This window comes from Cercospora beticola, chromosome 10 (genome assembly GCF_033473495.1).
Source record: "Cercospora beticola chromosome 10, complete sequence".
In the NCBI taxonomy this organism is placed as follows: Eukaryota; Fungi; Ascomycota; class Dothideomycetes; order Mycosphaerellales; family Mycosphaerellaceae; genus Cercospora; species Cercospora beticola.
Window position 1 is genome coordinate 1 of NC_088944.1, and position 72,089 is coordinate 72,089.

The 72,089-nt window shown below is 40.6% G+C and overlaps 8 protein-coding genes across 8 annotated transcripts; 2 read left to right on the top strand and 6 right to left on the bottom strand.

The window, feature by feature from the left end:
• Positions 1 to 11,753: 11,753 nt before the first annotated feature.
• RHO25_013141 (uncharacterized protein) lies at positions 11,754 to 12,345 on the bottom strand (the record flags this gene model as incomplete). The annotated part of the gene is made up of 2 exons (XM_065603654.1): positions 11,754 to 12,008; positions 12,067 to 12,345. The coding sequence occupies 2 exons, from the start codon at positions 12,343 to 12,345 to the stop codon at positions 11,754 to 11,756; spliced, it is 534 nt and encodes a 177-aa protein (XP_065459726.1).
• Positions 12,346 to 12,389: 44 nt separating this feature from the next.
• Positions 12,390 to 13,310, bottom strand: RHO25_013142 (uncharacterized protein; the record flags this gene model as incomplete). Its single annotated transcript, XM_065603655.1, has 2 exons — positions 12,390 to 12,898; positions 13,007 to 13,310. The coding sequence occupies 2 exons, from the start codon at positions 13,308 to 13,310 to the stop codon at positions 12,390 to 12,392; spliced, it is 813 nt and encodes a 270-aa protein (XP_065459727.1).
• Positions 13,311 to 14,583: 1,273 nt separating this feature from the next.
• On the bottom strand, positions 14,584 to 15,027 carry RHO25_013143 (uncharacterized protein; the record flags this gene model as incomplete). The annotated part of the gene is made up of 1 exon (XM_065603656.1): positions 14,584 to 15,027. One exon carries the CDS (start codon positions 15,025 to 15,027, stop codon positions 14,584 to 14,586), a length of 444 nt encoding a protein of 147 aa, XP_065459728.1.
• Positions 15,028 to 15,126: 99 nt separating this feature from the next.
• Positions 15,127 to 15,459, bottom strand: RHO25_013144 (uncharacterized protein; the record flags this gene model as incomplete). Its single annotated transcript, XM_065603657.1, has 1 exon — positions 15,127 to 15,459. The coding sequence occupies one exon, from the start codon at positions 15,457 to 15,459 to the stop codon at positions 15,127 to 15,129; it is 333 nt and encodes a 110-aa protein (XP_065459729.1).
• Positions 15,460 to 18,677: 3,218 nt separating this feature from the next.
• RHO25_013145 (uncharacterized protein) lies at positions 18,678 to 20,222 on the top strand (the record flags this gene model as incomplete). Its single annotated transcript, XM_065603658.1, has 1 exon — positions 18,678 to 20,222. One exon carries the CDS (start codon positions 18,678 to 18,680, stop codon positions 20,220 to 20,222), a length of 1,545 nt encoding a protein of 514 aa, XP_065459730.1.
• Positions 20,223 to 21,418: 1,196 nt separating this feature from the next.
• On the bottom strand, positions 21,419 to 23,516 carry RHO25_013146 (uncharacterized protein; the record flags this gene model as incomplete). The annotated part of the gene is made up of 2 exons (XM_023605072.2): positions 21,419 to 23,345; positions 23,404 to 23,516. 2 exons carry the CDS (start codon positions 23,514 to 23,516, stop codon positions 21,419 to 21,421), a joined length of 2,040 nt encoding a protein of 679 aa, XP_023448558.2.
• A 1,487-nt stretch (positions 23,517 to 25,003) lies between these two features.
• On the bottom strand, positions 25,004 to 26,068 carry RHO25_013147 (uncharacterized protein; the record flags this gene model as incomplete). The annotated part of the gene is made up of 1 exon (XM_023605073.2): positions 25,004 to 26,068. One exon carries the CDS (start codon positions 26,066 to 26,068, stop codon positions 25,004 to 25,006), a length of 1,065 nt encoding a protein of 354 aa, XP_023448560.2.
• Positions 26,069 to 26,737: 669 nt separating this feature from the next.
• On the top strand, positions 26,738 to 27,718 carry RHO25_013148 (uncharacterized protein; the record flags this gene model as incomplete). The annotated part of the gene is made up of 1 exon (XM_023605074.2): positions 26,738 to 27,718. One exon carries the CDS (start codon positions 26,738 to 26,740, stop codon positions 27,716 to 27,718), a length of 981 nt encoding a protein of 326 aa, XP_023448561.1.
• Between the last annotated feature and the right edge of the window lie 44,371 nt (positions 27,719 to 72,089).

Genomic DNA, 72,089 nt, shown 5'->3' on the forward strand with positions numbered 1-72,089 from the left:
ACCCTAACCCTAACCCTAACCCTAACCCTAACCCTAACCCTAACCCTAACCCTAACCCTAACCCTAACCCTAACCCTAACCCTAACCCTAACCCTAACCCTAACCCTAACCCTAACCCTAACCCTAACCCTAACCCTAACCCTAACCCTAACCCTAACCCTAAACCCTAACCCTAAAACGTTTTCCTAGCTTTATATAAGTCTATATCTACGCTTCTAATTATAGATTCTATTTAGTATATACTTTATAATACCTTCTAGTAATATATAGATTAAAAGCTACTTATTCCTAGCTATATTTATAATTATATTTAAAAGATTATATATTTAAATAATAATATATACTTTATTATAAATAAATATAGCTATATATATACGAAGGTAACTACTAGTAGAATTAGAAGATATATTATATATAAAATTAGAAATAGAAGCGAGAGCTAGACTTTAACTTCGAGCGAAATAGTATATATAGTTAATAAGAATAAGTATAACGAGCGCCTAGTTAATATTATCTAAATATAATTCGAAAACCTATATACTTCTCTTATATACTTTTTAATATAAGTCTCTATTTAATAAAGAAATAGTATAACTCTAGCTAAATAGAATAGCTAAATAGTCTATAATAGCCTAATATTTTAAATAGCTAGGAAAGATACTAGAAGACTACTTTCTATATTATAGACTCTATAGAGCTTATAGAAGTCTAAATAAAAGTTAGGTAGTAGAACTAGCTAGTAATATATTCTTTAATAAATAGATAATTCTTATATACTAGTTTACTTCTTTTAACTAGAGTAAGTAGTATATTCTATATTTTTCGTAGATAGAAAAGCTCTTATACTAGTTATAAGGAGTAGAATATAGTAATATATTAAGCGCTTCTAGACTCTCTATCTAGAGATATTAAGAATAATTCTTACCTCGTTAGTTTATATACGTTCTATATACTCTTATTCTACGCTAAGTATAAGCGGTACTAGCTATTATACTTTAAAGTCTAATAAGCTACGCCTCTCGAGCTATATACCTCTAGCTCTTATAACTATCTCCTCTCTCTAATAGAGCTATCTTAGCTCGTAGAGAAGACTATATAATTCTATCGTCTTAGTATAGTATATAGTATATTCGTACTACTTCTTATATATATAAATATTAAGTCGAGCCTTAGTTTATAGCTAGTTACTATATAGTAACTCTCCGTAGTAACGGGCTTATTAATAGTATATACTATCGGCGCTTACGCTATAAGGCGCCGGCGTACTATAAATTCGTCGTATACTCTTTACGTATTTTCTCTATTAACTATCTATATTTAGTAAGCTTTCTATATCCGACTTATACTATATACTTAACTATCTAGTACTATCCTTATATACGACTTATAAGTAATATACCTCTAAGAAGAGCTGCTATCGCTCCTACTACTCTAGCTACTAACTATCTCTTTTATATAATAGAAGACCTATCGAAAGTAGAGAATAATAACTACTAGCGCTACCTCCTATACCTTATAGACTATAAGTCGCGCGGTTCGTATATATATCGTATACTTCGAGTCTACTAACTTCTTATACCTAGCTATCGAGCCGCGCTATAATAGTAATATAAAGCTTAGCTAGTAGCTAAACTATATTTACTATAATAGGTCTAACTATAAGTATATCTATATTACCTATCTCGACCTTATAAAGTAGGCGTAGCGCGCGCGCTACTACTACTACCTACTATATATAAGTACGCGCGCTATACGCTACTAGTAGCTCTGCCGACGTCTCGATAACGTAAGTAAGGCTACTCTACTACTCTTAAGTATCTATAGAGTAACTCGGGCAAGTCTGCCGGTATCTTCTCTATACTAAAGAAGGCTAGCGAGGCGCTAGCTACTAGTATACCCTTCGCTAACGAGCTCGCGGCGATAAGTATAGGCCTCGCTATCTAGCGTAGTATATTCGAGCTAGAGTATAAGATATATCTTATATCTTACTAGTCGCTTACTTATACTATATAGTACTAATTCGTATAATAGAAGCTCTATCTACTTAGCGTCTCTAGCGAGGCTCTAGACCTTACTATTACCTCTACCTATCTCGGCTAGTCTACTTAGGACGAGAGAGAGCTCTCTAAGCTCGAGGTAGATAATAAGAAGGAAAGTAAGAAGAAGAATAATAATATAGACTTAGGCGTAGATAGCGAGTAGCCTATAGGCCTCGCGCTCCTCTTCTACTAGGCTCTCGTAGTACTCTTATATCTCGCTAGCTCTAGGCTATATACTTCTATTACGCGTAGTATACGCTATATCTATAAGTACTATAAATAAATACCTTCTCTTCTTTTATAACGTTTTAGTTTTCTAAATTCTCGTATCTTAGTAATACTTATATCTTAGTAAGGCTTAGCGTTTAGAATTCTTAGAATTCTTTACTATTCTACTAACTACTAGTATTACTATTTCTTCCGTAGTTTCGCCTTATATATAAGCTACTTAGTTTCGTATTACGCCTCGAATATATTAAGTACCTCGTAATCTCCGATATATTCTACTAGCTTCTAGATATTATATTCCTCTAGCTACTTACGCTATCGAACTAGGTACTTCCTTATACTTTTCTCTATATAGCTTTCTAGTATTCTCTCGACTTCCTATTCGTCTTACTTATCTATAAGTAGTAGGCTAGTATCCTATATATTGCCGCCTTACTAGAGTTCTAAGAGAAATATATAGAAGATATTATAAATCTACGAGCTAGTTAGTAGAGCTAGGTAGTACGCCTACTTTCCGACTATATTAATAACTTTAAATAGTCTAGCGAATTTATCTACTAGCTTCTTCGATAGTACTTTTAACTAGAGGTTCTTTATAGATAATAGGACTAAGTCGCTAACTTTAAATTCTATTAGCTAGTACTTCTAATTAAAGTACTTAGCTTAAGATTCGCTTGCTTATTACTAGCGCTTAGTTAGCTCTTTATAGTTCTACTTTAACCTCTCTATAGTATCCTTTACTACTAGTACTTCTCTCCGAAGAAGCGCGTCCTAAGCTTTGCCTATATCCCTCTTATATATTTCTATAGAAAGGTCTAGATTAAACTCGTATACTACTCGAAATAGTAATATCTTAAGTATAGTATTCGCGCTATTATTATATACGAATTCTACTAATAATAGGATAGATATCTAGTCGTCCTATCGCTTACTATAATAGATACGTAGGTACTACTTAAGCGTCTAGTTTACGCGCTCGGTTTAACTATTAGTCTATAGGTAGAATATAGTACTTAGCCTACGTTTAATATACGTCTCGTAGTAGAAGTCTAACTAGAACTAGCTAGTAAAGACTAAGCCTCTATTACTTACGATACTAGCTAGTACGCTACGTAGTCGTATTACTTTATTAAGTAGGATATCTATAAGCTCTATACTAGTATAGTACTTTATCGTTCGGACGAAAGTTACTATCTTTAAGTAACGATCTATAATTATAAGGATCGTATCGAAGATATAGCTATTCTACTTACTAGATAGAAGATCTATAATAAAGTCTATAGATAAATCCTTCTAAGAATAGTTAGGTAATAAAAGTATAGCTATCTCGCTATAAAGATAATAGCGCCTCGCTTTTATCTTCTAATAGCTACTATACTACTCGATATACTACCTTATATCGTTACTAACCTCTAGCTACTAGTACTTCTGCTTAACTAACTCTACTATCTTATCCTTACTAAAATAGCCTACTAGGATATTATCGTAGTATATATAGATTACCTATATCTATAATACTAGGTCGTTCGGTAGATATAGAGCCTTTCTCTAGTATATATAGCTATCCTTAATAGTATATTTCTCGCTCGCTATACCTTCGCGTTCGGCCTACTCGTATAGTACTTTTACTTTCGGATCGAGCTATACTAATATAGTAGTATATCTAATAATTATATTCGAGATATTAGTATATAGCTACTCTTATATAGTAATAGCGCTAGCGACTCGTAAGAGTAGAGCAAAGCTAAATAGACGAACCGAATAGTTAGCCGCTACTATAATATATCTACTATTAGGTAACGCTACTCCGCTGCTCTTAGCCGCCGCTATAACTACCTTTAGAGTATCTAACTAAGCCTAGTAAGTAGCTTTTATATAGGTAATAACTAGGCCGCTTACGAGTATAGTACTCTATACCTAGAGTTTCTACTATAGTAATAGTAGGAGGTTACTTATCTCCTTCGCCTCTCGTACGTAGTCGCTACGTCTAGATAGTATATCGGCTAGGTTAAGCTTACTAGCTCGATAGCTAATAGTAAAATTAAAAAGAGCGAGGAATATCGTCTATCTTACTTATCTATCTATTAGCTACTTAACGCCTATAAACCTCTTAAAGTTAGTATAATTAATAAGTACCTTAACTTTATATATAGTGCCTTCGAAGTATAGTCGCTATACCTTAAATACTTTAACTACTATAAGTAGTTCCTTATTATAAACCTTATAGTTATATTTAGCGTTAATTATCTTCTATAAGAAGAAGGTAATTAGATACTATTCCGCTTCGAATAGTTAGCTTAGAATACTAGCTACTACGAAGTCGGAAGTATTAGTTTCGACTTATAGGTATAGCGTAGAGTTAAAGTATCTTAGTAGTAGTATAGTCTAAAATCGATTCTTTAGCTTATAGAACGTCTACTTCTTAGCTACTTCCTACTTAATTAGCTCTAGCTTCTTTCTATCCTTTATACTCTTTAATAGTACTATTAAAGGTACTATAACTCTCGAATATCCGAAGATAAATCGATAATAGAAGTTCGTAAATCTAAGGAAAGATTAAACTTCTATTAGCGTAGTTAGAGTTAGCTATAAGGCGATTACGGCTACTCTACTTAGGTCTATTACTACGCTACTAGTAGTTACTATAAATCTAAGGAAGTCGACCTTTTTCTAGAAGAACTTATACTTAGAACGCTATATATAGAGTCTAAACTTATAGAGTCTTTTAAGTATAGTATATATATCTTATATATATTCCTTACGTATCCTACTATAGATTAGGATATCGTCTAGATATACTATATAGCTTATATCGACTAGCTCTACTAGTATATAGTTAATATATACTTAGAATATTACTAGTATATTCGTTAAGCTAAAGAGTATTACCTTATACTAGAAATAGCTATAGCGTATATAGAACGTAGTCTTCTAGTAGTTACTTAGCTTAATCCGAATATAGTAGTATATATTAGCTAAGTCTAAGGATATAAACTATACGGCTCCTATAAGCCTATCTAGCGTCTTACTAATTAGAGGTAGTAGATACTAGTTCTTAATAGTAATCTCGTTTAGCCTATAGTAGTCGATATATAACTATAGCTTACTATTCTTCTTTAGTACGAATAGAATAGATATACTTATCTTACTATTAGAATACTCGATCTAATTATACTCGAGTCCTATTTTTAGATACTCCTTAAGCTCGTCTAATTCTCGCTCCGACTAGTAATATAGTAGGCGGAATAGTAGTATAGTTCTAGGCTATAGGTTAATCGTATACTCTATACTATTAACTAGCTTACTTCTTATTTCCTCTATCGGATTAAGAATATCGTTAAAACGATAGAACTCCTTAGAGATAGGCTTAACTTTATTACCTATCTTACTTAGACTTACTATAAATACTACTAGTACCTTCTAAAGATCCTTAAAGAACTTATAGGCTTCTCGGACTTCGAACTTACTAAAACGATCGTTACTATATAGCTATTTATCTATAGCGCTACTAGCTAGTATACGCTAAGTACGTCGCTATAGATAGCCTAAGATTACGTTAGAAGTTAGTATATTATATATATAGAAGATACTACCTATAGATCGCTCCTTACTACTAGAGTCTACGATCTATATATATATATAGTATATACTATAATAGTACTCTAATTTACCTATAAAGGTAGTAACCGGCGGCAAAGCCGTATTCGGCCTTATTAGTAGGTTATACTATAGTATAAAGGCTCTTAATATTATATTAATATCTATAGTATTATCGAGAAGGAAAGTAGCTAGCTTACTACCTAACTATATTTCGACTTCTTCTTCTATATATATTACTAGTATACTCTAAACCGGTAGAGAGTTATTACTATCTAGTTTAGCGCTAGTAACTCGTATATTATCTCTAGCGCCTTAGCTTTTTTCGCTCTAAACTACTCCTTTACTATAGTTACTCTATAAATAGCTAGCTTATTACTATCTTTCCTAGAGTTCGAGTAGTTAGAACTAATATAGCTAACCTCGTTATATATAAAGTATATAGGTTACTAACTCTTACTCTTACCTTTACTTCTATATTTACTCTTCGGCTTACTACTATAAGTATCGTATTAGCCGCTAGTCGAACTAGAAGCTTCTTTATAAGAAGTATTACTATTAGTACGCTTACGCTTAGCCTACTTATTCTTAGTATTACTATAATATAGCTTATAAGGTATAGCTTTCTTAGCTTACTCGAGGCGCCTTACTAGAGTAATAAGGTCGGTATACTTATTAGAGACAATATAGTTCTTAATAATATCCTTATATAGTAATAGCTTTAGTTTTATAAGGAACTAGCGTACTAGCTACGCCTTAGTATAGTTACCTAACTAAGACTCTAGGTTACTAAGGTCTATTATAAACTATCGTATACTCTAGCTCTTACTCTAGCGTATATTCTCGTATTCTATAGTTACGAGAAGTATATAGTTCGCTTAATCTCCGATAATATTATATAGGAATTAATAGAACCGAGACTAGATATATCCTATAGATAGAACGCCTAGATATTTATTATACTATACCTCTTACGCTTCGCCTACGAGGTATATAATACCTATAATTACCTTCTAGTAATCTATTAGAAACCTCTTCGATATAGCTATAAAGTTTATTTTAAGAGTATAGATAAATTCGTATACTTTCTTTATAGTCTTACTCTTAAAGAGCTTAGACGTATATAGCTTAATAGACTCGTATAAGCTATACTCGTCGCTTTCGGAACGTATACTACTTATATAACTTACGGATATATCGCTTTGCTAAGATATTAGCTATCTAAGATCTAGCGCTATCGCGCTTAGCTATACTAGTAATTTAATTATCTATACTTCTCTTAGTAAGTATTCGTTCTTAGCTTTAAGAGTACGGATCTCTAGCTATTCGTATAACGCGTTATTTTTAGCTTAGAGGCGCCTACGTATTATATATATATTACTAGTATCGTTAGTATTATCTATATTCTTATTCTATTTCTCTTTAGCTTATACTATTCTAGATTCTAATATCTCTTCGATATAGTCTAATAGCTATCTATCGTTTAGTATATCGTCGTTACGATTAGTCTACTAGATAGATATATTTTATATAAGTATAATAGGCCTTAATAGATTACTACTCTCGATAAGGTAGAAGAATTATAATTATAAGAAATAGAATATAGTAATATATTAAGCGCCTCTAGACTCTTCGTCTAGAAATATTAAGAATAATTCTTGCCTCGTTAGTTTATATACGTTCTACGTACTCTTATCCTATACTAAGTATAAGTAGTACTAGCTATTATACTTTAAAGCTTAATAAGCTATACCTCTCGAGCTATATACCTCTAGCTCTTATACTAGTACTCTAGTAGAAAAACTCTTTTATATCTTTATATTTTATAGTAAGCTCTATATAGTCTACTACTTCTATAGTTTCTAGTTCTTAGAATAATTTATATTATCTTAATAGTTTAGATTCTTTATAGTAGTTCTTTTTAGTTATTTCTTATATTCTTAGTACTTAGAAGCTCTATTCTCTTATCTACTAGCTTAGAGACTTAAGTCTATATATATAATTCTAGTTCCTTTACTAGTATCTATATTAAACTTTTATTTAACTTTTTCTTACTAGTTTTTAAAGTAGGTATCTCTCTATATAAATTCTACTTAGATTTTAACTTTCCTTAGTATCTAATTATATAACTTATATTTAGAGAAATTCTAGTTTTTATAGAATATTTAGAATAGTAGATATCTTTATAGATAGCTCTAAGTATAGTATAGAGTTAGATAGCTTATATTAGATACTCTATTTTTAGACTTAAAGTTTCTAGAGAGCTTTAAAGTAGAGAGACTAGTCTACTTTAGAGTCTTCTATATTAGATAAAAGGCTCCTAGTAGCTAGTTATTCTAGTATCTATAGAGATACTACTACTTCTTTCTTCTATTTCTACTATCCTTACTTTTTCTTATTAAAGTTTTCTTTTAAGTATACTTAGTTCCTTCTTTTTAGCCTATTTAGAGTCTAGGTTACTACTCTAGCCTCTAGGTCTATAGTAGTATTTACTACTTAGAAGAGCTATCTTATAGTCGAGTATTAGAATCTTATAGTAGTTATACTATACTAGCGTTATCTTTATATTCTTAGAAGCTTTCTAATTTTTCTAGATCGAAATTCTAGACTTTTTTATTATCTTCTTTCTACTTCTATAAATACCTAGCTACTCTATACTTTACTAGTATAGCCGAAGCTATCTATTTCTATCTATAACTATATAGAGGTATATAATAGAACTTTATAGACTATATTCTTTAATATTAAATATTCCTATAGACTAGTTTAAATTCCTAGCTATCTAGCTATTCTATAGTATAACTAAACTTTATAAAACTCGAACTATAAAGTAGTATAAAAAAAAGCCTTTCGATAATACTCTTCTAGAGTATATTAATAGAGTCTATACTAATTATATATAAGAATCTACTACTTTCTTCTTATTTTAAATAAGAGTCCGAAGCTTATATTAGAATATTTTACTAACGAGATATTTAATATATCTTAAAATATCTATTAGATTCTTATAGCTACTAATTATATCTTTATAAGATAGAACTAAGCTAAATAAAAACGATTTATAGTAAATATCTAGCGTAGGAATTATATATATATAGTAGACTAAATAGAGTAATAGCTTTAATTAGATAAATAAATAGAGTAGATTCTCGATAGTTACTATACTAGTACTTATCTACTCGGCTTATCTAGTACTCTTATAACCTTTAATACTATAACTTCCTTTCTAGCTATATTATTAGCTACTCTAAGTTCTACTATTATATAGATATCTAATTTTACTAAGTAGATCGATTATTATACTTATCTAGAACGTAATAGTAATCTAGTTAGACTCTTCTATAAAACTTAAGAGAACTATATATATATACTAAATAGATAACTTATAAATAAATATAAATATTAAGAAAGTTAAGAACCTTTTCTCTATTAGTATAAAGAATAATATTAAATATATACTTCTTATATAGTATAACTATACTTTAATTAACTACTAAATAGATAGTATATATAAAGTAGTAGTTACTTACTATAATAGAATATATCTTAATAGTAATATTCTACTCTATCGAGTAAAAAGACTATAGTCTAATAAGAACTATATATTCGAGTAATAGATAAAATAGAACTTAATTTCTAATTAATCGAAGCTATACTCTAAAACTAACTTAGTCGAAGATTATAACTTAGATTATTCTATTTTATTAAATAAGAAATATCTTTTAAGTAGTATTACTAAAACGTAATATTTTATTCTAAAAGCTTTTAATATAGAAGATATTCGAAAAAGCTTCTAGACTAGTATTTAGATAATATAGTTATATATATAATAGAAGCTCTATAATATATTTATATTATTAAAAGTAGTTTATTTTATTTTCTTAGTTAATAAAAGTAGTAACTACTCCGAATATACTCTTATACTTTCCTCTCTAGTTATAGTATAACTAACTAGATAGTATATATTTAATAGTAGTCTTTTTATAGAACTCTAAATTATACCTACTTCTAAGATATATAGAATACCTACTAGAAAAATTACTATTAACTTAGCTCTAGAAGTTATATTTTAGAAAGCTATATAAGCTTAAGCTAGAATTATAGATAGTATTAAAACTCTACGACTTTTTATAATTTAGTAGATAATAATCTCGCCTATACTATTTAGGAATATTCGGTATCTTTATAACCTATAGAATTAAAATAAGAAAGTTTAGATAGTAAAAGATAGAATAGAATTAGAAAGTACTATTAGAGAACGACTCCTTTATATACTATATAATATATAGGTTTAGAAATCTATAGAGTTAAAATAAGGAAATTTAGGTAGTAAGAGGTAGAATTAAACTAAGAATACTATTAGCGAATAACTCCTTCCTATATTATATAGAGTAATAGACGACTTTTTACTATAGATAGATACTTCGGAGTAGTATTATAAGCGCTTTCTACTTATATAGAAATATATTAGAATAACTTAGTTATAGAGATTATAACTTCTCTAAGTCGATACTATAGTCTCTAAGATAGTCGTTACTTACTAGTACTTATTTCCTATACTATAGATTCTTATACCTTCTCTATATTTTATTTCTTAATTTATATTATAGTTACTATATCTCGTATATCTAAAAGATAGGATAAATTAGGATTAAGAGATAATATATATATTTATATTAATACGCTAAGATAAGTATAATCGCTTCTAGATCGTATCTAGAGTATTATACTCGTTATACGATCGATCTCGTACGATATTATAAGAACCTATATATAACGAGAGATAAATAAGTCTTAAAGTATACTTATCTTCTTAAATATTTTAGAAGCCGATATAAGAAGAGCTTATTCTATTATTATATCCTCTACTCTACTAGTTATTAGTAGGTAAAGTAACGAGCTATTATATCGAAGAGAGTAGAGATATAGTATATAGCTCTATTACTCTAGCTTTAGGAGCCGCCGGACGCGAGATGCCTCTTCTTATATCTAATTATACTCGCGACTTTACTCCTTAGTCTAATCTACTCGATATAGGGAGCGTATCGTATTAACGTTATAAATATATCCTCTTAGATCTATTAATCTATATACTATAGTTTCGAAGACGATAGTTATTTCTAGCGACGCTTAATTAACCTTAATTAGCTTAGTAATATCTATAGAGATATTCTAATATACGAAGAGGCGTCGATATTATTTTAGCCTCTATAATCTAATATTCCTAGTTGTTCTAAGGAGCGAATTAGCATATAACAAGCTATTATTCGCGTTAACAACTGCCCTTTCGATAAGTAAAGTAAGAGTTAACGATCGTTAGAGTCTAGATAAGGAAACGCAGCGAGGATGAAAGTTCTTGCTACTCGTATATCAATAATAACAGATCTTTAGATACGAGCCAGGAGTTGACGATAACGGTAGCGGTGCGATAAGCAAGGAGCACTAGGCATTGAAGGGGTAGGTTGCGTACCATCCAACGAAGACCAACACTGCCCAGTTGGTACTTTCGTGATGTTGGAAGGGGCAAATTTTGCCAAGGTTGAAGAGCTCACAGTTTCGGATTGGAGATGAAGATTTTGTGAGGCCAATAAGTGGTCCGGTGAGAAGAGAGTTGAACGATGCGAAGTTGCGGAAGTGACGGACAAGACGACGATTGTGATCGCGGCTGCGGCTGGGCGATCGTACCATCATGCTTATACCTACCTACACAGACGGCAGTGTTGCGAGCAGTAACCGGGTGCATTCAGAAGCCGTACCGCACATCTTCCTGTCTTCAATTCCTGTGATGGGCACACCGTCGTTCGACGTGCGCCTATCTGCTGAGCTTTCCATCCTCTCACTTAAGCCGTGTTGGGGTCTGCATATTTCTGCGCAGCCAGCTCAATCATCCTAATCTGCGCCTTCCAGGTAGGTGTCTTCCATCCACATCCCAAAAGACATGCTCTCTGGCAGCTTGTCGCTCATGTCTTTGCCAACGGTCTTGTTGAGAAGCTGAGCGAACTGCTCCTTTGGCTTGCAGATGACCTTGTGCGCAGGCCAGTCCTTCTTCTGACACTCTTTGCTGCAGTACAGGGCCCACTTGCACTTGGAGCAGGAATGGGGGCCGATATTTGGCGCGTCCATCGCATGGTCTTTGCCACGCACCTCGCAAAAGCGGACGTCGCAGAGGACCGGACAATTCAATTTCCTTCAGATCTTTGACCCCGAGGTCGACGATCTTGCGGGCACGGAGCTGCTTGAAGTACATGGCGAATGCCTTTAGAGTAACATTGACGGAAGCGAGGGCCTTTGCAGCAGCAATAACGCTGGCGATCACCAAGCGGCGAACATCTTCAAGCTCCACTCTGATGTAAGTGAGAAAGTCGTGAGCGTAGCTGTTCTCCAAGTGCATATACTCGGTACGGGCAAGCATAATTTCTCGACCGAATACTTCCAGTGGCAGTCCAAAGCGAGGATCTGGCAGAGATGTGCCGCAATCCATAGTGAGGAGAGCCAGCGTCTGGTTTTCCTCGTCGCGGAAAGGGCTCAAGGGTCGGAGGGGAGGAGGTTCGAGCCAAAGGGACGGCAACGAGGAGGACTGGACCCTGTGATGGGGCCTTGCGGCCAGGAGGATCGATTGCGAGCCGGAGAAGACTGCATTCTTTGAAAAGAGGTGAGGTCAAGGAGAATGTCGTCGTCATCTTGAGCTCGGCCTTGCTCGGTATCGGCAGAGGCTTGCTGCTGCTGTGCACCATTCGTATGCATTACTATGTATGCGTCTCTGGCGTCCCACACGGGCTTCACCTTGCGTCGACCCCCTCGCATCTGTTTCTGTTGCTGCTGTTGTTGCTGCTCCGGCTCGGGCTCTGGCTCTTTCTCAACCTGTGGCGTCTCTCTTGACTTGCGCTGCCGGATGCCCTCATCCATCTCCCTCTCCAGCTCATCCAAGTCTCCAAACGTCAAAAAAGTTTGCCTCGACTTGCCCCAAGCATTCTTCCGATTCCTCAGCCTTTTCAGCATAAGAGTCTGCAGCCGCAAAATTACCGCCTCATGATCTTCGTTTCGAATGGAAATTCAGCGAAGCCTACTCAACATATTGTGCGTATGAAAAGAGGGCGTGCGATCGTCGTGTCCAGTTTCATCCGTTACTCTCCAATCCCAACCAGGCCAAGGAGATACTACAGCCTTTGCAATTTCCTGTTGCTCAACCAAATTCTTGCTGGCCATATTGAGTAGTCCTTCCAGCTGGAGAGCGTCTTTAAATTTGGCGACAAAAGCAGCGTATCTCTCCGGAAAGTACCACCGAGCATATGCGTGCAAATTCAACGACCCTTGCATGAGTGGGCCGGCGCGGTCAGAGATGTACTGCTCGAGGGCGGCTATACGGCTTGCATCGTCTTTGCATGCAGCCCTTCGCTCGTCAACTTGCTGATAGAGCACATCTTCTTCCAAGGGAGTGGGATTCATAGTCGGCGAGGAGAGGTGAGCTTTCGTGCGATGGGTCAGACCCCAGAGAGCCTTGGTCGGGGAATGAAATTTTGAATCTATTGCCCGCAGGCGAGAAGAATCTTGGCCGTAGTGGTGAAGGAAGTTTTGTGACTCTTCTCTTCAAAGGCTTTTTTCGGTGTTCGCAACTATCTCAAAGAACAGCAGTCCAGTTTACAAATCCAGCATCGCTCGAAGTTCATCACACATGCAAAAACGTCCTGGAAGCTCCAACTTATCCCATGTTCACAGCTGTACCGGGGGGCAACGAGGCCCAGGGACAATGGTTCTTGCACTTCGAAAGTCTGAAGGTATGAGTTTCGAGAAACAGGACGCGCCTGCGCTATCCATGCCTGACGTCCTGGCTTCTGAAAGAGGGATGTAAAGGTCCAAGGGCAGCGGGTCTTGCAATGTGGAAGTCCGAAGTTGATTTCGAGAAGCAGGATTGGCCCGGGACCAAACAAGACTGGAAGTAGGAACTGCATGTTAGAACGTAGTTGCTTGCGGAAGCATGGAACTCCGAGCAACATGAGTGCATAGGTTGAGCCGTACGCTGCGTATAAGGGTTTGATGCGCATTCGCCTGCTCGAGGAGACGTCGATTTGTCTTGCAAATGGCTGTGTGACTGGCATTCAGGCTAGTACAACACGAAGGACAACGCCAGTGGACCTATGCCTCTTCTCTCGTAGGCTGAGCATCTCAATCTTAAAGGCAGGTGTCATTGGTCCACCTATTGCTTGTGTGAAATCTCAGGATCAGCGTGGACACAGTCCCGGCGATTTCGTATCTCGCTCTCCTGCATCTCAATGGCTGGGCGATTCATGTTGATACTGCGAGGTCTTATACTTCGGCACAGCGACGAAGAGATAGCCTGACAATAGAGTCTAGACTGTCGAGGCAATGGCTATGTCAAGCTTCCTAGTATATGCACACAAGCGGAAGCGGGCATTAGCAGTAGTCCGAACAGCCTTTGTCTATCCGTGGGCGATGCTCGGAAGAAAGAGGGAATGGGAAGAGGAAATTACAACACCTCAGCCTGCGAGCTTGCTGGAGCCTAATTGATCCCGGCAAAGTCCACGGACGCAATTGTTGAATGAGCCTGCGGCAGCTGCAAGCGTCCCATCAAGATGTCGCTTTCTTGTAAAGTTAGCTGTACAACATGTTCAAACTCTTCTCTTTGAAATACAGAGCGAAGGACCTACTATTTTCTATAGCGGGCGTAGAAATCGATCTCGAAGGGGTCGTAATAGCGATATCACTTGACAGGCTTTCGTCGCAAAGTATCGTACTCTCTCGAAGATCTTATAGCGTGATCAGTCCGCTCGTTCCGGCACAAGAATGATGCGCAGTTTGCCATTTCCTGCTCGTACTCGACGTTACGCACAGTGAAGTGGACGACAAGCCTCTCCAGCTCGTTGTATGTTGCTTGCAGTCCACTGTCTGTGCCATGATGATCTTCAAGCCGTGCACGTTCACGTCGATGCTCCTTCAACTCTGTCTCCGTTGCGGCGAAAACCATGCCGCCGGGCACGTTTTGTTCGGCCTCGTGACGAAGTCTCGCCAGGTATTGCTCTGAAGCGGTGACGTTGGCTGCAGCCTCTTCAATGGCTCGTTGACTGATGCTTCGAAATCGACCGCAAACCCATGCGATGATCGTGGCAGTCCGACGCTGCAGGCCTGCCAAATCCATCTGCTGCATCTTCAACGCTGCCATCACATGATGCACCCGAGCGTTGTGGTTGCCCACATCGCTAGCAAAGCCGGGGGTCGGGCGGGATGGCGCCACACAGAAATCGTCCTACGCCGCTTGGGCATATTCGCGGCCGCTGGACAGTCCTGGGTAATCCGCCGTGAGTGCTGCTAGAGTGGCAGCCCAAAGCGGCGGATATGGTATGTCGGCTGTCAAATTGTTCGGCACTTGTCCCAGGAACATGAACGTGACCATAGCCACCGCTGCGCTCTGCGCCAGTTGTGGAGGATGCTCCAGGTGCAAAATCTCGGTGTCGACTGGTCCGCTTGAGTCTGGAACGAAAGCCAGCATCGTGCTCTCAATGTCCTCAATGTGTGTTGGGTATGCGTTTCCATCCTCATCGGGAGCAAATATCTTCAAGGTAATCGGTCTGGCGACCATTTGCAGCGTTGCAACGGCGACGATTGTATCGTGTGGGGGAATTGACGCTCCTCTTCCTGCCTCATTCTACGCGGCAGCTTTGGAAGCGCGCTCTCCATTCTCGCAAAACAGTACGCGCCAGTGCTCCACATCGGGTGCGGCAGGCGGGCGAGGTCTGCGGAGATGAAGGTGAGTAGGAGGAGGGGGGAGCGGAGCCATCGGACTTCTCACGCTGACGAGCTCGCGACGCGCTTGAAGAAGGCTCACATCGTGTCGCGACGCGCACCTGGACTCGACTGACCTTGTCACCATCGATGCGAGAACAGCAACAGCAGTGTTCCGACAGCACACTCGACCCTCGAAGCGCCATGAGCCCGCACACCCTCCATCGTCCGGCCCGCCTGTACGCCACGCAGTTCGGCGCCGCTGTTCAGCATGCAGTCAGCGCTGGTGTTGGCATTGCTCCAAGACGACACGACAGCCCGAACAGCGGATCAGTCGCCGCTCGCCCATCAAACAAGATCCCAGTAGCGCGCAGCCAGATTACAAGCCGCCACGCCATTAGGCACTGGCTTCCGCGAAAGCCTTCCGACGTCTCTAAACAGAGAGTCGATGCTGAAGTCCCTTCCAAGGTGCAGAGGAACAATATTCTCCTAGCACTCCTCGCCGACGTATAGGCCGCCATGCCATTGACTGCAGGGCATCCGATCGGGCCTCCCGGCAACGCAGTACAGAAACTTTGTTCTGAAGTCACTTCAACCGGTGCAAAGAAAGAATTCCCTCTCGCACTCCCCGCCAGACTGCTGGCCGGCACGCCGTCGGTCGCAGACATACGTTGGAAACGTTTTGGCGTCGCTGAACAGCAGCTCGGTCTTGAAGTCACTTCAATGGGTGCAAAAGAACAAATGCTCCTCGCACTTACCTCGAGATCACAAGCCACTACACCATCGGGTGCATGCAGACAGGTCAATCTCCTTGGAGAAGACCGGTAGCGAAGTCGCTCCACCTAGTCTATAGGAATGACTTCACACAAGCACCTTTTGCCATCTATTACCAAAAGATGTCATTCAACGTTGAACTTAGTGCTCGCGAAGTTTACTAATGGTTTAGTATTATTAATTGGCTAGCGTTTAGCGTTATCCTCCAACCCCGTTCTCCTCTAACCTTAGCATGTCCGACTTGTCCTCATTCTGCCTTTCTTATCGTCTTGGGAAATCTTGGGTCAACGATCGTGGATCATGGCTTGAAGCTTGAATCGACGGCTTCCTTCTGTCCGGCTTCACGAACATTATCCCGCAGACCTCGGAGGCTCCAAGCAGCACCGAATCATCCCTAGCACATGATCAAATTCGATCATGCATCTAGGAGATGTAGTGAAGGAAATGGAAACTCCAATGGTTGTATTAACGAGGGGGAACTCCCGTCGACGATAGAGAAAGAAGGTTTGCATAGCTGTGTCTTGGGGGTTTGGCCACAAAAGAGACCTCTGCTGAGATGTACAGACCAGCGCCCTCGTGGTGATCGAGCGAGTTGCGGCGGTGTATTTGCGACCGGCGGAAAGACTCGGGTCTAAAACTGCGTGTCTACCCGATGCGCCCTTATGGTGTCTGTGTTGGTTCTTTAAAAAAAAAAAAAAAAGGAAAAAAAAAGGGAAAAAAAAGTCACATACTCTAGATAATACCGCGTGCTGTGCTTGAGAACTTTTTTCACCCATGTGGAATCCTCATTATAGCCATGAAGCTGCAGATGGATGTTCGTTCAGGGACGCAAGCTTATCGGCGGTTAATTTAAACATTGTCGAGGGCATTGTTGAGCGTAGAACGGGTTGTCGTAGCATCACCAAGGATGGTGTTACTTGTTCTATTGAGGTTGCCACGTGCAAGTTGGCGATGAAGCGGCTTCGAGCAAGTGATTTGCTCGTTTGATGTAGAACAAAGTCGGGTTCGCTCGTCTGCTTGCTCGCCACTTGCTCGGCATTTCGTTGCATGCTCGCTGTTAATGGCTCTTATTCGTCGGTTCCATGTCGCTGAGATTGATAAATCCTACCTTTACAAGTCTGCCACTATTGCGAGTCTAGGCGTAAAGCTCTTCACTTCCGGGCGAGTATTCGCCACTTGAAGCCCATAGCAGCTTATTTCTTCCCTTTTGTTTCATTCGATCTTGCTTCAAAGCATCCCGAACTAGGTCGATCCCTAAGAACAAGTCTAGCAAGTTCAAGAGACAAACTTCTTTCTAGCTGAGGTGCACAAGTCTCTGTCCAGCTTTACTTGTCAAGGTACTTCTTTCGAGAATGAGAAGTCATAGCTAAGGCTAGTACGTCAGTCCACGTACGACCGGACGCATATTTCCTTTAGCGTGAAATAGACGCGTGACGAGATTCGGTTCTGCGGCAAGAAAATTCTTGGCCGAGCTTAGAGAAGAGGGTGTGCTGCCTGGTTTAGAAACTGTGAGTAGAAGAAGAACGCAACTTGACAAGGACAATGGCGCCGGTAGAGAGCAAGTGTCTGAGATCAGCGACACCGCATTGCTGTAGTTCAACCCGAGTCTGAAACTCTGGTATCATCATACACAACGCATCGAGGCCATCGATGGACAACAAACGTACTTTTTACATGCAGCTCAGAATGTTCGTCTTGTCGCTGGCCTTGCAAGTCTTTCTTGACGCTTGTCCTTGTTTCGCGCATTTGTTAACTGTACTTGTTGTTAAAAAAGAACTTGATTTAGAGGAAATTCGTCGCTGTCTGTAAAGCAGGAATGCGTTTGGACAGCTCTGCTTACGACGATGGGAATGACGTTCCGAATGTCATTTGGGGTTTGCATTTCAAAGAGCGTTGAAGCTGAAGTTCAAGACGCGTTCGCGTCATGTGTTCGATCGTGCTTTCATGTCCGGGACAGCTCCTGATAGCGGTAGCTGCCCGTGTTTGTCGCAGAATTATTGAACGGCGTGCTCGACGAAGGTCGCATGGTGATGTCAATGCTTTGATGTGTTTTGGGTGTTCGGTCAACTTCCCCAAGGCGGCTTGATCTGCAGCACTTTCACCCGCAATGCGGCTCAGGCACTGTTTCCAGAAGTGGGAATTCTTGATAGACTACGCAACGGAACGGACGGCTCGGCCCCAACGTTCGGGGCGCGCGCGCCGAACCAATGCTTGGCGGGCATCGCAGACAAACGACGACACTTCACATATCCTCTGCGAGCTGCATCGCGCTTCTTCTCGGCTTCTTCGACGGCGCCAATAATGACTGCTCTTGATCGCATCGCCGCCGCTGTGCTGCGACGCCGAGGCCTCCTCCAGCTGCTCTTCCCACTGGCCGCCGTCGTGTGGCTCTGCGCCTGGCCGACCTTCGCCCCACGCATCTTTGCACTGCTGCTCGTGTGCCGGCTCTTCTTGGGCATCTACTGGCACGCGTGTGGCTACCGCAATGTCCCGCTGTCCTCGTCCTCCTCGCTCGCCGACGTAGTGGGCTCCCTCTCGGCGCCGCCATGCGCCTTCCACAAGCACATTGCCCGCAGCCTGGGCGCGGCGGCGGCGGTGGGAGGGGCCAGCATCGGGGCAGCCATCGTGGTGGCGTGGCTGGCGTCGGGGACGAGCTCACCGCACTCTGCCCTGCGCGTGCATCGTGCTTTGGGCGAGCTGGGCACTGCGGCAGGGAACTCGACCCGCTTCCAGCGCGGCGCCTTTTTTAACAAGATGCGCGTCGCCACTGCGTCGTACTGCGCCGTGGCATCCGCATCGTGCGTGATGAACGCCGAGTATGCCTTGGACGACCATTTCCGCGCGGATTGGGAGCGGACGAACGCGCAATTGGTGGCCGACGCGCGCCACGCCTTTGCCGGGCGAGCCTCGATCTCGCCATCGGCCTTCAACTGCTCCTTTGCCGCGTGGTGCAGCGGAGATGTGGGCAATGAATATCGCAACCCGGAGGCGGCCTCCATCTATCGCTACACCATTGCTCCCGGCATTGCCAAGTATAGCAGTTGCTTGCTCAACCTCAGCCATGCCATTGACCACCGACTTCACGAGTTCCGCGAGGCCGGTGCCCAGCTCGTTTCCATTTGGGACGATGAATACCAGCACATCATATCCCTCAATACCCCGCAGCTGTTCTTGCACCACCTCACTCGCAGCCTTGCCATTACATACAACAAGCGTGGCCGACAGCAGAAGACGCCCGACGACACCACGCTGACTCGCCTCATCGCGGCATGCACGCCCGTGCATTCCGCCTATAGATATTTCCTCTCTCGACCCACCATCGACGAACGCATCCATCTCCTACGATCTACGCTCAGCAGCGCACACAAGCTCGAAACTCTCGCTCAGCACTGCTCCTCAATCGCCACGAGCAGCCTCGCCGATCTCGAACGTCACAAACCACAACTCGATGATTTATGCTCGGATTACATCGACTTTGACCCTCTTATCGACGACCTCACCGCCTTCTTCCAAGGTGACCGTCCTCGCATGCCATCCCATGTCAAAACCGACAATGACGACGCAGGCACAATCACCCTCAATCTAGACTCCACGGCCTGGGAACTCACCTGGGCCCGTCTTGTCAACTCCCGCATCACCACGACTCTGGATCAAGTCCTGCACGACATGACCACGCGACCCGAAGTATGGATACAAGGCCAGGCTTTCTTCCGTTTAGCCTCGGGGCTCTCGCTGGGAGATATGACTTTGCAGAAGGAGAGGATGGATAGGTGGTTGGAGATTGTTGATCCGCCTTTGGTCACGCACGGGGGAGAGGGAGGAACAAAGCGGACACAGAAAGAATGATGGTTGGCGGCCCATGCATGCCCTTCCCATCTTTCTCTCTCTCTCTCTCTCTCTCTCTTCTGTAGAAGAAAAGCTATGATTGAAGAGATTGCAAATGCCCTCTCCTCACCTCCCTTCTTCTCCAAGAGTGACCTCAAAAAGACGCACGCAAAGCTAACAAATCTCAACCCCCTTTCAAAGATCGCCCTCGAAACCGGAGAACCCACAACCTCCTCTCCCTAAGAAAATCTACGAGAAGCTCGGCTTCGCCAGATCAAAGCGTCTCCATCAATACCACTTGAAAGGGAAAAACACGACTTATAAGCTGATTTTTGTATTTTCGAAGGATTAAAGACTCCCTTATCACCCGACCTTTCACCCGCCCTATGGAGCTGTTTATCCATGATCAATACCAACCGCCATATATACAGTTTTTGACCGAACAATGTTCCAAGTCTGGGTCTCGTCGATATGGTTCATTCATTTCACATGGTTTTTCTTTGAAATCACCATTGTCATGGTGGGCGTTGATATTGTGTGTGCGTAAGTATATGAGAGAAAGAGAGAGAGAAAGAGAGAGAGAGACACAACTACCGGCGGACCATTCGATCAGGAAATGGAACTGTACGGCTGTGGCTGGGTCGACATCATCTACGATTTTTGCCATTTTTTTTTCCCGACGAGAAAAAAAAAATAACGATGGAACTATGAAAAATACGAGACGTGGAAGACGTCATACTTTCTGGAACTGGACGGCACACATTTGACAAAGAGAATGAAAGTCGGAAGAAGAAGAAGACACGATTTTGAGAGATCAAAACGCAAAAAAGCCCAATCGTTCGTCACAAGTAGTGGAAAAAAAAGAATCTTGTATCCCTCGTGTGTTTGTGTGTGTGTGGTGAGCCCGCCTGTACCCTTGGTTATTTATAGCTCCCCCGCAATAGCCGCCTTGTTGAATGTGAAAGAGCTTGACTCCGCCTGCATAACACCACACATCGATCGCGTTTGGTTTTATGCAGCTTCCCTAGCTCACTCATTTCCGCCATGGCCTCTCGCCTTTGGGTTTGCTCATCCAACGCTGGGGCCGTGAGCAAATGTGACGTTGGATCTGAGCACGGAAAAAAAAGGGCTAGAAGCTCCTTCAATCTACATCAGACCCGTTGGTCATTTGCAACATGTGGCTGCGGCTGCGGCTGCGACTGATACCGAGGACGAATCTACTTGCTCTTCTCCTCGCGCTCGCGTTTTCTCAGAGCTTCTTCCCCCCGTTCCATCAAATACCTCTCTCTCGGCTGAAGCGTCACATGTGCCGTGGAAGTCTCCGTCCAAAGCGAGCGCTCGTTGCCCTGCCCGCTCTCGCTTTCCAAGATTTCCTCCCAACTGCGTGGAAGGTCGAGACACCAAATGTTGTTTTCATCGTGTGCTGTTGCTGCGTTAGCGAGGAACCAGGTTTCAATGAAGCAGCTCGGTGTTGTCGTGGTCGTTGTCCATGATAGAGGAGGACATCTCTTGCTGGCACCAGAGAAGAGATGTCGGGACTGGGACACGAACTGTCGTGGTGCTGGTGGTCGTGAAATGCTGCTGCTCGAGTCCATTTCGACACATCGTTCTCCATTCACCTGTGGCTTGTAGCGATCCCAGGATTGATCGGACCTAAAACCGCGCGCCGAGAGGGGGGCAACTGTGCACGCCTCCTCCTGCGGCGGCGGCTGATTCTCGAAGTCTTCGTGGCCATCGACGCCAACGGCATCTCTTAGTTCGTCAGACTCCTGCCGCGCTTTCTTGAGTGAATACGCCGAGAGATATGGGGGGCAGGCAATGGTGTCCGACCAGTCTGCACCTCGAGGTTCGTAGAAAGTCGGCAACGTATCGCCATGTTTGGTCACCAGAGTATCGTATGCGAACAACGAGTCTATTATCCAATCGTATGGGGGTGGTAGCGTAGCTGTTTCCCGAAACTGCTGTGTGAGAATGTCTGCGGCTTGCTGATGCGTAATCTCTTCCTTCTTGGCCCAGAACTTGGAAGCGAAAAGACCCGCACGCCCGGCTGCTCGGACGAGATCACTGTGCTTTCCACGGTAGAGTTGGAGGCGAAGGCGCTCACAGAATGTTCGTGCAGCGCTTCGTGAAGACATGACTGAGACCTCTTCTGCTTGCAAACTGCGCAAGACCCGACTTGCAAAGAACGACATGGCAGAGTGGCGTTGCTCTGCAACGAAAACGTTCATGGCTTGCAATTGTGCCCAATCGGCTATCGCATGGAGATAGTCGAGATGCTCGAGCCATGCGCTGTGGAGAGCGCACTGGTCACCGTACTGTTCACCGTGCGGCCCACGACGATGGGAGACAGCGGCTTCAATTACGACGGATACGGCGCGATCGAGGAGTCGGTCGAGTTGTGATATAAGAGTTGAGCAGGCCTTGATTGCGATGCGCGGAGTAGTTCCAGTCGTTGTGCGAGTAGTATTGGACCACAGCTTCAGTGCGCCAGCAGCATTGTCGAACACGGTGGACAGCAGAGCCTGTTCGGCGCCGCTGGGCGTGTCGTGATGCAGCTGCAGCGGAAAGGCAAGGCGACGTCGAGGTTGGCTCAGGAGAGTGATGAGCGAGTCGATCTGGTTCGAGTCAGTCGCCTCGAAGAAGAGGAAATTCGGACTCCACAGGACCTCGTGGAGCTCTTGCAGATGATGTTCCAACTTTTTGGCGCCTTGGTCAATGTGCTTGAAGACCGGATGTAGGTCGCGACGCGTCCATGGCGACAGGGCCCGCGGTGGCGAGCGCGGTCGCGGTACCGGGCTGTCGTCACGAGCGAGCCATGGCAGCGAGTATAACGGTGCAGCTCGAGATAGCGATCGAAGAGATCCGGACAAGGGCAATGGAGGGACCGCTGGGCGCTCCCATTGTAAAGAGAGCTGAGGCTCTTGCCGAAAGGATAGGGGAAGCAGCACCAGAGCGATGATGAACAGCAGCAGAAAAGTGCCCGCCTTGGTCCGCTCGAGTACGGGAGAAAGGTGGGCTGCCTCGACCTCGATGCGCCACTGCCGTTGAGCATCGGCTTGAAGATGCTGCTGTGGTGACAAGGAGGTCGAGCCACGCAGCAGCCATTCCTCCGTCTCATCGAAGAGGAAATGCACGCTTCGCTTCCTGCATGCGCATGTGGTCAGCTCGGACTCGGGCATGCGGGGGAGAAGACACGACGAACCACCGATAGACCGAGCCATGAATCCCGCGCGGAGGATGCGCAGTATACTGTGGCCGGTCCAAGTACTGTAGTGGAATCGCGGCCGCGTGCAGCAACACGCGGGCGAGCTGCATCGGGAAGGTGAGGGAGGAGGATGCGGCGATTGATGGAAGGAATGGTGATGGCCGTCGACGATGGGTTTCGGGGCGACGGCAATACCAAAATGATCGTGATGGTGGTGATGACAGCGATCGTGTTCCGCGTTTGGTGACGAGCATCGTTGTTTGGTCGTCGGTGCGCGGCCTTTCAGTCATGTCACACAAAGGATGATGCCTCATGGCCGCTTCCGTCGCCAGTGGTCTTGGCATCGTCGAGTCCATTGACGCAGACAAGTCGCCGCTCCCCGCTCCCGCTCCGCTCCGCCCATGTCCTCCATGTCGTGTCTTGCTGTTGATGTGGCGGCGTTGTGGAGCTGCCTCTGTCTAGTTTTGGCGCCGGCGGCGCGCACGTTGTTCCGCTCCGACAAGTCGACCTCACCTCATCCCATCACATCACCAAATACTTCCCTTTGTGTACACCAAAATTGCATATGTTGATGCTCACGTCAGAGCAGGCAAGTTCTCGCAGAATTATGGCATCACGTAACGTGCATCTGCGGTATGATCGATCGATTTCGCCATCACTACTCTTCGCTGCGACTCGGTCAAGAGGCCACAACGTTGTCGATGCTGCTGTGACATCTGCCACGAGCTGTGCGAACAAGTGTTAATCGAGCTCGTAGATTTGGATTGCAGTTGAGAACGGGAGATGGTGGTGAATATTCAAGTGATGCCGTATATGTTGCACTACTAGATAGTGCCTGTTGGGATCCGTTCGCTGCAGCTACTGCATTCAAGATGGTTGACAGGCTTACGTATGGCTGGAACCGATATTGATGGCCATTTGCAGTTCCTATCTGCTAGGCTCACCCTAACTTTGATGGGTCAAGATGAATCCGGGCGTCGTTGGTAACTCTTCATCGATATACTTAATGGTCTGCCTTGACATACCCAAGGTCCTCAAACCTCGTCGTCCACTCTGCGCAGTATAAGCTATCTATCTATTCGATGCGAATGGCGGCTCGTGTCTTAGAGAATATGCAAGTTTGCGCGCAACATTCAAGTGCTCTTGATCCTCCGACCACGGCGAGCGCGATGTACGCGTGTGAAAAAGAATATGAGCGAGATATGTTCAGAGGGTGTTGCCGTCCAACAGTAATCATCTTCGAAGCAGTAGCATTGGGCCTTTCGGGGCGATTCTCTAACATACTGCAAACGTTCTCCTACCGCGAGTCTCTCCGCACGAAGGCCGCTCATGTATCCCGCGTAGTCGTTGGCGTCAGACATCCTTGACTTGGCGGCGGATGATTCGTGAAGACGTTGTTGTGCATAGAGGTCCGGCTGTCGACCGCATGCGGAAGCTGGCAGAAGAAATCCGGCAGCGGATCCAACGTCTAAAGTGTGGATGATCTCGTCATCCTTGAGCCAGACGACTTGGTCCAACTCTGGGGGCATCTCCGTCTGTCAAAGGTGGCCACATGAACAGTATCGACATTGTCCATCCTCTTTGTTGAGCTCTGTGATCAGTCTTGTTGTTTTGTCATCGGAACGCCGAGGAGGATCAGCACAACGAGAAGAACTTTGTGCAGCGTGCTCACCATGTCCCACGAGCTACTCTGGAACAGGGTTCCTTGTTCCCAGTGCGCGAGGCCCTGGTACATCTTTTCCATGTCTGCTTCGGTAGAGGACGTGACGTCGGCATTCGGGCAGTACTCTGGCACGAGATGCAGCATCTCGGAGGTGGTTATGAATTCGCACAATCGACCATGCAACGCGGCGCACTGCTGGCTGTAAAGCTCGAGGCGCCGATCCGGGGGCCGCATGCTGTTGCCGCGGTTGCGCAGTTCGTCGTCGATGTAGAAGTCCAAGGTCTCGGGCATTTTGCAGAGGTCGAAGGCGAGCAGGCTAGCGTCGTGGGATGGTGCCCACGTCTTGATGAGTTTACAGAATATGCGGCGCGCCACACTCTCGATGACATCCTCGTGCAGCGTGTCCCCCTTCCCCGGTGAAGAGATACCACTGTCCGTCGAGCTGGCGGGCGCTTCGTCGTTGAGCACGAGGCCAGGCACAAGCGCTCTCTGTCGATCATACTCCTCGCTCATCCAATTCCAGTTAGGCGGCGCGGGGCGCGCGCGAGCCTGTTGGATCGCTCGCTTTCGCTCATGCGGGCCGACATGGCGGTCGATCTGGCGCGCCCACTGCAACAGAAGCCACACGCGTTCGTCGTAGCGCGTGAACGCGCTGATGACCGCCTGCATGTGTGGCCTGTCGACGCGCAGGCCGCGCTGCCGCAAGCGCCAGACCAGATGACGGCTGAGGAGGAAGGGGTTCTGCGTCCAGGCGGTGTTGGCCGTGGCGGTTGACATTGAGCCGGGCAAAGCATCTGTGGTGGTCATATCGGCATGCCCGGCGGGCGGAAAGGCACCGGGCAGGGTCATGTGGGCGGCGGTGCGGTGTTGCGTTGCGAACGCGTCGGCGATGGTAAAGTCATAGGAAGTCGCATGATCGTTTGTCGTGCCGCGCGTTAACTGTGCTCGCTGGCGTACAGTACCCCATAGGGCTGAACGGGCCGGCCCGCCGAACGCCATCGTTCGCGCCGTTCTCCGTCCTCCGAAGCTGCCGCTGCCCATCTCTCATCAACATCAGCAGACGAAAGCAGCACTTTCACACCGTCCGACATGGCAGTCCCAGTCCCAATCTCACTCGCCCACCACTCGCCACCACGCGCCAAGCTCAGACCGGCCTCTTTATGACCACGGCACCAGGCAGGAAATGACGGCCTCATGCGACCGAGTGCTCCCTCAGCAGCCATCCGACCGACGATGCAAACGCTCACAAGAACTGCAATCCCGCGCCACGCAGTAGACCTCTTTCCACCACGGACGCAACATGATGAAGCCTCCAATACTCTAAGAAGCACGCTCGCTGCCCTGCGCACGGTCGACTGTCCTGTCCATGCCGTCGTCGGCGCCCTCGTCGTCGCCATCGTCGTCGCCATCGTCGTCGCCGCTGTCAATTTTTTCTTCCAATGAAATGGCGGTGACGCTGCATGTCTCGGATGGCCTTTCTCATCCCACGATCACCGTTCTCCATCACGTCAAAGCTCATGGACATGTTGTTGTGTGGCGTGCCGTCACCAATCTTTTCCCGCCCCTTCTCCTGACATCGCTCCCATCTCCGGCTTTCTGACCTCTGCTCGGGCTCTTTCCTCGCATTATCTGCGTTTCTCCACCCATTGTCCACTCGCTTTCGCCGAAATGGTCTCTCCTACCTCCAGCGTCCAGCACGAAGTCTTCTGGGCCAAATTCGGCATGAGCGAACGGGAAATCTGCTTCTTTCCAAATCAGCAGAAGAAGCGACCTTCTGGCCAGCTCCCGATTCACGGCACGTGCCGGGTTCTTCACCCTTCGACCGTCCTTTCCAACGCCCAGCATCTCCTTCACACTCGTGCCATTCAGGATGCTATCACACACGTGGATGGCTTCGTCTTAGTCGACAAAATTCTGGCATATGCCGAAGCCGTGTCCTGCAGAGTTCACAAGGCTGAACACCTGGCAGATTCCATGAGAGCCAAAGCCTTTCTGTTGGCACGCTCGCTGCGACAGCCTGCGGCAGACCTGTTGACACGCCCGCCGCGACAGTCTCCGTCAGAGCTGATAGAAGAGGCCGAAGCAGAAGACGACCAATTGCCCATCACTCCTCAAAGCTGTCGGTGCAAGAAGGCGAGGAGGCAGCTCATTTCTCCCCCTCAAACACATCATTCTGCCATGATGGACCTGTCCAGCGCACAAACGACGCCGAGCGCCACACTGCCAAAGAAGCAGCACTTCGGCCCATCATCTCGATCTCAACCCAACATCAGCCTGAATTTGGACTCCGTTTCTGCTACCAAAGTCGGAGCCGCCAACGTCTTTGTCGCTTCTTCCGATTCCAGTGCGACATTCAACTTTGGTCAAGGCTACGACTTTGAGTTTGATTTTGACGACTTCTCATTTCCCGGCGATCTTGCAGCTTCTGGCGGACTGGCTGGCGATAGTGGTCTCGGTGTTGATGGAGATCTGTTAGATGAGGCTGCATGGATGGCCGCGGTTCCGCAGGATGAGGCTGCATGGACCGCCGCGGGCCTGCAGGAAGCAGATCCCAGCGATCTTCCAGCTTCTGGCGGACCCGCTGGCGATAGTGCTCCTGGTGTTGATGGGGAGTGGTGCAGCAGTGGAGCTTGGTCGAGGAGATTATGACATGAAAGGAGCTTGCTGCTGACAGACCGAGTATCACTCGTGAGAATCATCTCTGAGAAGGGAGATCTTGAAACACGAAAAGAGCGAAGCTTGTTGGAGTGAGCTTTCTGCAAGACGTCGGTACATGGAACAAAAGCTTGCGGAAAAGAATGTAGTCTTTGCCAAAATGACACAGTATGGCTGCTTTACCAATCTGTAAGCTGAAGTTCGTTGTACATTGTACTCCACCTCACCGCTCAGACTGCAAACTTCATGGGCAAATAGGCTACCGCCATATCTCGCATCAAGTATCGCGAATGATTTCGAGTGGACTCTGATCATGGTGTAGAAGAACTCCTGAGGAGACAAACGTGAATTTTCACGAATTTCGTCTTCAGTCTCACGTGTGCGATCTCGACATCACGAGGCGTCTACTATTTCATGCCCTATGGAACTGTCATTTCACATTTGATATGCCCGCCATGGGACGTGGGATGGTGTTCCACTTTCCATTTCATGTTCAACGGTGCTGCCATGTCATGTCTTGCAGACTCTCTGCTGCGGATGGCATGCCAGCCATAGGACATGGGATGGTCGCTCACCTTTCATTTCCTCACCTACCTCACCACGAAGTATCGTTCAATCAACTCAACTTATTGTCACATCTGCTGCAACCAGTCTCCAACGACAGAGGCGCTTCTCTTCGCACGCAGCAGCAGGGTCGCAACCTCACTGTGCGCGTTGTGAAGTGCCCAGTTTGATCTCATGCTTATCCGCCTTCAATCCTCCTGCTCTTTATTCTTTTTCATCTGGATCTTCATCCATTGCACGAGCAAGCCCTTTCTGGAGACCAGGCGCGAAAAGATACCCTCTTCTTTGCCCAATGAGAAAAACGGAAGTGTTCCGACAAAAGAACTGTCTACGGCAACAACAACTAGAGCCGGCCGGCCGTGTGTGCCCGACACCCATTTCCCAAGTTTCAACAAGTCTACGATTCGATCCAATCTTTCACATCATCATACTACATCATCTCTCGATGTCGAGAGAAAAAGTAAAACTCGCCATATGTCGATTCTGAACAACACCCTCCAAACAACATCTGCAGTGAGCGCCAAAAAAAAAAAAAAAAAAAAAAAAAAAAAAAAAAAAAAAGCTCACCCTGCTTGCTGCTTGCACACCCGTGGGCAAAATTCCCGCCGGTGTCAAGTAACAAATATCATCATCCCCCACGAGCACGGCTTCTCCGCATCTTTGCTTCTCACCACAGTCAAGTGTTACACATACACACAAAACGACCTCACACTACACTCAACAACATCTCCAAATGGCGTCCCGACCTCTGGTGCTTGCTGGAGCTGAGCCATCACTTCTTCTCAACGCCTGCCGAGGACGCTCGGTAGGTGAGATGAGGTGATGTGATTCTTCTTCATTGATGGCTTTTCTTTCACCTCTTCCTGCAGCGAGTCAGTGAGCGAGTGAGTGGCCGGCCCGCGAACTTACCGTGCGTTGTTGTTCATCAGAAAAAATCCTGGCTTCTATTTTTCCACCCTCCCTGCTGCGGCTGTTGATCAAGCAGGGAAGAAAACAGTGAGAGCGAGGGAAATGAAAAGGTTTTTTTCCTTTTGCTTGCTCGAGCAGGCAGGCTTGTTTTGCACGATGAGGACGCCGGCCGTCTTCACAATGTAATGTGGAGGATGAATGATGAAGGTTGAATGATGAATAATGAATGATGAATGATGAATGATGAATGATGAATGATGAATGATGAATGATAAATGAAGAAGAAGAGGGAGGTGGAGGAGGCACCAGTTTCTATTCAAATCGATCGTGGTTCAAACAAGAAATCGACCAGGTCGGAACTCTCCATTTCGACTTCTACACGGACGATGGCCAACTTTGAACGTCTTATTCGACGAAACACACCTTCTGTCTTTGAACGGATTTCTATTACATTCGGGCAAGCTTACACGGAAAATCGGTCATGAGTGATTCGTCAACAATCGACAAGATGCGACAGCCAGAGTGTGTGAGAGAGAGAAGACGGCATTTGTCAAAGAAAGGCCCTGCCTGTCTAAAGCTGTCCTCCAGGCAGGCCGCTCGCTCCAGAGATCTCCGAACGAAAGTAAATGCCCGATCCCGCCCACAAGTTAGGAGTGTTCGAACGCTTTCAAGTTCGCGCCGGCCTTCTTTGCCGCCTCCCCCTTCTCGAGAGCTGTGACGCTATTGCTGCGGCTCCACCGTATCTCTCTGCACCATATCTATTGATTAACGACCAACACACAAACCGACAAACCAGCCAGTGTCAGCTTAGCCAGCAGCCTGGCCAGCGCAGATGATGATGATCCCCAACGACTTCTCAGGCCAGATTTCGTACAGCAGCTATTGCTGACCAAGCCACGCACCGCCCCAGCTGGATCCACTTGATCATCAAAAACCAGCGTAATGACACACACAGCTGGAGAACGGAGTGATGGCCCGTTTGATGGCCTTGGAGCAGCGAGCATCCGTTGTCCAGCGTACTGCCTTCATCAACAAGCTTCCCCTCCTCCCGCCTACGCAAGAGAGCTCGAGATCGAGGCTTTTTGGAGGGGGTTCTCGTGCGCGCTCGCTATGGCTCATGAGGACGAGGAGACGACCCAAGTTTTGTGCTTCTCGAAATTGTTCTGCGAAAAAAAGGAAACCTGGCGATTCTGAGGGGGTGGGATAAGATAGGGGGAGGGGAATGTGGAGTCGGAATGTGAAGGAGACAGAAGGGTGAAGATGAGGCTGTGAGATGAAGTGGAAAATGATGGCTCGGATTGATCTTCATTAGAGACGAATTTGCTCTCTGGTGAAAGCCTCTCTTGCTTTTGCATAGGCGGACGCGTCTATGCATAGGAACAGGAGGGGGATCACGAGCATGGCGAAAGGGAGAGAAGAAGGAAAAGTGATGATGGAGGAAATCAGAAATCGTATGTAGCTGTCGTATCGTCTACTGTCTTCGGTAGATGTGAGCGCATGGCAGATGGCAGGAGAGTGTCCACGTCTTCGTAATGAGCAGCAGAGGTCGAAGGAAAGTGTGTGTCCACGGTAGATCGCGATGGTGGGCAAGAGGGTATGTTGATCCATCCATGTTCCACGCCTGGCAGACTGTTGTGCTGCGCTCCCCACGGCCCATCGCCCGCCTCCTCTTCCGGCGCGTGGATTGCGCCAGACTCGTTGCTCGAGCGTGCGGGCCCGACCGACGCGTCGTCTACGGCGTAGGCGCAGCAGGAGGGGTCCGGCGCGGGCACTGCGGTCGAGCGGGCGCTGCGTCAGCGCGGTTGGAGGCAGCGGAGAAGGCGGCGAGGCGGAGACCATGAGGAGGGTGTGGGAGGCTGCGGTGGACATTGTGTGCGACGTGCACGACATGGCGGAGATTCGCGGTGGGAGGAGCGGAGCAGCGGCGGCAAGAATCGCACCAACGCCTTGATCGACCCTCTCTACTCCGCCACACGCCATTCAGCACAGCGCCTCCTTTCGCCAATCCCCCATTGTACCTCACCAAGTCACCATCCCTGCCTGGCACTGCTGCTGCCGCTGCCACATGCATTCAACGAAGCAGAGCTCGACAACATCATACAGCTCTGGAAACTAGGGCGCAGGCAGCTGCTGATGAATGACCTAGACACAAAGGGCAGGTCGATGCATCTCGTGAACAACGGCGGGAACGTGATATGCCCCTGCGAAAGAATCTGTCACATCTTGTTTCCTGGCCATGCCATCTGGAAACTTTCCTGGACCCGACGATAGATTTCGGTCCCGCGCCTCGACTAACTGCGCACACGATGTCCTGCGGATCGTGACACGTGTACACATATGATTTCACATGGACTTTTCATGCTTACCCTTGGATCCGAGCGAGCGCTGATCTCGATTGCATGAGGGCTGTGGGCCGGATTTCGGAGGTGAGTTGGCCCGCAGAACCCAGCCGAATTCGGGTATTTCGATTGATCAATAGTCGTTACTCGTTACCGCCTCGTCCATTGGCCAGTAGCGTATGAACGGTCTTCGATCCAGATAGCATGGGTACAACAGCGGCCGAGAGTTCGGGAAAAAGAGAGCGCTAATAGGATAGGGATCCGGCGTCTTGATCCTGGGAGTTTCATAGTCTTTTCTTGAGCCATGCGTCGATTGTGCACTACCAGGAGGAAAGGATCAGTGCATGCGGCCATTTCGTCTCATTCCCGGGAGTGGAACAGCCCAGGCACTCCGAACTTTAGACAGGTCACGCTATATGGGCCATGACAGAAGACGTGATAGGCTCATATCACTCGAGCCCGTTCGTGCATGCACTTGACCCAAATCTGCGGACTGCGTGCCCACCTACGCATGCCTGAACGACGTGAGCAATGAGGCAGCTGCCGACATAGCGGTCGAACTCCGCCATAATGCAAACTCCTCTGATCATCGAGCTCGCCAATCTGAAGGGCTCTGCCATACGATGATGAGGCAAGCTGAAGCGCAAAGGCACTGATATCTGTTGGATCTCACTTCGTTCATTTTTAAGGTTTGCACCGGTCCCAGGCAAGTGAGTAAAAGGTCTTCTGCGAGTCCCTTCGCCGTCTCTGCGTCACCTGCTGAGCCAGCTCTGTACACAATTTTCTATTGAAGCAAAGAAAGCAGTAAGCTCCCGGGCCTCATATTCTTCTTTACCGTGCCTGGCAGTCCTCCAGACGTGCAGCGACTACTGACTAACGGTCAGCAACATACCTCATCCGATGCAGTCCAACAGAAGCGGAATCCGCATACACATTGTCTGCCCTTTGCTCATCACGCCATCGCTTCGGTCCCATGTCCGAAGCTCAACTGTCCCTCCATTGAGCCCACTTTCCACCAGACTACCTTTCCTCCACCCCTGTGTTGCGATTCCACTCGACTCGATCCGATTTGATCTCATTCAGTCTCTTCCCGACAACCACGCAACTGCGCCATGTCTGTCCACTTGTACCGAAGTTTGCTTTCATATCTTGTGCAGGCTCTCCAGCCTTCCCGCCCGACTCCAACCCCTCCATTTCGTTGACGATTTTCGTATTCAATCATTTTGCATTTGATCTTCAAAAAATCATGCCAGGTGGTGTTGGCGCTGCTGGTGCTGATTTTGTGCAGTCAATGGTCGACAGCCGAGCGAAGTTATTGGCGGAGTACTTGCTGTGTCTGTGGGCATCCTGGGGATAGCTCGAGCCGATCAGCGGGTAGCGAATTGCTGAGGTTCTAGACTTGATGCGTAGTATGTGTTGGTCATCGCGCTGACGACTGGCGCGTCTTAACTGGCTATCGCGTCAGCGATCCGGCGACTCCAGAACCCCTACTGACACAACACCCACCCCAACACACCCACACGTCGAGATGCGATGCGGTAACGCAACGAATCCGCAAGCCAATCACGCAGCGATGCGGCGATTCAGCGATGCTGCGATTCAGCGAAAGCATCCACCAGCCAACGAGCTCAGCGAGGCAACTACGCCACAACACAGCAATGAATAGTAATTTAAGACGAGACGGCAATGTCCTAAGCAGTTAATGAGAGCTCAGTAAGTTGGCAGAGCACCCTACAAGATGGCGGCCTCCCACGTCTCAAGGAGAAAAAACCAGCACTGGATGGTTCTGGCTGCCGCTGCAACATCTCAAAAAAAAAAAAAAAAAGGAATTGGGCACCATGAGGACGAACTTGCTATTGACAATTCGATCTCCCGCCTAGCTCCTGGCCTGTACCAAGCTTGAGTACGAATTACTTCGGCAGCACGTCAAGTCGATTAGCAGTGAGCCAAAGTACGACGGCAAGGCGGTGCTAGACCAACGCCTCCGCTACTTCGATCTAGCAGGCACCTACCGCGCACGCCTTTGGAGTGAAGTCGAACGCAGTAATCCACTCTTCGCAGAACTGTTTTCTAGCAGTCGTCAACAAGAAGGAAACTTTAGTTTACTGTCGAGAAGACGAAAGTCGAATCCATCATTAATAAGAAGGAACTTTAGTTCACTGCCGAGAAGACGAACCTCGAATCTATTATTAACATGAAGGAACTTCAGTTTACTGCCGAGAAGACGAAACTCGAACCCATTATTAAGATTGACTTGCCCACTGCCAGAATGGATGTGGGGAGGAGTTCAGAGTTGTCGTAAGTGATTCGTGGTAACTGTCGTGAAGCGGCGTGGGAGGGTGCTGTATTCGTCTGATTTTTTGGTGCGCCGATGCGCTCATGAAGTCGCGTGCGCTCGCCAGATGATTTATTCGATCCAACCCCATCTCCGACTCCACGGATGGAGGTGTACAGCCTGCCAATTTACTAAGACTGGCGATCGCTGCTGGGTGTCACCAACAGCCAAGGTGCGATCACCTGAAGGCCACACCTCTAGTGACACGACTGTAAGCCTTCGCAGGCAGAAACACCTTCTACGGATTTCGAGGTGCGATATTGGACCGCATGCGCTTCGAGACCTTCGAGTACCACCAGGAACACAGCGGGCAGCCCTAGAACCGAGTCTCTCGGGTATTGCACCCAGCCCAAGCGATCCCTGCAAGGTGCCTTCGAACACTCACGCCTCCAAGATTTTGTATTGGCCGTGGAGAAAGGGTTGATGACACGTATGGTGGGAACCAAGAGGCTGGAGCTGATGGATGAATTTATGCCTACACTCAACCTGAATGATGGCAGGCATGATACCATTCGCATTCCACATGACAAACTGGACACTTTGCGCCATCTCAAGAAGTTGTCAAATCATAAGCCACATCTCTTTGATATTATCGGCTAAAGCAAGATGCCACCTTGGATGATCACTGTGGTTCCCGAACTCAACAAGCAGATATTGCTAACGGCCAATTAAGGCATGGCAGAAGATGTCTTTTGAAAAGGTTGTGTTAATGTGCGAAGGCGCTGGGTCCACACTGCAACGGAAGCCAGTCAAATTAGGGAAAAGCTGAACGCACCGGCTCCGGCGCAGGACCGAATACGAGACCACTTCAACATTAGCAGCCATCTGTTCTTCAGTCACCACAGCCAGGATCCAAGCCTGTTCCACAGCCTCCGCAGCCGCTACAACCTGGAGCATCAGGTGGGAGAGGATGGCCGCCATTTGACGCAAAGTCATTATCTAATGATTTAATCGATGGCCACAGGAGATACCATAACGTCATGGGCTTCCTGTGTGAGAAGTGCGATGAGATTGGTTACAAGGCTGTTGATAGAATGAGATGCCTAGGCAAGTCTTTTGATATTACTAGAGACGAACAGAATGCCTTGAGAAACACTGTCTTTGGTGATACATTCTTCTCATCGCCAGCTCCTAGTGCCAACTCTGCCACAGTGGGGACTCGCAAGGTAACGCTTGAGGCTGGTTATTCTGATGAGTACTCTGACTGCCTCTACGAATTTGACATCTTCAACAAGCTATCACAACAGAGCAAGACTATGACAACCACTTAGGAATGTCTTGACTTTAATGGGGCAAAGCTAGTATTCAAGCTCACAATTGCTAAACACGAGGCTCATATCCCCACCCGCCTTCTTTAACAACTCTCTCCCTCAATTCTATATCTCTCCGCTTTTCAGTACTCGTAATAGCATCGACCGCCTCAGTCCACATGGCACCACTGCTACGAGCACGGATCCTTGCTATTCTTGAATACATCTTCAATTAACAGGTCCAAAGGTCGAAGGTCGTGCGCGTCCGTAACATCTTTCTACTGTTGAGAATGAAGTGTGCGATTCAGCGTGCCGTGCATCCGGTTTGGAACGCGAGAATTATGTGTTGAAGGGAGAAGATGCTTAGATGGGACCTTTTAAGCACAATGCGACTTTGTTGAATTATTGTAAAGGTGAGGATATCGGAATTGTGTCGTTGAGATCGCCGCCATTAGCTCTGCGTAGATGTCCTTCGTGCGCAGAGTCTTGCTATGCTACTCGTCATAAAACAAGCTCCATTTGTTGTCGCCACGCATCTCACAGGCTCTATGCACTACAACAACAGACAGGTCTTCCATTATTCTTCGTCAACCACGAAAAAATCTCACCCAACATACTCTCGCAAAACTTCAGCGAACTTGAGCGAGATGATCTTTAGCCCAGCCACCTTCTCAGTAGGTTGACCTACTGTGCCAGTGGCGGCGAACGAAGCACGTAAGAGGAAGAGGCCCCGGAACCAAGAGTCAATGCTGACTCGCGGGTCGCACGCTGCATGTTTCGCGCCGCGACCATTACTCGTTCAACCTCGTCAATCCAAATTGGCAGGCACGGGGAATGTCCACAGAGAGTGCCTTCTTGTTAAGTCTCCCCAATTGATCGTGAGTCAAGACCGTAATCGCTGGGTCATCTGTTCACCGGGGTGTGGTGTCTTTCCATATCATCATCGTGGCTAAGAAGCTGAACATACAGCGGGAACTCATGATCTGTGCCGGGCTCTGGGCGAAATCCTTGCTTATTGTTCTAGCGATAGGTGGCAATCATTCGTGGACGGTGCGGCCGGATATATGGCTGCGGACTGTCTTCAATCTTTTAATGGCTAGAAACAAGGTGTTCCAGCCCAGAAGTCATCCTCTAAGTATTCTTCCCACTGAACCCTATAGAGGATATCTCCATCCTCCTGCCTCCCGTCCACGACCTTTTCCACGGAGTTCCCTTGCTGCTGCTCGGCCGAAGAATCATCAGGAGTCGCATCCTCGGGGCCTGTTGCTGGTCGTGAGTTTTCAACTTAGTGCAGCAGTGGACGACGGTGTTCGCTTGATTCAAGGACACGATTGCGCGTTGAAAACCTACTCCATTCGTCCACTCAACACAAACACACATGGTCTCTTAATCTTCGTTCCGTATAGATCTTGCCAATCCTCCTCGCCGATGCATCGGGCGAATCGTCGACGTCGATGCAGCTACGTCCAGGAGTCCGGAGCTTATTGCCATGATGCCATGCAGTTCCTGTTCAAGCTGACGAGCTCGGTGAGCAGCTTCATGAGAGACAGTAACGCACAGCAAGAAGATAATGGACTCCAAGCGTGGCCTGAAGCGTCAAGGACAACGACAAAGCTCATGCCCAGCTTGTTCGCTGGTGCACTCAATAAAGCAATTATAAGGGCATTCCTATGCGTACTTATACTAATGCACATTGGTCTTCGGCGTGTCACTCACGGCCCCTCGCTCAGAAGTGACTAGGAGTGCTCACGTCGTGTGGTATACGTGGGGTCACTAAACGATAGAAATCAATACGCTGTTTGCGAGAGAAATCAGCGCCTACCAGGCTTACATCCAAGAATTGAAGAGTCAGCTGAATGCCGTGAATACAGACTTGGACCATGGCATGCTCTAGCAGTAGAAGCAGCCGCAGCTTGTCCACGTTAATTCCTTCAATTTCGATCATGATCGCGCTCCACGTAGTGGATCTTCTGATGACGACCCGGGCGAGGGCGAGGAACCTGGCTCAATCGCATACTATCGTCGCCACGCCCATCGTACACAGCGGGCTATGGGGAAACCCGGAAGGAGAGAGCGACGAGGCAGACTATGATACGGGAGTATAACAGGCTTGAGATTGAGCTGCCTGCTCGGTACATTCCCTGAATGACTAATAACACTGCTACAATGATGAGTGGTAGCTTGGCTGGAAAACCAGTCTATGCTACATCGTCCCGCTCGCCGACCCCGAGCGTGCTAAGTGGGCGAGGTCTTGATTTTCCTCGCAATGCGACTTTCGCTCTTTGCGACAGAAATCAAACCCGGAAGATACCAACGCCTGCTCGTACGCGAATCGTTGCAGCTAATAGCGAGCGCCAGAAGATAAGACGGCTAATTGAAAGGCGCTTTTTCTGACTCTGCTAACGAGCAGCTCTAAAAGTGCTTACTGTTAGCTCACGATCTCTCTCGCAAAGCGCAATCGCCACTATGCGAGAGAAATCGACCTACCTACCCTTAGTATGGCGGGATTGAGGATAGTCTTCTTTTGAATAGTAGGATTCCCCTCGTAATATGTGGTCACCCTATTGCGATAAGAATCGGGATACTGCAACATAATAACCGCCTTCCAGCTCTATGCCCTTTCGCCTCTTTGCGAGGAAATTATTACAGTACCCTCCGCTTTGCGAGTAAATTCATATAGTACCTAGCTCTTTGCTATTACTATCTCGTAGTATATCGTATCTCTGCCTAGCTCCGCAAAGCGTATTAAGCACTTTGCGAGACGGACCGAGAGCCTGGAACTAGAATCTTCGTAGCTAGCCCTGATAGCCGCAAGTACTAGATGGCGCAAGAAAGGCGGCCAATTACCACAGGGTCTCTTGCGCTTTACGACAAAAATTAGGGCTTTAGTAGTCCTAGCGTCGAAGGAGAGTGTTCATCGGCCAGCCTTGGGGATGCGCTCTACATGGGCGGAAGGAGGCGCTGGTGTCGCCAGATTGAGGCTGACACAGGATTATACTAGCCACCTTTGGCAGCAGAATTTCAAGGTGTATTCTAACTCGACAGCTGGGTGTCTCCGGAAGGCACGTCGGGATTGTCACGATATGCTGCTCTTGCTAATTGTCGAGTTCCCAAGTACACGAGCCGATTCGTGTCCTCCTCGCCTGATGGCTATGCTGGTCGCGAAGGTGCAGTCCGACAGCGAGCTCGAGAATCAATAGTGTTGCCCAATGCACACGGGATCTCCTACCGCACAGTGCGGTCTAGCTTGGTATTTCAAGCATCGACACAGTTCTATGCACCGGTGCGTTGCGTCCCGAGTCACGCCGGCCCCTGCCTTGTCAAAACCGCCTTCGTCCTCCTCTCACCAGCTTCTGAGCTCTTCGGTCCTCCTTCAAGTTCATCCTGGTACGCCTTTTTCGCTTTCGGTGGCGGCTCGGACAAGGTCCTCCAGGCAGCGGCAGCCAGATTTCCGTCAAACAACTTCATGCGGCTGAATCTGGCCGCTTATCGCTGTGAGATTGCACGTCCTTCGCCTCTCTCGGGTCTGATTGTGGTTGAGAGAAGGTTCTTCGTGCGCATACCGCCAAGCTCGTTTGGACTTGATTTTCGGGAGTCATGTTGGCTGCAGTTTGTTGGCCACTTCGGCTCTCTCGAGAGCTGTTAGGACGTGGAAGTTGCGAGATGCATCGAACAGGCACCGATCCGGAATGCTTTACTCCTGAGCCAATGTCAGTGTGGAGTAGTTGGGGCAGATCTCGTCGTGATAGTACCTCTGAGTGCAACTTCTGGAGTAGTTGCGTACCCGGGACGTTTGCAGACTCTCGTGCTTCTCGTGTGAAGTGGTATTCCATGCGATGCTGCTCGGCTCACTGGCGCGGCGCAAGCGACTCTTCCTCCCGTTGGTAGCGATCCTGTCCCAGCTTGCGTGCGCGTTGATGGCCTGTCGCGAGCCTTGTTCGCTGCCACTCGTGTTGCCTCCCTAGCAGCGCGACGACCGGGAGTCCGGTGTCTGTCGTGAACATTGCGGGCTAGCTGTTGGACGTGAACAAAGCCGATCGCTCGTCGTGCGCTCGGGCTATGCGGCTGTCGCTTCCCAGTTGGGGAAATACGAAGTTCTGCTCCAGCTTGGAGGCACTTCTGTGGGCGCCAACACTGAGACCGTCTCAATGCGCTCGCGCAGCATCCTCGTGGCCTTGACGGCTCTCGCGTGCATTCAACGGGAGTTGTCAAAGATGCTCATCTTGTTCCCACGCATCGCCACATCCAGCGAAGCGACCTCGGCCATCCATCGCTACAGCTCGATATCCTCATCTGTGTTGCAGTCCTTACTCCTTCCTTCCTCGGATGTTGCCGCATCCTCGAGACCTCGTCTCTGCCTTCTCCTGCTAACATATCCTCGAGCCCTCATTTTGCCTGATCTCCAAAACCATGCTCCTTCCTCGACTCTCCTGCCCGCCTTCTCCATAAAGAATATGTCGACCAAATTTGAGCTCAACGGCAAGCGGGAAGGTCGTAACGTCGGACAGCCCCAGACATTTCTGAACGCTCTGGTGTCGGCGCGTGGAGGTTTGAAAGCGGCCAACTGGGGACTGTTAGTGATTTTGCTCGAGAAAGCGACAGCAGAGACGCTTCTTTCCTCTGCTTGCTATGCTGATGACAATGATCCCGTCGCCGCTATCGCCGCTTGCCTGCTCCTCACTACGGTGTTCGCCGCTGCCGCCGCCGTCGATCTCGCTGTCAGGGCGTGATAGCCTCCGCTATCTTCTTTTCCCTTATGGTAGCTGTTGCACATGTACCGATTTGTCCTCAATGCTTGTCCGTTCAGTATCTAAGCAACCGTCTGCCTTTCTCTTTCTCGTAGCCGTCTTGTTGCCTCGTTGCTCGTCTCGGCCGAGAACGGCGACCGCAAGTCTTCTCCACGTCTGGACGCGAGATTGCGCAGCCACTCGGTCATCAGTCCCGCTACCGACATGTTATACCCACTCCAGTCTCTTTTGCTTCGAGATCATCGCAACAAGTACAGCCTGAGTTTAGATTTAGCGCAGGCTGACCGTTTGTCTACACGCAGGCGATAGGGGATCGCAGTGTAGCGTCGGTGTCGATAGCTGGATGGCGGTGGATGTGGTCGAAGGCTGTATCGAGGCAGTCGATAGTGCGACCGTATCGTTAGTCGCGCGGGAAGCTCGCGATTGGGATGCGTCGCCCATTGTGTTCGGAAGGATTCGAGTGCTAGTGTCGGTTGTGCGCGGGTGGTGTTGATCATAATACGAATAAGTTGTTAATGTCTTCCTATGCATTTATCGTTGTCATTACACTACACCTGACCGGCCCCGGGCCGAGCTATCCTCCACGCGCGGCGCGGCGCGGTGCGTATTGGACCCTGACTCGGGACATGGCGATGCACGGTGGTCTCTAAGGTGAACTAAGATGGAGCTACTCTTTGCTTGCGGCCAGACATTTCAAATAGTTTCCAACCGATATTTTACTCTATATATCGTTAGGATACTTATCCGCTTACTTAAAAGGGTACCTAGTTATCTAGAAGCAAGTCGAGAACTTACTAGCGAAGTTACCTTATTCTCTATACTTCTTATAAAGCTATTTTCGTAGTCGAAACCTACTCGCAATATATATAGCGATTAGACTAGATAAGCGGTAGCTAGATCCCTTAAGAGCGACTCTTATACTACCGAAAGAAATCCTTTATAATCTATACTTTTAGGCGCTAAGATCTAAGATAAGTCGAGATAATTATATTTAAGATAGTTATAGCCTCTATATCTTCTTTAAATAGTAGAGGTAGGTTTTTATTAATATAGTACGTAGTCGCGTCTTATTACTAGAGATATACGATTCTAAATTAAAGTAAGTATATAGGCTAGAGTATAGTTATATAGGCGCCTTAAATAACTCTTTTAAGATATATAACCTTAATAGCTATAGGCATATAGTATCTATATAGGTACGAGAGCTACGAGTATAGGTAAGGCTATAAATTATAAGCTATACTTACCTATACTCTACTTTAACTATATATAAGCTCTAGTATACTAGTTATATAGTAACCTAGATATATTACTAACCGGCCTTAGACTATACTATAGGACCGAAGCTCTAGCCGAAACGTTAAATAGAAACTCTAATAGCTATAAGATTAGCGAAAGTAGTACTATAAGAGATATATAGTATAAGATAAGGACTCTAGTTTATCTACTAATCGAATAACTATAATATAGCGAAAGGACTATAGAAATATTATATTAAGAATATAAGATAGGCAACCTAGCGAGAGTACTACGGAAGTATAACTAGGACTATATAGTAATCTCGGCTCGTCCTCTAACTTTTAGGATCTCTATTTTAGGCCTTTAGGCGTAAGCGAGACTAGTAAATTAATCGCTATAAGTTTAATACTCGTTATAGAATAGTATATTTCTACGTATATACGATAATACTATCTAATATATCCGAGAAATATAAGTATTACTAAGATTACTTTATTATATATTAATATCTTAGCTCTTACTTATTTCTAGACTAACTCTAAATATAAGACTTCTCTCTATATTCTTAGGTACTTTAAATAAATATAACTCGTACTTCTACTACTCTCTAATAGTAGCTATATAGACCGTTAACCTTATTAAAAGCTTTATTACTACTAGCGAATATAACTAGCTATCTTATATCGACGATATATAAGATACTTCCGGTAATAACCTAGGTACGTTATAAGCTCTACTAGGCTTAGTCTGCTATAATAGATATAGAGTAACGTCCTCTACTTACCTTTTATATAAGTATCTTAATATACTAGAGAGATTAATTATAGTATACGAAACTAAAGCAGCCTCTAAGTATTCTATATTTATAGTCTTTAGTCTTCGTAAGCCTACTAAGATATCTAATATTTATAGCCTCTATTATTAAGCTTAGCCTAGTAGTAAGATACTTATATATAAGTATACCTCCGACGAAAGTTTCGATATCGACTAATATAGAGACTTTATAGAAAAGTTTCCTAATCTATACTATTAGTATTAAGTTTAGATATCTTTATACTATCTATATAGAGTCGAAAAGACGAGGTCTCTAACGAGATCGAATAGATTATATATAACTCGACAATTCTACTTCCGGACTCTATATAGCGTCTAAAATATAATTAAGAGTCTATTATAGAAATTAACTAGTCGCTACTAGCGGACGGGCCTTTACCTCCTATCTATAAACTTAAGTAGAGTAAAACGAGATCTAATAAATACTATAATATTATATATAGCTAGACCTAATATAGTAAGTACTATAAGAAGAAAAAGAAGAGCACTTTCTATAAGCCTTTATATAAGTTTAACGAGTAATATATTCTTCCGGACTTAGATATTTTTAAAGTATTTTATATTACTAAGTAAGCTCCTACTATTGCTATTTACTAAGAGACGATATTCGATATTTAGGCGTTTTTATAGATCGCCGTAGGTTGTTAGAGCTATTATTATACTTATATTAAATTTAGTTACTACTAGTCGTTTAATCTTATTAGAAGGATACTAGATTTTGTTCTTATAGTTCTATCTTATTCTCTCTATACTATAAATATAACTTATAATCTCGGCCTAAATTAAGTAGCGCTACTTTATTAAATAGAAGCTAAAAATATATAATACGACTACGCTTAGACGACTCGAAAATAGAATCTTATAGGAACTTAGATATAGGTAATATTCTATAATAAAAGAGCTTTAATAATCCTCTAGGTAATATATAAAGCTAGCTATAAGCCGTAGAAGTAGCTAGGTTACGTTTCTATTAAATTAGGCTCTAAATCTTACTAGGTATACTAAGGACTCTTAATAGACGCGCTGCGTACTATTATTAGTCCTTACTAAGAGTAAGTAGTAAGAATCGAAACGTATAAATACGCTAGAAACGAGCTATAATCGCGATATCGTAATATAGTTAGCTACTACTAGGTAGCAAACTAGCTCGTCTAAGATAATAATAGCGTAAGTAATTAAGAGCTATTTGCTCGTAGAATATATAGTAAGCTATTTAATATAGTCGATAGTATATAGTTACTTCGAGTAAAATAGGTAAATTTATAAAGATAATACCGGTATATAACTATAGAAGTAAATAGGGAAGATAGAGTAGAAGCCGGTAGTATTAGGAAATACCGGCCGAGAACTCGAAGTTCCTATTAATCTTTATATAGGCTCCGACTAGCTTCAAAATCTCTTATATACGGCTCGAGACCTAGTGCCCGGCTAGGTACGGGTTATACTCGAGTACTCTATATTTTACCGCGAGATCGAAGACTAATAGCCGGAACTCGTAATATAGGAGCCGTATTAGTATACGAGGTAGCTAGAAGCTAATCCTCTAATAAAATACTATTAGAATATTCGAAAAAGAACTATTGCGCGTAACTACGCCTTAGGTAACACTGCGAACAATCCTGCTACCCAAAAGGTTAGATGCTCGTCTTAGCGAGGTAACTCAAGGCTGTGAGCCCGAAAACAAAGCAGAGATTAGCGATTCTACCTTCGCCGTCCACATGTTCGTGGTATGGATGTACAGAAACCATACCGAATCGCAAGTTCTAGCAGAGCTGCAATCGTTGCCCTAGCATCCTTGAAAAAGCAGAAGGGGACAAGTACCAAAACATTACGATCCAGGCTACCCGTCTGAACTCTGGGCATCCTTTGACGTTCGTAGTCGGTTCCAGACATGGCAATATCGGAGCCACAGCTGGGGGGCAAAAGACCAGTGATTACCGGAACACACTAAAATGGATGAACAGCTGGACGATGAAGGAGCGAGATGATCGCATTAGAGAGACAACACGTGTCTTGTATACGGATATACACAAGCAGTACAAGGGGGTCGAGTGCAGCACTACACATACCGACGAACAAGAATGCCAGATTATCGTCAAGCAAAAGTGTAAGGCGATCGCCAGAGACATGAACTACATCTCGGGCGTACTACATGCCTGCCCGGACCACACCGCTGAAAGCGTACAGATATTCGTTGGAGGGTACTGACAGTCAGTTCATGCTCAAGTGTCCTTGTGCTTTCTGTCGGTGTTTATACTCGGATATGCCAGCGAACGGCAACACTTACGGAGATAATCCTGTCACCAAAGGTCACACGGACAACAGACCTTTTGCTGGTGCCGGAGTTGAGCTGCACCACGCTCTACTACTTTTGTATCTTAATACGACATTGGTATGCCCCATTTGTTCATCGGAATAGGCCGACTATTTCAAGATCGAAGCAGCTTTTCCGAAGGGCCTGAGTAACAAGGCAGCCGCCCTCGACCACCAGGCATTATCCACTGCTCGATGCTAAGCACTCTTCTGCTCAGAGTCTATGTCCAACCACCGTCTCGTTGATTATGTGGGAAATGGCATCGCTCAAGTCTGCACACATACCACCACAGCACATGCACGACCGAAAATCGCACTACTGGTTCGTCAGCTTCCAGCGCATCGAACGAGTGTTTGGTACCAGCTGCTGAGACGAGGTCGCGTCCAATTGGCGTCTATGATCCAGCTGGCTGGAAGCCGGCTTCACAGCAAGGAAGCCAGGACCGACCCCGGTATCAGCAGTTCTGGACCAACCTGCATTGAATATCTCGTCAGCTGCGATCTTGCCTATATTCACCTCAACATTACGATCTCGAAATGACCCAGTGGACTATTAACCAAGACTGAATGTGTTGCAGCGTCCGGGTTTGAACCCGAAGTCATGGAGACGCAAAACGCTCCTTTTTGCTACCTCATGCTCTAGCCACGTAGAAGAAAGACGCACCTGGCTCAAGTGCGGAGCACGGCGGCGAGATGCGGCTGAGCAAGCATTGGATTCTGCAAGATTCCTGCCGCAGCGCGAGCATTGAGACGGCTCGCAGTTGGTGCCGGGCAAAGCATGATGTCCACAATGTCGTGGCTTCCTCATTCCTCCAGCTGGAGAGCTTAGTTCCTCCGGTCTATGCAATGAGGGATGCTGTATGATGCATCCACGATCCGGCAAGCCTCTCTGGCTCGAGAGCTGTCGAACTATTCTCGTCTTCCACGCTGCTTGCTCCCGAAATCCACTGGCCAGGAGTCGTCATGTGCGAGCCATCTTAGTCGGTTGGTTTCTTCTAGACAACGAGACACCTGGACCAATGAGCCGAATGGCCAAGGCGGCTGTCGCATGTCTCGAATGCGCGCGAAGTTTGCACACGCTCTAGCAATGTGTACTTAGGCGCTCAGAAATCTGGTCTTGTTGGGAACCATACACACATAATTCGTCAGATTTCGTCCCGTCGTGAAGCCACACGTTCTGCCCAATTCCACGACTGATGTCTTCGGGATCTGCCTCTCAGATACGCGAGCCATGATAGTCACTGCTTCTCCGTCGCAGTCTCCTTCCCGCGAGGAGCTCGCACTTGCACTTCCTGCACGTACCGAAACATGCAACGAACTGCTGGACCTCGGAAATCTTGTCGGACGGTTGAGTTTCGTGCCTCTCGAAGTTGGGGACCATGTCAACTAGGGAGGCAACGGCAGATGGAGCAATAACAAGGAGAGTCTATGTGCAGTTAAGAGATTTGCTCTATGCCTGCCTACTGTCGATACTCAGCCTAGCTACTAATACTGAATATAGAGTTCGCAATTATATTCTCTTTAGTAATCCTTAGAACTTTCTTCTTATACTTGCTATACGTTAGACTAGACCTAGGTAGGTATAAAGGGTTTCCGTTTATCGGGGAGCTTAAGAAGTAGTAGATATATTAAGACGTAAAACGAGGACGCCTCGGAAGATAGTAGGGTTCTCTTAGCTAGAGCCTCTAGTAAGGTTATCTAGTAAATGTTCTAAGTCCTTAGCAAGTCTCTATACTTCCGACTATTATAATAGAGTAACTTGCTTATCGTAATTAATCTACGATATAATTTCGCCTTTAATAAGAGTAAGGTACTACTATATTATATATATAGTATATCGCGAAGACTAGGAGTATCGATAGAAGATTAGTAAATCTTAAGGAGAATATATTTTATATCTATAGCGTTCTATAGAATAGTAGATAGCGTAGATAGCTAGGATTAATAAAGAAATTTAACGAATATATATCGTTTTTACTAATATATAGACTTAAGTATAGTAGCTAGAAGCGAGTAAGAAGAGGACTTTCGTTATATAGCCGACGCTATAGTAGTCTAAACGACCTATTTTTATATAATATAGAGAAGCTTAGCCTTTTATAGTAAAAATTAACTTTAAAAACTACTTACTTTATATTAGCTCCTTCTAGTATTTAGAAATAGACTAAGACGTAATTAGAATCTATACTCGCGCGGCTCTAGTTAGACTACGTTAAGGTCTATAAAGAAGTATAGAAAAAGTAGATAGTAATAATCGAGGTAATACGACCTCTAACTAATATATAGCTAGGTACGTTATAGTATAATAATTGTAGCGCGTTATAGTATAATAATTATAGTATATTATATAATAATAGATTAAGTAAGTTACTATATAAGAGAGCTCTAAGAGATTTATATTATTTCTCTTTACTTAATATAACTCTAAAGTATACTATACTTACTTATATTACTCTATCGATTATTATATTTATAGAAACCTCTCTACTAGAATATCTATATCTACTATACCGGCCTATAATATAGATATTCCTATCTAACTTCTAGTTAATAATATCTTATCTAAGAATATTAAATAGCTATAGTAGGAGCTAGTAGATATATAGGCCGAATTATAATAGCTTCGAGCTTCTATAAAGCTTCTATAAGACGCGATATAAGTAGTATAGACAGAGCTAGAAAAATTATAGCCGAGTATTAATAATAAGCTTTATACTATCGAAGACGACTTCTTAGGAATTTTTAAAGAGTTAATAGCTTATATACTAATATAAATATATATATAAGGCTACTTATATCTCGCTCTTATTTTAGGAAATCGGCTACTAATATTAGTAGTAAATATAAAGCTTAGGACTTATAGTAAGTAGTACCGGAGTTATCTTAAAAGCGAGTAATAGTAGGTATAGCTTAACTTAAGAATATCGCTTAATTATATAGTACTTAGTATAATAGTAATAATAGTATAAAGGATAGAGATTAATAAGCTTAAAGAGCTCTCGAAGATACTATCTAGATATATAAGATAAGCTATTATATAGACTAGTAGCTAAAAGAGTATAACTAGGAAATAGAGTTAAGAAAGCTAATAGTCTTATACTACTTATAGATAGTAGATTCTTTACTAGAGTTAGAGTAGATTTTATATACCTCTATTCTATATTTAATATTAGCCTTAGTAAGCCGTTTTATACTCTTCCGAGCTCGTTTATTTATTCTTAATTAATATAGGTATATATATAGAGCTCTTAATTGCCTATCTTATTATCTAACTAGTAACTTATACTAGAAGATTCTCTTACTAATACTTACTCTAGTAATATATATTAAGTATTATTTATACGTTAGTATTTATAGTAATTACTAATAAGTCTTTATATTCTCTCTTCTCTATAAACTAGATATATAGTATAGCTAGTAGTCTTTTATATAAGTATTATACTATACTTAGTATCGAGGATTCTAAAAAAATATAGACTATCGATATCCTATCTCTTTATAGTAAGGCTAATACTTTAAACTATACTTCTTCGCTATATTAAGGCGCTACTATACTACTTTAGTTTATTATTTTATAGAGAAAGTTAAGTACTCGCTAGAACTATACTCGCTAGGTAGCTATAGTTTCTATAGAAGCGCTATCGATATTTAAGGAACTTAATAAAGCTCGAAATATATACCGGACTACCTACTTATATCTCGTACTTAAATATATACGTTAGCGTAATATAGCTATAAGCCTAAATATATATTCTTAGAGAATAGTAAGAAATACTTCTAACTATATCTATTTAGAGTCGTAGTATTTAAAGCGCGCTCTATTAACTTATATCTCGTTACTCTAGAATAATAGCTAAACGAAGTTTTATATATACTTTCTTATTATACTTAGCCTATAAGTCTAATATCGATAACGTATAATCGCGCTCTATATAGTATTAAATTACGCGCTCTAATAAGAGATCTTATCCTTTAAATACTATTATATATATTAAAAAGATAGCTACCTTAATAGAGTAGGATCGAAGCTATATCTTAGATTCTTTAATAGGCTAGAAGTAATCTCCTTTATTATAGATAGGAATATAGAAAACTTAAGTAGTATAGCTACTCTCTAAAAAAGAGCCTATTTAGCTAGTAATAGAAATTATCTATAGTAAATAATTATTATAATAGCCTTCTATAATCGATTTTATAAGTAGAAAGAAGTAAGTAACGAAATAAATAATAAGGAGTATAAATACTACTACTATTATAGCTATAACCTAAAATATAGTAGTTACGTTATAGATAGAAGTAGCGAAAGAAAGGTACCTAGTTAATATATTATCGGTCGTTATCTATACTAGATATTACTATATAAATCTAGCTATTATATAGAGTTATTTCTACTATCCTCGAAATTAATTAGTCTAAAGGAAACGCTATAGAGATACTACTACTAGATCTACTATAGAAGCGAGAAGACTTTCTACTACTCTAATTACTAGCTTAATTAATAATATATTAGTATAAGGTCTAGTAATATCTTAGTTCTAGTATAAAGATTCTTCCTATACTACTCTTCTAAATATAATATCTCTTATACTATCGGCTTTACCTAATATTATTAGTATATATATAATAGTAGAGATAGTTATACTAGTTATCCTATCTTATTACTATACTATAGGTACTAGAATAGTCTAGGTACTAACCTAGTAGCTAGTCTATCTTATACTTTAGATCTCTATTCTTCGAGATTCTACTTATTATACTAGGCTTCGAGTAGCTATATAGTTATTATAGAGCTATTAAGAGGCGATTGCTAGTACTTAAAACCTCTATTACGACTTTCTAGTATATATCTAATATATTTATTTCGCGAACTATAGTATAGCTAGTAATAGCTTCTTTATAGAATTATTATAAAGTATATAAAACGAGCTTACGAGATACTTAGTATTCGAGTAGTCGTATAAAGTATATAAGAGCTATAAATATACTTAAAGATAAGATAAACTAGACGTATAGCAGATTCGGAACCTTAGGTATATTTATTCTTTCTATAATAGCTCTAGTCTCTTATAATATAGTAGAGTAGGTATAACGCTCCTAGAGAATATTTCGGTATTATATATATTAATTAGTATATTAAGCTATTTAAGTACGACTTAGTAATAGACTTCTATAACGTAGATAAATACTATCTAGAAGATACTAAAGTATATAATAAGAGCTCGATAAGCCTATATAATACTATTTATATCGGCCGGTATATTAGAATATTATTATAAGTTTACTTATAGTTAAGGATAGCCTTATAGCTACGTCGTAGAATAGATATCGACGATATCCTAGTATAGTATAGTAATTGCCTAAAGTAGAGCCGGTAGTATATAGAGATATAGACCTTATCTTATAAACCTACTTAGTAAGGTCTATTACTTTAGAGTATTAAAAGATTTCTTAGTTCGAAATAGAAACTTCTATATCTCGGCGAATTTGCGTAATAAGGCTAGTTAGTAGCTAGTAATAAATAACGGCCTAGATCGAAGAAGGTCTAGTAGAATAGAATAGTTATTACTATACTCCTCTCTCCTTCTAGTAGTATATAGCTATAGATTTCGTAGAGCTTTATCTTAATAGTATTACGCCGAGTAGTATATAACGATTAGTACGCTATAGAGGCTATAGGCAGACGCTTCGCCTACTCGATTATAGCTTTGCGATCTATTTTACTATTAGTACTAGTAGGTATATACTTAAGTATCGCGATATTCGAGAGAATTATATATAAGAGTAACTAGATCCTAGGGCGATTACGAAGCTCTTATACTAGAGTACTACGACTTTGCTTATCTATATATTAGTTATATATAGTTATAATAAAACAGACGATTTTAGACTCGCTACTATCTAAGTACGTCGAGACGACTATAGTAGTAGTCTAGAAATCTTAGGTTTAAGAGTATATAAAGTCTTAGAGTCTAGATTCTAGCCTTAGACTCTAAGTTTTAAGAGTATATAAAGTTCTAGAATCTAGTTTCTATTCTTAGAATCTAGATACTAGAAGTATATAAAGTCTTAGAGTCTAGATTCTACTAGTATTTAATCTCTTAGCCTACGAAGTCCTATTATATACCTCTATATAGTCGTAGGTAGAAACAAATAGCTTTAGCTATACTAGTAAAGTATAGGGCGGCTAGATATCTATAGAGGTAGGAAGAAAGTAATAAAAAAAAAAGTCTAGAAATCTATAGAAGTATATACCGGGCGAACTCTAACGAATACTATAAACTAGAGCTAGCGTAGCTAGAACTAATATAAGACCTAGTACTAAGAGACTAGACTAGAATCTCTAGATAGTAAATTCTATCCTAGGCTTAGGAGCTAGAGTAGTAACCTAGTACTAAAATAAGCTAAAGAGAAGGAAAGAGTATACTATAATTAAAGCTTTAAAGTAAAGTAGGAAGAGTAGAGAGAAGTATAGGATAAAGTAGCTAAAACTATAAAGGAAAACGTCCTAGTCTAGGTAGAAGGCAGGATAATAAGCTAAATAAGAGGCCTAGAAATCTCTTAGGAAGTACTCTAGAGAGAAAGGAGGATATACCTCTATATACTAGTATATACCTCTAGTACTACTAGGTTTAACTACTTATTCTAAGAGATTAGGAACTCCGTCTATAGAGCCTATTTACTTGCTAGGTCCTATAGCAGAATTATATAATAACTAGTAGAACTATAGGAATAGAGATATTTATCTAAAGTCTAGCCCTCCTAGATACTTTATAACTAACTCTAAAGATAGAGTATCTAATAAAAGTAACTCTTATTCTATATTTAAAGCTATCTATAACAGAAGGGCTAGTTTAGAATACTACTACTTAATATAATTTCTTTTAGATTAGTAGAATTGTAATCTAAGTATAGCAGAAGTACTAGAGGAAGTATAGACGTCGTAGGTAGATAGAGAGTAGTAGTAAGAGAGTAAGAGTAAAAGAGTAGAAAGCTTTTCTTGCTTACTTAGTCGACTATACTACGCGCTATAGGCCTTCTTATATACTCTATTACTACGTACTAGAAGGTTCTACGTACGCGCAATCGCGTACGAGCACTAGGCAACTCTAGGACTAGTAATACTAAGAATAGAGCCTCGTAGAATAGCTTAGAATACTATAGAATATCGATTTATAATCGATATTCTACGAGGTTCTCTCGGTTTCTAGAAGCTACTCTAGAAGGATACCGGTAGAAACTTCTAGTCTACTACTTATATAGTCGCTCTAGAGGTTTCTAGAACCTTCTAGCCTAAAAGGGTAGTTAGATAGGGGTCCCCCTAGTTACCTTCCGAATTAGGAAGGTATTAGGTTAGGTTACGTAACTATTAGGTGGTGTCACGTGACTGTTGGGTAGTGTTACGTAATCGTGACCTAATACCCTAAAAGGGTAGTTTGTATAGTACCCCCTTGTCCGCCTACCTAATTAGGAAATAGGGTCTAGGATAAGCTAAGCTTACCCTTCTAAGACGCCCTCCTAAGATTAGCTTATCTAGAATCTTATAGTCTTATAATCTTAGTCCTTACGGTATAATAACTCCTATTAATGCCTATTATTATCCGCGGCTGCGTATAGTCTTCTTAGACTATATATTAAGGCTATAGGAGTCGCTTTAGAAAAAGTCCGAGCTTCCTCTAAAGCTTGCTCTAGAGTCTATAGATACTTAATGTCCTATTCTTACTTATTCTAATACGAATATAGGCGTCCCTATAACGCTAGAATAGCTATAGGCGATAAGCTTATAGACTAGGATAATTCATGCGTACTATACCGCTATTATCCTTAATATTAAAGCCGTATCTAGTGCTAAAAGTACTAAAATCTCGAATCTGACCTCTAACCTAGTAATCGCGAATAGAGCTTCTTTCTTAAGCATTCTTAGGCTATAATAAGCCTTCTAAGGGCGTATAAATAAGTATTCTAATCGCCCCTAAGCTAATATATCGCCCGATTAATGCACCTTATAATAGGTCCTCTCTTAATCGTAAAAATAAGGGACCTTCTAGAGCTTTAGTAAGGATATCTGCTACTTGCTCTTTAGTAGAGATCCAAACTAGCTTAATTAGCCCGTTCTCGTTAGAATCGCGTATAAAGTAATATTGTATATCTATATGCTTTGATTTCGCGTAGTGCTCGGGGTTATTAGCTAATTCTATAGCCGAATTACTATCGGTATAGACTGTAATCGCCCTATCTTCTAGCCCGAGTTCCTTAAGTAAATCTTTAAGGAATATAGCCTCTTTAGTAGCCTCTTTTAGAGCTATATATTCGGATTCGCAGCTAGAGAGGGCTACGGATTTTTGAAGAATAGAACGCTAACTAATAGGTGCTCTATTAGCTAGCAGAAACATATACCCTGTCGTAGATTTACACGTAGTATAATCGCCCCCCTAATCTGCGTCGCTATATCCTCTAGGAAGAGGCGGAGATTGTGCCTTAAATACTAGCGTTTTATCTAGACTATTAGAGTCGTTTAAATACTTGCAGATCCTATTTATCGCTTTAAAATGCGTAGAATCCGGATTTAACATAAATTTAGCAACTTAGCCGACAGCGTAGCTTATATCTAGCCGTGTTTTAGTTGCTAGGTATATTAGAGACCCTACTTAGCCTTAAATTTCCTTAATTTCGCCTATAGAGGCTTGGGTCCGAGCTTTCTCTAGGCGTACGCCCTGTTCTGCAGGCGTAGAGACAGGCCTTAGCCCTTTCTTATTATATTTCTCTAAGATCTTAAGTAAATAACCCTTTTAACTTAGAGTTATTACTTTATTAGGCCTATCTCTAGACACTTCTATGCCTAGATAGTGTTTTATAGAGCCTAAATCGCTAATCTCGACATGCTTAGAGATATTAGTCTTAAACTCTTTAGCTAGACTAATAGTAGAGCTAAATATAAGCATATCGTCTACGTAGCACGTAATATAAACGCCTGTCTCTTTATTAAGGAAGGCCGCGCTATCCTTAAGTAAAGGATAGAAGCTATACTTTGCTAGTATAGATTTTAAGTGCAAGTACTACTGCCTACTAGCTTGTTTTAAGCCGTATAAGGCAGAATATAGGCGACAGACTTTATGCTCTTGTCCCTTAACTATAAAACTAGTAGGCTGCTCGATATATAGTTTCTTATCTATAGGACTATTCGGAAACGCGAGTTTTACGTCTATTTGCTCGATTTCCCAATCGTTATACGCTGCTAAATAGAATAGAGCACGCCAGGTTTCGGGACGGCACGTATTACTAAAAGTATCGTCGTAGTCTAGGCCTAGTACCTGCTTAAAACCCTTAGCAACCTACCTACTTTTAAACTTAATAAGCTTGCCGTACGGGTCGCGTTTTGTCTTATAAACCCACCTGCCTTTTACGGCAGTACGGCTCTTAGGTAGCTCGACTAGATCCTAGGTTTTAAGCTTATTTAAGTCGTTAATTTCCGAGGACATAGACGCTAACTAGTCGTCTTTATTAGGGCTATTAATCGCCTCGGTATAACTCGTAGGATCGTCGCTATTATTACTAGCTATAAGGGCATAGAGGCTTAATTCGTCGTCTAAGCCGTCGTCTTCTAAAGTTCTAGTAGGACGAGAACTCGTAATATCCCCTAAAGTAGTTTTAGGCGTCTTAGAAACTGTCTCTAAATCGTCTACTAGCTCGTCGCCTTCTAGAGTATTACTAGAAATACTAGTAGATCTAGAATCGTCGTTTCTAGAGCTAGAGTCTAGTAGATTATTAGGCGTATCTAGAGAGATTTGATTTTTGCTACTAGAGGAAGCTTAGACCGGGTCCGAGCTTACTCTAGAATTTCTAAGCGAGATAGTCGATTCTAGAGGCGTTTCTTCTCTATTCTTAGAAGGTTTATAGTATTGCTCTTCTAATATAGTAACGTCTCGCGCCCAAACTACCTTCCTAGACTCTAAATCGTATAGCTTATAGATATTTGAGTCGCTATACTCTATAAGAATCGCTTTCTTAGCTCGAGTGTCTAGTTTCTTAGCTTTTACTCGAGTATAGTAAGATATAGAACCGAAGATTCTTATATTATCTAGATTAGGAGGTTTATTATATCTTAATTCGTAAGGGGATTTAAAGCCTAACGACGAGTATAGTGTTCTATTATATAGGAATATAGCCGCTTCTAAAGCCTCGCCCTAAAACGTCTTAGGAAGCCCCGATTCTAGTAATAAAGCGCGTACTTTGCCTAAAAGTGTCCTATTAGATCGTTCTATAAGCCCGTTTTGTTCGGGGTTATAAGGGCTACTAAGCTCGTGTTTTACGCTACTATTCTAAAGTAGAGTTTCTACTTTAGAACTAACGAGCTCTTTCGCGTTATCGCTTTTTAAGACCTTTAGTCTAGGACGTTTATTACTAGAATTCGAGTCGGAATTCTCGGCACGTAGTTTAAAGTCTTTAAAACACGAGAAAGCTTCGGATTTTCTAGAAATCAGATTCGCCTCTATATACCTAGTATAATTATCGATAAAACTAATAAAGTAACGATACCCTTTATTAGTAGGAGGCTCTATAGGGCCGCAAATATCGCAGCTTACTTTATCTAGATAACTCTTAGCTTTCTCGGTTATAGCGCGACTTATTTTACGAGTATGTTTACTAGAAATACATACCTCGTACGTAGGGCTTATATTCTCGGCAGATACCCCTAATCTTTTAAGAGTATTATCGCCTATATGCCCTAATTGTTTATACTAAATATCGGCGTCGCTTTTAGACTCTAAATAGAGTGCCTCTTCCTTTACTTCCTTAGAGTAAGAAGTAGGAATAGAGATATTTAATTTATAGAGCGATTTATTAAGGATTGCCTTAGTTAATAAATCGTTCTGCGAGTTAAATAACTCTATTACGCCGTTCTTAAGTCGGGCATAAACATTACGGGTATCTAGCTACGAAAGCGAGACTAGATTAAGCCGGAATTCCGGTATATATAGGCAGTTAGTTAGAATAGCGACTTTATTAGTATCTTTAAATCGTATTCTAACGTTACCTACCCTATAGGAGGTTATAGTACCCGAGTTCCCCTACCTTATAGTAGTAGTCTTATTAGTAAAAGTCGTAAAATACGATCTATTACTAATAATATGTCGGCTAGTACCCGAATCTAGGACCTAATCCTAATTTTCTATAAAGGTAGTCCGAGCTCCCTCTAGAGGTATCCGAGCTTCCTTTAGAGTCGGATTACTAGAATTCGAGTTTCTAGAGTAAAGAGAGATTGCTTCTTCCTCTAGAGTCTCGATTCTAGACGCCCGAGCTTCCTCTAACGGGGAATCGATTATATAGCGCTCTTAAATAGAGAAATAGCGAGTAGGGTCCTCTACTAAAGTATATAATAAATCGACTTCCTCCCCTTCTTCGTTAGTTATAAGGATAGGTTCCTTATAACTAGTAGAGGGCTTAGAGGCGCTATTAGATTCGCGTTTACGCTACTAAGGCGGGCGTTTATTCGGGTATTTACTATAGTAGTCGTCTTCTAAATACCCCTCTTTCTTGCAGTACGAGCAGTACTTAGAGGCATCTTTAGGGCCCTTTTTATTAAGGCGTTTAGGGCTCTTAGTCTTCTGCTTAGTAGCCTTACTACTACTGTCGAATTTACGCGACGAGCTAGAGTATAATACAGTCTCTTTAGTATTATACCTTCTAGATTCGTCGAGTATATTTGCGAATAGAGTCTCTAGAGTAAAGGTATCCTCGTTACTTCTAAGACTTTAACTTATAGAAGTAATAAACGAGTCGTAATCGTCGTTTAGGTTATTTAGAGTCTAAGCAATAATTACCTGCTTAGGTAGTTCTATACCCTTCGCCTTAAGTTAATCGTATAGGCGCCGTATAGAGTTAATATAAGACTCTATAGAACCCGAGGATTCTAAAGTCGTTTAAAATAGCTCTTTATAAAGTAAGAACTTAGAATTAAATCCCTTAGGGGAGTATAATTCTTCGAGCGTATTCTAAGCGTCTTTAGCCGTTGCTTTATTAGAGATTTAAAGCAACGGGCCGTCCTCTACGCCTAGCCGAATAGCTACGAGAGCCTTAGCTATAATAGAAGGCTCTAGGTTTTCTTGTTCTAGAGCTTCTAGATAGCCCTTTTCGGTTAGGTAAGAGCGTATTCTAAGGGCCCAAATCTCGTAGTTTTCTTGGCTCTTTAGGCGCGCAAACGTAAAGGATTTATCGCTTAGAGACATCTTGTTTTCCGGCCGAAATTCGTTGTTTTCTCTAGAGAGAATAGTACGGCTAGTAGCTTACTTTCTTAGTTACTTCTTAAGTTTAGCCTTCGCCGTCTATACCCTTTAGTATACCGCTTGCTAGGAGGTCCGGCTAGTATAACGGTTTTTCTAACTCCTAGTACTCTTGTTTATCCTAGTTTCCTAGGCAAGAGGCAGCAGGGACTATACGGGCTACAGGCTCTCTAGTATTAGTCGGTACGGGTATTCTCGCTCGCTAGGATCGTAGGAGAGGTAAAGGGCGTTCCGTAGGCGTCGAAATCGTAGAAATCCGTCGAGAAACAAGCGAGATATAGTCGTTCGAAATCGAGGTATCTTGTTTTCTAGAGAAAGTGCTCGAGCTTTCTCTTAGAGTCGTCCGTGCGTCTTCTAGGCTATAAGCAGGCCGGGCTTATAACCTTTTAGATTAGTAGAATCGTGATCTAAGTATTGCGGAAATGCTAGAGGAAGCACAGACGTCGTATATAGGTAGAGAGTAGAGTAAAAGAGTAGAGTAGTAAGAGTAAAGAGTAGAAAGCTTTCCTTGCTTACTTCCTCGACTATACTACGCGCTATAGGCCTTCTTATATACTCTATTACCGCATACTAGAAGGTTCTACGTACGCGTAATCGCGTACGAGTACTAGGTAATTCTAGGACTAGTAATACTAAAGATAGAGCCTCGTAGAATAGCTTAGAATACTATAGAATATCGATTAGAAATCGATATTCTACGAGATTCTCTCGACTTCTATAAGCTAGTCTAGAAGGTTATTAATAGAAACTTCTAGTCTACTGCTTATATAGTCGTCCTAGAGGTTTCTAGAACCTTCTAGCCGAAAAGGGTAGCTAGATAGGGGCCCCCCTAGTTACCTTCCTAATCTAGAAGGTATTAGGTTAGGTTACGTAACCTTCTAGGGGTGTTAGGTGCTAGTTACGTAATCGTGACCTAATACCCTATAAAGGGTAGTTTGTAGGGTACCCCCCTTTCCGCCTACCTAATTAGGAAATAGAGTCTCTAGAATAAGCTAAGCTTACTCTTCTAAGACGCCCTCCTAAGATTAGCTTATCTAGAGCCTTATAATCTTATAATCTTAGTCCGTACGGCGTAATAACTCCTATTAATACCTATATCTATCCGAGGCCGTATATAGTCTTCTTAGACTATATATTAAGGCTATAGAAGTCGCTTTGGAAAAAGGTCCGAGCTTTCTCTAAAGCTTTCTCTAGAGTCTATAGATACTTAATATCCTATTCTTACTAATTCTAATACGAATATAGGCGTCCCTATAACGCTAGAATAGCTATAGGCGATAAGCTTATAGACTAGAATAATTAATACGTACTATATCGCTATTATCCTTAATATTAAAGCTATATCTAGTACTAAAAGTACTAAAATCTTAAATCTAACCTCTTAACCTAGTAATCGCAAATAGAGCTCTTAGAGATTCTAAGACTTTCTTAGTCTTTTCTTAAGTATTCTAAGGCTATTATAAGCCTTCTAAGGGCGTATAACTAAGCATTCTAATCGCCCTAAGCTAATATATTACCCGATTAATATACCTTATAATAGGTCCTCTCTTAGACGTAAAAATAGAGGACCTTCTAGGGCTTTAGTAAGGATATCTGCTACTTATTCTTTAGTAGAGATCTAAACTAGCTTTATTAGCCCGCTTTCGTTAGATTCGCGTATAAAGTAATATTATATATCTATATACTTTGATTTCGCGTAGTGCTCGGGGTTATTAGCTAGTTCTATAGTCGAATTACTATCGCTATAGACCGTAATCGCCCTATCTTCTAGCCCGAGTTCCTTAAGTAAATCTTTAAGGAGTATAGTTTCTTTAGTAGCCTCTTTTAAAGCTATATATTCGGATTCGTAGCTAGAGAGGGCTACGGATTTTTAAAGAATAGAACGCTAACTAATAGGTACTCTATTAGCTAGTAGAAATACGTACTCTGTCGTAGATCTACGCGTAGTATAATCGCCTCTCTAATCTACGTCGCTATAGCCTCTAGGTAGGGGCGGATATTACGCGTTAAAGACTTTTAAATTAGCAGAATCGTAATCTGTATATAGCGGAAGTGCTAGAGGAAGCACAGACGTCGTAGGTAGGCAGAGAGTAGTAGAGTAGTAAGAGAGTAAGAGTAAAAGAGTAGAAAGCTTTCCTTACTTACTTAGTCAACTATACTACGCGCTATAGGCCTTCTTATATACTCTATTACCGCGTACTAGAAGGTTCTACGTACGCGCAATCGCGTATAAGCACTAGGCAACTCTAGGACTAGTAATACTAAAAATAGAGCCTAGTAGAATAGCTTAGAATACTATAGAATATCGATTTATAATCGATATTCTACGAGGTTCCCTTAGTTTCTAGAAGCTACTCTAGAAGGATACCGGTAGAAACTTCTAGTCTACTACTTACGTAGTCGCCCTAGAGGTTTCTAGAACCTTCTAGCCTAAAAGGGTAGTTAGATAGAGGTCCCTCTAGTTACCTTCCGAATTAGGAAGGTATTAGGTTAGGTTATATAACTATTAGATAATATTACGTAACTGTTAGGTAGTGTTACGTAACTATTAGGTAGTGTTACGTAACTGTTAGGTAATAGTTACGTAATCGTAACCTAATACTCTAAAAGGGTAGTTTATATAGTACTACCTTATCTGCCTACCTAATTAGGAAATAGAGTCTAGGATAAGCTAAGCTTACTCTTCTAAGAAAGACTAGCGTTTTATCTAGACTCTTAGAGTCGTTTAAATATTTCTAGATCCTATCTAGTACTTTAAAGTATATAGGATCTAGATTAGATATAAATTTTGCGACTTAGCCGACCGCGTAGCTTATATTAGGTCGTGTTTTAGTCGCTAGATATATTAGAGACCTACCTTAGCTTTAAAATTCCTTAATTTCGCCTATAGAGGCTTAGGTCCGAGCTTTCTCTAGGCGTATACTTTATTCTATAGGTATAGAGATAGGCCTTAGCTCTTTCTTATTATATTTCTCTAAGATTTTAAGTAAATAACCCTTTTAACTAAGAGTTATTACTTTATTAGGCCTATCTCTAAATACTTCTATACCTAGACAGTGTTTTATAGAGCCTAAATCGCTAATTTCTAGATACTTAGAGATATTAGCTTTAAACTCTTTAGCTAGACTAATATTAGAGCTAAATATAAGTATATTGTCGACGTAGTACGTAATATATACGCCTATCTCTCTATTAAGGAAGGCCGCGCTATTCTTAAGTAAAGAATAGAAGCTATACTTTGCTAGTATAGATTTTAAGTATAGGTACTACTACCTACTAGCTTATTTTAAGCCGTATAAAGCAGAATTTAGACGATAGACTTTATGCTCTTATCTCTTAACTATAAAACTAGTAGGCTGCTCGACGTATAGTTTCTTATCTATAGGACTATTAGGAAACGCGAGTTTTATATCTATTTACTCGATTTCCTAATTATTATACGCCGCTATATAGAATAGAGTACGCTAGGTTTTAGGACGGTATATATTACTAAAAGTATCGTCGTAGTCTAAGCCTAGTACCTACTTAAAACTCTTAGTAACCTATCTACTTCTAAACTTAATAAGCTTACTATAAGAGTCGCGTTTTGTCTTATAAACCTACCTACTTTTAATAGTAGTACGGCCTTTAGGTAACTCGACTAAGTTCTAAGTTTTAAGCTTATTTAGGTCGTTAATTTCCGAGGATATAGACGCTAACTAATCGTCTTTATTAGAGCTATTAATCGCCTTAGAATAACTTATAGCATCGTTACTATTATTACTAGCTATAGCGAATCTAAGTAATCTACTTTATTACTATTATATTTATTAAAAAAAATATAAACGCGCTCTAGTAGGCGACGACGATAATAGCAGAAGGCCTCGAGGCCTCCTAATATATAATAATACCTTCTAACTAATACTACGATATTATAAGTAGAGAAAGGAGCCTAGAAGAAGAAGATTATATCTCTAACTCCTAGGCGACCTAAACCTATCTATAACTATCTCTCTCTAGCCTATAAGGCTAGAAAACTACTACTAATACTAATACTCTATAACTAACTATCTAAAAGAACCTAAAGATACTTACTAAATAGATCTAGAGCTATCTCGACTTCTAAGCGACTCTTTCTTTCTTTCTAACTCTTCTCTTTCTTTAATAGGCCTAATAGGCTCTTCTCTACTACGCTCTCTACTAGGAAGAGTCCTAGACTCTTTAAGCGATCTAGAAAACTCTCTAGAGCTACCTAATACCTACTACTACTATCTCTAAAATATAGGCCTAGATAGCCTAAATTAGATATATAATACTAAGGCTCTAGCTTTAGGTATTTATAACTATCTTAGTAAGAATAGGAAACTAAAAAGAAAGAGAGATAGTAAAGAAGATAAGCTATAAAGAGCTTAGAAGGAAACTAGGAGTATAGTAGTTTAAAGCTATATAAAAACTTCTAAGTAGAGACTTTAAAGTTATCCTCTATAAAGAAAAAGAGAAAAGTAGGCTAGAGAAGGACTAATTATAGCTTAAAGCTATATACTTAGAAGCCTAGATAGAGATACTAAGTACCTAGGTAATTATATATAGTATTAGGATATCCTAGAAGCTAGAGGATATAAATAGCTAGGTCTAGCTTAACTAAGATAATTTTACTTAGTTCCTAAATAGACTTAAAATTAGGAAGGCCTTTTAGCTTAAGAACTAAAAAGTAAGAGAAGAGACTAACTTCTTATTAGTAGTTATAGTAGTATAGAATAGATAGACTATAAAGAAGATATATAGAAGAAGTTTTACTATTAGATTAATATAGTATATAGTAGAACTATACTACTTATAGTAGAGGATAGTATAATACTTTAAGTATAATAGTTTTAGATATATTACTATCTACTATAGAGCTATAGAAGATATATATAGAAAATATATAGAGAAGTATAGAATAAATAGCTATAAGAAGAAAATAGTTAAATACTATAACTATAGAGAAGACTATAAAGTATACTCCCTCTAATATAGCTATAAAGCTACTATAAAAGCTAAAGTAAGAGTATTTTTAGAGTAGTTTAAAAAGTAATAGGAAGTAGCTTTAGGCCTAATATAAAGAAATAGTACTATAGAACCTATAATCCTTAAAAGGAAAGCTCTACTAGCTAAGCCTCTATAGAGAAATATTAAGTATAAAAGTAGGCCTCTAAGTACTATAGTAATAGTAATAGCTAGTAGAAGGTAAGTAAATAAGCTCTACTTCCTTTCTATATAGAAGAAAAAGAATATCTAAGAGGTAATAAGTATTCTCTAGGAAGATATAGATATTAATCTAATTAAGCTCTTCTTTTAAGAATCCTATAAGTAGCTAAACTCTAATAATCTACTAATATAATATTAATAGGTTAAATACTACCTAAACTCTACTACTAGATAGCTAGGCTATAGAAGAAGCTATAGTAATAGTACTATAAAAACTATAGCTTAATACTATAAATAGTAGAACTAAGGCTAAGAAAGAGTACTCTATAGTCCTTCTACTATAGTAGAACCTAAGAGTAGTAATACTTATATTAGAAAAAATTAGAACTAATAGCTAGAAACTACTTTTCTATAATATAGGTAACTTAGTAACTATTTAAGTCTAGATACCTATAGGAACTATCTCTATTTATAACTACTATAACTCTTTAGAGCTAATAAGCTATAGATAAGAAAAGACTATCTCTATACTCTAAGAAGTACTAATATAAACTCTAGAGGATATAAAAGTAAGCTATATAGTAGTAGGAGACTTTAACTTCTACTATTTAAAATAGAAAGGAAATATAATCTAAATCTAATATACTATAGTAGATAAGCTTATTAAAATAATTATAGAGGCCTAACTATAGCTAGCTCTAGAGCTAGAGATAATTATATAGAAAAGATATATAGCTAGCTACTAAATATTAGACCTAGTCTTTATTAGCCTCTCTCTCTAAAACCTAATCTAAGAATATAAAGCTCTTCTAGAAGAGATATATAGCTCTAACTATATCTCTCTTAGAATAACTCTCTATATTAACTTCTAAAAGCTAAGAAGAAGAAGCTAGAGAAAGTAGTAGAAAGCTACTAACTAGGATAGAATCTAGGACCTTATAGCCTAAAATACTAACTAACTTAACTAACTCCTACTTAATATAAAGAAATACCTAGATATATTAGCCTATAGAATATAATTCTCTATCTAAAGAATTATAGAGAAGATAGTTCTAATAGCTAGACTATTAAGCTATATAAAGATAGTATAGACCTAGGAATATAAGGAAGCTATAAAACTAGTAAAAAGAAGAAGAAAAGAATAGAGAAACTATAAGATAGAATAGAGCTATAAGCTATATCTTAAAGTATTATATATAAGAAGTAAAGCTATAAGAAGAAAGCAAAACCTAGCTTAGAGAAGACTAATAAAAGAAGTTATAGAAGACTCTAAGAAGATCTAGAAAATAGCTAAATAGGCTAGATAGAGAGCTAACTAAAAGTACTAGCTACTATACTTTCTAAGCTTAGCTAATATAGAGTATAATAGAGATACTAATAAGAGGAAGGCTATAATCCTAGTAAGATACTTCTTTCTAGACCTAAGAGAAGTAGACTTAAATAATATTTAATATACCTAACTACTACTCTAATTCTAAATAGAAGTTAAAGTTTAACTAAAAAAAGTAGAAGGAGTCCTTAGGAAACTATCTAGTAATAAGGCTCTAGAACCTAACTAAATACTAAATCTCTTACTTAAAGAGTATAGAGTATAACTTTCTCTAATTCTAGCTAAACTCTTTACTATATATCTAAGAATAATATACTACTTTAAAGCTTTTAAGTACTCTATAATAGTAGTACTTAAGAAACTATAGAAACTAGACTATTTAAAGCTAGGAGTATATAGATCTATTACTCTACTTAATATAATAGTAAAGGTCCTAGAAGCTATAGTTACTAAAAGAATATTTAAAAAGACTAAAGAAAGGAAGCTTCTTCTAGAAAAATAAATAGATACTAAGCCTAGTAGGTCTACTACTTTAGTATTAGACTTTATTACTAAATAAGTAAAAACTATCTAGAAATCTAAGCTAGGAGCTATAGTATCTATACTCTACTTTAATATCTTAGAGGTATTTAATAAGATCTTCTACTAGAAGCTAATTTATAATATTAGAATAAAAGGCTTTCTAGACTATACTATTAGCTTTATCTAATTATTCCTCTAAGATAGAACTACCTATCTAAAGCTTAGAGAATTTATAGACTAACTAAAGCTCTAAAATATAGGAATTCTCTAAAGCTCTACTCTATTTCTAATTCTCTTCCTTTTTTTTACTTCTACTCTACTTCTAATACTATATAAAGAGACTACTTTAGTAATAGAGTTTATAGACGACTCTAATATTCTTATATATAGTATATTAATAGAGGATAACTATAGGTAACTTAAGAAAGCCTATTAGAAATATAAAGAATAGATAAGAAGATATAGAGTAGAATTTATACTATAGAAATATTAGCTAATCTACTTTACTAGAAGTAGGAAGTATAACCTTAAAGCTATAGTCTAAATCTAGAGATTTAATAGAGAACTACTACTATTACTTAGACTTCTTAGAGTATAGGTAGATACTAAACTTAAATAGAGTCTATATATTAAATAAGTAGTAGAAAAGAGAGCCTACTAAATATAATTACTTTAGAGACTATATAAGTCTATATAGAGAGTATTCTTCTAAAAAGTAAAGTATCTTTATATAGTAGTAGTAAGACTAGCTATTACTTTTAGCTACTAAGTCTAGTCTAACCTAGAGAGTATATAAAGCTACTATAGGAACTTTACTAAACCTATTAAGAAGATCTAAAAAGAGGCTCTAAGGAATATTATAGAAGTATATAAATTAGTTATAATAGCTATTCTAGAAAGAGAAGTAAATATTACTCTTCTTTATTTATATACTTAGAACCTAGCTAGATAAGTATCTAAAAAGTAAGATATCTAACCTATATACTAGTATATTAAAGATAGATATAAAGAGATTAAAAAGTAAATATAAGTAGGAAAGAGAGCTAGGTAATCTATAATACTAACCTAAACTAGATAAGAGGAAATCCTCTAGATAGTATAAAGCTAAGAAATAATAATATAGATATATCTAGGCTATAAAGTATAGTAGGCTAAATATTAGTAGAATAGAAAATAGAAAAGAAATAAGAAAGAGAGAAAAGTAAAAGTAGAAGAGAAATAACTACTAGTATAGAAAACTACTACCTTCTCTACTATTAGACTAACTCTATATAAAGAGCTTACTAGACTAGAGAGTATAATAGTTATACTTCTAAGAATAGAGTATATTAGAATAAAGTAATACTTTACTAAAAGGAGAGTCCTAGGATTTATACTAGACTACGAATATAGATAGGAGTATAAGACTCTAAAATATATATATATATATATTCTACTTAAAATAGAATAAAAGAAAATATTTACTATTCTAGATAGAGAGATCTATAAACTAGAAGGATCTAGCTAATATAAAGAGAGAGCTATATATAATAGCTAAGTAGCTTATCTAAGAAAAGGTACTAGACTAATTTCTACTTATAAAAGAAGAAGTATAGAAGAATAAAAGAAAAGAGAAAAGAAAGAATAGAGTCTAGTAAAAGAAGAACTTACTAGATATCTAGTATTATTCGAAAGAAAATAGAAGCAAAGGAAGTAGCTATATAGGCTATAAATAAAGAGATATATAAGAGTTTTTCGAAGACTTTTCCTTCGACTAAAATCTATAGAGTATACTACTTACTCTAGTTAAAAGAAGTAGACTAGTATATAAGAATTATCTATCTATCTAATATATATATAGAACTATAATTAAGTAGAAGAAAAGAAATAATATAGTATACTTATTAAACTACCTATAGAACTATAACTCTCGCTATTATATCTATTTTTACTTTTATAAAGTATAAATATAGTAAATATAATAACGAATTACTATCTAGCGCTCTAGAGTAGTAGTCGAGAAGATATAAAGTTATAGTAGATATATTCGATAGAAGAGCTCGAGAGGCTAAGTATATTTAGTATTAATTTCGTAGTAGATACTATAATTATATAGAAGAATATAGATAGATAGATAATTCTTATACGCTAGTCTACTTCTTTTAACTAGAGTAAGTAGTACGCTCTATATTTTTCGTAGATAGAAAAGCTCTTATACTAGTACTCTAGTAGAAAAACCTTCTTATATCTTTATATTTTATAGTAAGCTCTATATAGCCTACTACTTCTATAGTTTCTAGTTCTTCTTAGGATAATTTATATTATCTTAATAGTTTAGATTCTTTATAGTAGTTCTTCTTAGTTATTTCTTATATTCTTAGTACTTAGAAGCCTAATCCTTTTATCTACTAGCTAAGAGACTTAAACCTATATATATAGTCCTAGTTCCTTCGCTAGTATCTATATTAATCCTTTATTTAACTCTTTCTTACTAGTTCCTAGAGTAGATATCTCTCTATATAAATCCTACTTAGATTTTAACTTTCCTTAGTATCTAGTTATATAACCTATATCTAGAGAAATTCTAGTTTTTATAGAATATCTAGAATAGTAGGTATCTTTATAGATAGCTCTAAGTATAGTATAGAGTTAGATAGCTTATATTAGATACTCTACTTTTAGACTTAAAGTTTCTAGAAAGCTCTAGAGTAGAGGAACTAGTCTACTTTAGAGTCTTCTATTTTAGATAAAAGGCTCCTAGTAGCTAGTTATTCTAGTATCTATAGAGGTACTACTATTCCTTTCTTCTATTTCTACTATTCTTACTCTTTCTTATTAAAGTCTTCTTTTAAATATATTTAGTTTCTCCTTTTTAGCCTATTTAGAGCCTAGATTACTACTCTAGCCTCTAGATCTATAGTAGTATTTACTATCTAGAAGAGCTATTCTATAGTCGAGTATTAGAATCTTATAGTAGTTATACTACGCTAGCGTTATCTTTATATTCTTAGAAGCTCTCTAATCTCTCTAGGTCGAAATTCTAGACTTTTTTATTACTTTCTTTCTACTTTTATAAGTATCTAGCTACTCTATACTTTACTAGTATAGCTAAAGCTATCTATTTCTACTTACGACTATATAGAGATATATAATAGAGCTTCGTAGGCTATAGAAGAATATAGTAACGATATCGATATAGTAAGATAGATATAATTCTAGTATATCTATATACTACTAATATATTATACTTTATAGTATATCTTCTTATATTAACTTATCTAGCTAAAAGACCTCGAATATTCTATAATACTTCTCTATAGATATACTTCCGAATAAGACTTAACTTCTATAGCTCTAAAGCTTTAGTAGAGCCTCGTAGTCTATATAGTATAGCTATATCTTCTTATGCTTATTATAGAATATAGAAGTAGCTTATAGGCTTATCGATAACCTATAGGCGTTATACTTATATAATATAAATAGTAGCGCTCGTACCGGAGTATCTCGTTATAGAGTTAGTACTAGCGTTATTTATATAGCTTATAAGATATATATACTAGGATATAGTATTAGTACGAAATAGGGAATTAATTAGCGTAGTAAAATTAGTCTTATAAGTAATAAAACTATAGACTCTTATTTCTATATTAATATATCTACTTATCTAACTATATTCTCTATATAGATTCGAGCTAAGTTATAACTAGATATCTAGACCTCTAGATAGTATAAAGAAAAGTATACGATTCCTAAGCTATAATTACTATCTCTAGTAACTATATAGAATTTTTAAGTTCTCGAGTATCTTTTATTAAAGTAATTCCTATAGCGCTACTTTAGGAAGCAAGTATAGGACCTAATATACTACTAATAAAGCTTTATACTCTTAACTATATAATAATAAATAAGAAGAGTATAGAACCTTTCTAGTTTTCTATTCTATACTTAATATAAGTAGATAGGAAAGCTTATCTAACTAGAAGACTATTATAGAACTTTCTATTTAGCTAGGCGTAGTTGCTTCTACTACTATTACTATCTAGTAGCGGCTATAAGTTCTCGAGTATTTTAAGTAAGAAAGGAAATAGTATAGAAGGTCGGTATATTAGATCTAGGTCGAGTCTTCTATACTTCTATATTTCGGAGAATAAGAGTATAGTCTACTATTCTATAGATTTTAGCTAATAGAAAACTACTTTAGTATAGCTAGTACTTACTCTTCGATAGTAATAGCTTCGTCTCTATATTAGTACTAGCTTATAGTAGTACTATTAGTTTTAGTACTAATAATAAACTTTACTCGAGTTATAGACTACTATTAGAAGAGTATTAGAAAGTACTTTAGCTAGTATATAGCGTAGAAAAGTCGTCGAGTATAGTTAGAAAATATTATTAGAGCGTTATCGGCTTAGATATAGAAGTCTACTCGACTATAACTAGTAGTAGTATAATCGAGAGCTTAGTATCGCTAAAAATAAGTAAGTATTATTAAAGACTATATCTCGTTAGTAGAAGAATATCTATAAGTCTCTTATATACTTTCTCTACTTTCGTTTCGAAAAGTAGCTATTAGGAAAGTATATAAATTACTATAGACGCTATACTAGATAAGAAGAGAGTTATATTTAATAGATAGGCGTTATACTAGATAGCTAGGTAGAGATAATCGAGTAGTAAATATATATATATAGTATCGAATTATATTCTCGTAAGTACTCGTCGGATAGGTATAATATAGTAGAAGTAGAGATAATAAGTAGGAACTAACCGAGTTAATTATATTAGTTAGTTATAGGTTATATCTTACTCCTAAGATAGGTATTAGCTAGGTTATATAACCTAGTATTATATAACCTATATTACCTAACTCTAATCTCTAAAGTATCTCTTAGAATATCTAACTAGACTATACTTTCTAATACTTCTACTTAGGCTAGATAGTCTTCTACCTATATTTCTATATTTAAATCTATCTCTAAATTATAATAAGTTATTAGATACTATAGTTATATAGTTAGAGCTATATACCTAATCTATCTTAGTTTAACTCCTTAGCCTAGTATCTACGAGTCCTTCTTCTAGTATATACTATAAGGAAGATAGCTTCGTTTTTACTTCTCTACTAGGCTTTTCCTTTTAGACTATATATAGATTCCTAGATCCTAATTACTTATTATATATAGTAAGCTACTTCTCCTATAGTATAATTTCTAGGCTTAGTTTTATATTTACTATAATATCTCTAATATTATAGTATATATCTTTTATTAATTATCCTAAGGTCTAGAGTTTAATCTATAGTTAGAGTATAAATCTTTTGCCTTTCTCTATATAAGCTAGAGTTGTCTTATAAACTCCTAAAACTATAGCCTATTCTTTAGTTTAGTTAGGCTATTAGCAACTATCTCTTTTATTAGAATATATTCTACTATAACCTTCCTCTACTACTAGAGATATCTAATATAGTTATATATAATATTAATATATTTAGATCTCTTATAGGTATATATATCCTTAATAAGAGTTAAAGCTACCTAATTATCTCCTATAATTTATACTAGCTTTAGTTCTCTTACTATATTAGGATATACTTTTATAGTTAGTTAGAATAGGTATTCTCCTACTAACTCTATATAGTCTATCTCTCTTAAGAGTACTACTAGGAACTAAGATTGCTTTATATATATATTTATAGCTATATACTTAGCTTCTATTATTAATATTATAATAGACTTTTGCTTCCTACTTATCTAAGAAACTAGAGCTCTATAAAGGAAGAAGATACTCCTAAGGATTAAAACTCTATCTACTTTATCTATTATATAGTTAGAGTCTAAATATCCTATTAGGCTTCCTCTATTTCTTCTAAATATTAGTCCTAAGTCTTAGAATAACCTTAGGTACCTTACTAGTTTCTTTAGAGCTTATATATACCTCTTAGTTAGGTCTAAAATATATAAGCTTAACCTTCTAAGAGAGAAAGTAATATCTAGTCTTATTATAACTATAGGCTATATCTAGGTACTAGTTTAGGTTTAGTACTCTATCTTATTCCTTCTCTTATTATATAAGCCTATTAGTTTTAAGCTATTATAACTATCTATTAGTAAGAGAGTTAGGTTAGCTATCTCTTTAGTTATTCCTAGCTTTATAAAGTTCTCCTAGATAAAGTATTCTTAATTAAGCTTTAGAGTTCTAGCTTATCTATCTCTTATTAACCTTATCCTAAGGATTTTCTCTAGTTCTCTAAGATCTTTAATCTTAAATACTTTACCTAGCTATTCCTTAAACTAAAGTATATCTTCTAGCTTTAGTACTATAATTAGAATATTATCTATATAGGTTAGGATTAGAATATTCCTTTCCTAGTAGATAAGAAAGTATAGGTCTACTTCTAATTATATAAACCTAATCTATTTTAACTTTAAGATATAGAGTTTATTCTAGTCTCTTACTACTTACTTTAGTCTATATAAGCTTCTTAGGATTTATAGGACTATATTAGATAGAATCTTAACTCCTAGTAGTAGAATTATAAAGATTTCTTCTTAAAGTTTGCTCTTAGTAAATATATTATTTATATCTACTTAGTAGAGTTCTAGATCCTTCTTATAAACTATAGCTATAAATACTCTTAAGGTATTATACCTAACTATTAGTATAAAGATCTCCTAGAAATTAACTCTAAACTTCTAAGAGAAACTTCTTATAACTAGTCTTACTTTAAACTTCTTAATAGCTCTACTAATTAATCTCTTTATATTAAATACCTACTTAGATATAATAAGGTTTGCTCCTTTAGGTAGGATAACCTTTATCTAGGTATTATTACTTCTTAATATAGTTAGTTCCTTTTAGACTATATTCTCCTATATATATTCCTATTTAGGATCCTAAATTGCCTCTTTATAGGACTTTAGAATAGATACCTCTTGTCTCTATATAGAGACTTAAGGAGCAATTACTATAAATATAGACTCCTAAACCTCTAATAGGGCTTCCTAAATCTACTTCTATTCTTAGCTTTAGACTTAGCTTAGAAATGCCTTATAATACTTAGTACTAGGCTCCTTCTTCTATCTATATTCTCTCTATCTCTTCTAAAATACCTATCTTATTACTATACTATAAGCTTTTAGCTCTAGGCCTAGTTCTTTATCTAAGATAGATCTCCTTCTCTTTTAGCTATAGGTTTAGTCTTAGTTCCCCTTCTAATCCCTATTTCCTTATAGGTCCTACTATATAATATTTAATCCTCTTACTTTAGAATATAGTCTCCTACTAGTACTAGGACTAGCTTATCTATTAACTTCCTAGCTTAGCTTAGGTAGTTTAGTAGTTCTACTTTTCTCCTACTAGAGTTATAGTTCTCTAGAGTTTTCTTCTTCTAGATCCTCTATCCTCTAGTACTCCTTCTTATTCTTTAGTAGAGGTAGTAACTATATAAAGAGTATTTAGCTAGGACCTATAGGTTTAGTTACTATAGCTATAGGTATAGTAGCTATAGAAGGTATAACTACTATTAGCTTCTTTAGAGGTCTACTAACTAGGTTTCTAATAGGTATACTATTTACTTAATTAAGCTTAGGAACATTTAGCTCTATATCTCCTCCTTTCTTATACTTAAACTAAGTAGTAGTATTATAGGCTTTAATAGCCCTTATATTAGGCTCCTAGAAGAGCTATATTTTAGTAGTATTAGGAATATACCTAATAAATATAGTATCTTTGCCTCTATTTATTAGTTTATCTAATCTTATCTCTACTAGCTAGGACTTAGAATCTATATAGACTACTACTTTATAACTCTAAACTCTAAAGTATAATACTAAGAGTTAAATACCTAAAAAGGCTTCCTTAGGTAATAGTTTAAATCTATTAATTTCTAGGCTATTAGGAAGGGAATTTCTAATAACTATATAGGCTACTAAGACTTCTAGCTAGAATTTAATAGGTATATAGATATCTTCTAGTATTACTCTTATATAGTCTTTAGAAGTTTAGATTAACCTCTTAACTACTCTATTCTAGATAGAGTTATATACTTTAGTTATATAGAAGGAAATTCTATATTCCTTCTTCTACTACTTTAGTATAGTAAGAAGCTCTCTTACTCTATTACTCTTTATAATCTAGAGGGGATTTCCTAATTATAGCTTAGCTTTTACTTTCTAGTTTCTAAGGATACTTAGTATATCTTCTCTAGACTTTATTAGGAAAGTCTATTTCTTTCTTAAGAAGTTATTAATAATCTTAAGCTACTATTTATATCCTAATCTTAAGATAGGTAAAGGACTATAAATATTAATAGAAACTAGAGATAACCTTTAGAGTTTCCTTTTAGTTTCTTTCCTTCTATATTTCTTTATCTTTACTAAGGAATATACTCTATAAAGTTAGTATTCCTTTAGAATAGGAATCTAAGTCTTTAAGTTAGATACTTTATATAAGTTTCTAAAAAAACTCTCTCTAAAATATATAAGTCTTCTATACTAAAGCTCCTACTATTCTTAGGTCTTTTCTTAGGCTTTAAAGGCATAGGCTTTATTCTTTTAT